Source organism: Poromitra crassiceps (assembly GCF_964638095.1).
Source record: "Poromitra crassiceps genome assembly, chromosome: 30".
NCBI lineage: Eukaryota > Metazoa > Chordata > Actinopteri > Beryciformes > Melamphaidae > Poromitra > Poromitra crassiceps.
Window position 1 is genome coordinate 2,855,468 of NC_139652.1, and position 72,089 is coordinate 2,927,556.

Genomic DNA, 72,089 nt, shown 5'->3' on the forward strand with positions numbered 1-72,089 from the left:
GTATTACATATTGCGCAGATTATTACATATTGCGGCGGTTACATTTTTTCTGGTTGTAAATGTAATAAGTGGCCGCATTATGTAACAAAATTAGAAAATGCACTGACTTTGTCATGGGGGGGGGGAGTAGGCTAATAAACATATGTGTCAAAACCAGTCAAGCAACTATATATCTATAGTTGTTATTTTAGGCTACTTTATTTGATGTTATGGTAATTATTTTACTTATTGACTGTTCTACGTTAAGGAGATACTGTGTGATACGGTGTTATTATGTTATGATATTGTGTTATGTGGATATTTCATGAGTGCGAGCTTGTCCCAATTTCCCCCCGGGGTGCATCAGTCCGCATCCGACTTGCATTTCAGTTCTGGCATTTAGGCTACAAGTGATAGAAGCGTGGTTGACATAGCTGCATTTACTGCCTCAATCCATAGATTACAGGACCATTTAAACATAGGAAATCCATTAAGAGTTGAGGATTGCAGAGACGTTTATGAATTGTCTGATATTACGCACGTACAGTTTTTTTGGCTGCACAATTCTGTTATTCGGCCTCTCCGCACCGCCCCCACGCTCCCCCCGCCCGCCCGCTCTACTTTGAGGATGGAATTGAGGATTGCAGACATGCACATTTGATTTAAATCGGCAAGCATTTAGACATTTAACTGCTGCCAGCCAGCAACATGTTATGGTTTTTTGTTCATTTAAAATGAGTTTTAATTCTATTTTGTTTGATGTTGCAGATGGACTTTGGCTGATCAAGAGGATATATTCAGACTAAATCCTTCAGCAAAACTATTGGAGAATGGGCTCCTGCCGCTCCTCAATAGGCTATGCGTTTCTCATGCGTTTGGCTCATGCTACACCCTTCCACCAATTTTCATGAAAATCAGTAAAACGCGAAACCACGTAGCTGCTTTACACCATCGGTAAGAATATTTCAGTGGTACCATCATCATCTGCCATCATTGTCTATCAGTGTTAGGATTTCCCCCGGCCATGCTGACCCATTGACCATGCGTCTATAGCTGTGTTTCCATTACAGTTTTTCGCAAAATAATTGCGATATTTCTACAACTTCGACAATGTACAATTGCGACTTGTAGGCGTTTCCATTGAAGTTGAGTTTGAGTGACGGCACACACACCTGAACGCAATTCCCCGTTACCAGCAGCTGCCACAGTGATTACGCACGGGGATCTGCCCCATATCCCGTCCCCTGCATGCTCAAATCCAACCAATGGTCAATGCAAATCACCACATGAAGTTACAACGCATATAAACGAGCCTGATTATCAATTCAAAAGAAAATGAGTGTCAACATATTGCTGGCTGCAGTGAATGCAGTGAGCGCGAGAGGCAGAGGAAACAAGGAAGTAAGTTGGAGTGTTCAACGTGACACAAAATGAATCTAATGCTGGCACACCTGTAATGCACTAACAATTGATGTAAAAAATATGTATTATTCAAATAATCATGTTTGATCAATAATAACAATAACAATAATGCATCCTGATGAAAATAAGACAACATTTTACTTAATATCTTTCATAAATAGATGCAACCAAATTAAATAGAATGACCATATTCAAAACATTCAAAATATGATATTCAACAAAACAAAATGGGTTCTCTCATCACTGGCTTTACAAATAAAATTAGTACATTTGGCAGGTTTAATATCTATTCCCCCATGACCGTTCCTCTGAAACGCAAATCCTGCTACAGTGAAAAACAAAATATCTTAAGAATTAAATGCCTTATGTTTTTTTCTTCACAAAATAAAGATAAAGATGAGTTCAACACACTTCTAAAACACCTAATAAAACTAGTCAAAAACTTTTAAAACCCACTGTTATGGTTTTTTTTTTCTTTAGTAACATTTCTGTTTTTTTTTTCTTTAGTAACATTTCACATTTAGCAACTTTTTTTGTATTCACCTGTACAAGTGGTGTTAGGACTAGGGTGGGGGTGGGGTAGAGGGGGAGTGGGGCAGGGCTATAAGGGGGGGCGTGGTCCCTACGACCAAGAGGAGGAGGAGCTAAAGGAGAGGTTTTTCGCCATTGACCTCTAGAGTTCAGTCGCATCCTGAGGCCGTGTGAAGAGAGGGACTTCTCTCCGCAGCAGCTCCGCCAGTAAAGGAACCACCGGAGGAACTGGAGCTTTTTACAGTCTTTGAATTTCTCTCTCGCTTGGAGAGACGCGAGACCAGTGAACACAGTTTCAACACAAGTTTTAGTGTGCAAGGTAGCCATTGAGAATTGGGGAGAAGAAAAATGTGGATCTAGTTGTCAAGGAAGTAAGTTGGAGTGTTCAACGTCCGTATATACGATCTTTGTGTGCAACACCCGACCATGCAGGCGACATAGAACGCCAGGATTGGGGCGGAGTTTCTGTTTTCCCCTGCTTTGGGCGTGGTTTCTGAATGGTGCTCCTCAGTGTCTCAGGGATGAGTGGCTTGGAGGATGTACTGGAGCCGAGGATGGAGGCTGATCCTATCTGCTGCAGCACATGAATATTTGTCTTTGACAGCCTGCAGGGAAATATAAGGCATTATTAGGTCATGCTAAAAACAACATTTCATCTTATTGAGACTGCACTGTTTTGGCAACCAACTCACGGTAAGGTTGTTTTGCCCGTCGTTCATGGCCTCAATGTTCTCTGCGATGAGGGCCATGATGGGGAGCAGGTGGGCCTCGCTGTAGGTGGAGTAGTGCTGCTGTGTCAGAGACTGCAACACATGAGAGGAGAGATCAATTTAGTCAAGTGATGGTTGATTCTTTCAACCCTGTAATCCACTTTATGAACTTATGTTGACTTGCTTCAGTCAACCTTTGACTCCATTTGTAGTAGGGATGTCAAAATTACTTCTTTTCTTCATCTGATTAGTTGCGCTCATTAAATGTCAGCAACAAGTACATACAGGGTCATACAAGTCCAATACCATTACCACACACATAGCCTATATAATATTATAGCCTATGTTTATAAAAAATAATGTAAATAAAAATAAAAATAATATATATATATTTTTTTTCTTGCCCAGTACCAAATGGTACCAAAGGCCCGGTGGTTGGGGACCACTGGTTTAATCCATGCATCACGATGCAGATGTGTGAATCGAACCATTGACAGATTAATCATTGAATCGTTTATGTTTAAATTTCTGTTGACATTCAGATTTTAAAGCACTTTCTAAGCAAAAAAGGGACTTGATATTTATCTGACTGCTTGTATTAATTGATGAAAAAGTAGCCATGTGCAGTAATAATATAGAAAATTGAGGATTTGATACTTAGAGCTGCAATACTTTGAGCTGTATCGAGATGCATCGTGATGCATCGTGGAATCGAATCGAAGACAGATGAATCATAATCGAATCGAATCATGAGGCCAGTGAAGATTCACAGGCCTAATTTGTAGTCCTATAGACTTCAGTGTACTCACCCAGTGCAGCTTGTGCAGCAGACGCTGCGAGAGGCAGAGAGAAGCGGCAGCAACCTCTGAGGGGCGATAATGCACCATCTGATAATCCAGGAGGGTCACCTCCATGAGGTACTTTGCCATGGTGTGCGCCTCGTAATTCGCCTAAACAGACAGAAGACAGTCACTTTTGAGAACCCCAATGACATAAACTACATGAAGACGGGACAACATTAAATTCATTACATCTATAAATGTATCTACCTATCTATACATCTATCTATCTATCTGTATATATCATTTACAAAATGCCTTCTGCCAACAGCCATGAATGCATGTAGTATTCACCCCAAGGTGTTGGGTACTATTTAGTAGTCAAACTCACGTGTGCGACTTTCGAAGCCCTCCTCAGGAAATGGAGTGGTGCAGGACGTCCCAAGTCAAAGTTGAGTCCTGTCAACATGACCCACTCCATCTTCTGAATCTTCTCCTTTGGCCAGACATTGTAGTTGTATTGGAAGAATTTTGCCCCCGGACCGTCATTCTCCTCATACTTTGCAGCCAGCAGCAAGGCCGTCACCCCGACCAGCACGACACGGCACGGCATTTTGTTCAATCCTACATGCCCAATTGTCCTAATGCACCTCCAAACTCAGTGAGGAAATCCTGAACACACCACCAAAGATAAAGGGATTACTATGTATCAGAGTAACACTGAGAAGATCAAAGCGGATTGGGAAAAATAACTTGACATGAGCATATATCAGATCCAGTTTGGAATCAGGCGCTAATTAGGGTTAATCAAGTTGATCATTGTGCACTGCTAAATAGAATCCAATTCAAGGTACTGCATCGCCTGCACTACTCTAAATCCAAACTTGCAAATAGATGTCACAATTCACCTGAGGATCTTACACACGTTTTGGCTCAATTGACAAATTTTTTGGGTCGCAATAGTCAAAGTCCTATCAGAGTCCCTCGATTTAGACCTCCTAACCCAATGCGTTGGTGTGCATCTTTGGTGTTCGGGACGACACAGACCAAACTTTAAGAAGTAGATATGAAAGACATAGTTGCGTTCTCAACCCTTTTGGCACGTAAGAATTCTAATGGACTGGAAATCACCTCATCCACCAAACTCCTCTATGTGGTGGTTGAGGGATCTAATGTTCTTCCTGAAGTGGGAGACAATTAAGTTTTCGCTCCAGGGACATCCCACAAAATGTGAATCAGATTGGGATCCGATTATTCAATACTTTGACAAACTGAAGACTAATAGATCCATCACCTTCCTGCATTCTGTTCGCTCTTTTCATTTCTTTTCATTCCTTTTTCCCTGTACTCTGAGTTTTGATGACGTAAAGTGTTACTTGACAATCAGTGTGACTTATTTGCAGTGTTGGGGGAAAGTTAGAGGTAAGAATTGTTCGGGAGTCGGCAGTGCGGAAACCACGCGCATATTGTGTTCTTCATTTTGGTGGGAGAAAAGGGTGGTGGGGGAATGTCTTTCAAGCTTTGTATTTGATGTCTTACAATTCTCTAGCTCATATGGAACAAGGTTGCCTGTAAGCCATTGCACTTGTGAAGTATGCTATGCTCTGAAAATCAAATAAACAAAGATGGGGGGTGGGAGTTTGTACCATCAGAAACCGGTCCAAGATGGCGATCGCCAGGTACAACGTCTCATGAAGAAGGTGGAAGACGGCGTGAATCTCCACAATCCAGTTCACCAGGAGAGCGCGCATGTCTTCCGTGACGTGGTACCCCTGCAAGTACTTGGGTAGCACCCCCTGCTCCACCTGACAGAAGAGACAGAAGAACTTGTCATATAAAATACACACGCTAATACCAAAGAAAGAACATAGCAGCTCAAAATAAACTAATCAGGGTGGCATTAGATTATTATAACACCATGACACATGCTGGTCCTCTTGAATTTAAGAACATAAAGTGGCTGACAGTAGAAAATAGAGTAAGGCAGTTGAAATTGAGGCTTACTTACAAAATCCTTCATTTTTATTTAATGTTTGTGTGTCATAGTAAGTGCAAATAAGAGCATGAATTACCTCAAGGACGTGCAGATAGTCACAAATGTCTTTCGCATATTCAGAGCACAGCTGTGGCTTGTCCCCATCATGTGCGTCAATGTCCTCTATAGATGTCTGCAGCGTCTCCTCCTTCACAGACACATCAGCCGTATCTTCCTCTTCCTCCATCACGGACGCATCAGTTGCCTCTTCTACCGCAGGGGGGAGCAGGAGTTCCTCTTCCTCCATCACGGACACATAAGCCGTCTGCTCTACCACCGGGGGGAGCAGGAGTTCCACCTCCTTCATGGACACTTCTGTCTGCTCTACCACCGGGGGGAGCAGGATTTCCACCTCGTTCATGGACACTTCTGTCTGCTCTACCACCGGGGGGGAGCAGGAGTTCCACCTCGTTCATGGACACTTCTGTCTGCTCTACCACCGGGGGGAGTGGGGCTTCCTCCTCCTGACAGGTGTAAGTGATGAGAGTGATGCATTATTACTGATGATGTCCCTGTATGCACCAATGTGACTACCTGGCTTTGAGTACCTGTGTGTGTGTGTGTGTGTGTGTGTGTGTGTGTGTGTGTGTGTGTGTGTGTGTGTGTGTGAAAGACTGGGTGTGTGATTGTGAGTTTGTGTGTGCCGCGTGTGTGTGTGTGAGTTATCTACCTGGCTTTTGTGCCGCTTAGCCTCCGGTTGGTCTGCTGTCCCCTTACGTCTCTTCCTGGACTGCATGCGGCAAGGGGAAGCCTAGGAAAACAGCAGCACAAAAAATTAGAAACAACTCTACTTTTTATATCAGCTACCATGCAGGACATCCTCCTCACAATAAACCCTTCCCACATGTTACATCCATAGTAGCCTATACACAGAGAGGCTGTGTGTGTGTGTGTGTGTGTGTGTGTGTGTGTGTGTGTGTGTGTGTGTGTGTGTGTGTGTGTGTGTGTGTGTGTGTGTGTGTGTGTGTGTGTGTGTGTGTGTGTGTGTGTGTGTGTGTGTGTGTGTGTGTGTGTGTGTGTGTGTGTGTGTGCGTGCACACTCACAGCCAGAAGACTTGACTGGGGCCCAGGCATGACCGCTGTTTCGCAGGTGGGGACATCTGCAGAGAAACATTTACTTTTGTGAAACCAAGACACAACACAGAGGATCTAGTCTGACATTTTCAGAGAGCAGAAATCTTCCCATCACAGATTAATTAATGGGGCTCACAACACTTTCAACAAAACACCAGGTTCTGACGTCCCGGAACCAACCCCCTTCCACACCTGCTCTCACTTAACAGAAACATCGTCAACTCCACCACCATACAATTAGCCTAACTAGCCTTTCTAACCTTTCTTCTGCAGCTCCATCAGACATAAGTGGCAGCTCTCAGAGGAGTTTGAGTCGACGCCCTGGTTGATCTTGTCTTGATCTGTAACAAAAAATGTGCCGTGTTAAAATCAGTTGATCCCATACTGACAAATGGAGACTGATGGATTTGAATGTCACAATGACAGGGCAAGTGGTTAAACACTTACAGTTAGTCAAATCCTTTAGGACTTTGTCGAGCTTTCGACGACGCATCACGGGAAGGTCCTGTTTGCACTCGTCTTCCTGCTGTGAGAGCTTGTTGTCGATTGTGGAAGCGAGCTTGTTGTCGATCGTGGAAGCGAGGTTGCCCTTCATCTTGGAAAAGGGCCCAGCAGGGGGCGAGGAGGTGGCGGGAGGGTTCTCCTCCTTGGTGGGCAGCAGCCGTTTCCCCCCAGCTTGAAGGTTTTGAATGGCTAGCCCCAGCAACTCGCCTGGGCTCGCATTTAAGACCTGGGCCTTCAATAGAATCCTCCTTGCTTTGTCCACATTACCTTAACGGGAACCAGGAAGAAAAGTTAGCATATACAGTCCACAACAATGTGCTGCAGTAGGTAGGATCTACACAAACATGCTCATATAAAATGAACATTTCTTGCCCTGCTCACAGCAACAGTCACTGTGTCTAAACACTGCCAATAACTTTCTCTCCGATTATACTGGTTAATTAGATGACAATTTTTAACTAGTCCTTGGATAGCATTTTGTCTATGTCTAATCTAAACAAACACAAAAAGTGTAACATCCTGGCATTTAAAAAAGACAGATATGACACAAGGGCTGTCTAATACTTTTGACTTCAGTCATACTGAAAACGACAGTTATAAACCGCTCCACATGTGCACGTTTCACATTTTGTTGGTGGCCTTTTGCGAGAGCACCTGGAGCCGAGTGCACCAGCTGGGCGTAAAAAAGTAGGTCTTAACTGTTACGCCGGACTTAGCTACGCCCGACGTTGTGATTTGAATTTACACCGAGTGCACCAAGCCTGACTTACCATGGTCGTAGCTGCGCCCGGTCTTTTAGGCTGCGGACGTGCGCGTCCACGTGAATACGTGCTTGTTGCCAAGCAACACACTTCTCTCAGACGAGCTCAAGACAGTTGACAGACAGCTCCAACTCAGCTCAAACTTATAGAGTTGTATTCAAAGCGTAGAAACGTTCTCACAGCTCAATTTAACAGCGCCAACACAAACAAACACAATCACAAGTGCAATCAGTAATGAATGTGATGGCGGACTGCGCACTGCGGGCAGTTGACGAAGTCAGGAAGAAATGGGAAGATCTTCCGACGCATCGGCTTTTAAAAACCCGCCGACGAGCGGAGGTCCTGCGCCCAAAACGTCACACACATATGGATCGATATTTTTGGAGAAGATTCCCCCGCATCACAGGACTGAACGGCACTGACAGCACAGAGCTGTCAGTCCCGACAGCGCAGATCAAGATGAGACAGCTGCCAGTCAGTATGGGTACGCATTGGGTGTAACTTTTACGCCTGCTCCATACCAGACGTAAAAGTTACACCCAGGCGCAGTGCATACAGGGCGTAAGACTACGTGGTGCACTAGTCATAAAATTAAGTTAGTCGTAACTTTGAGTTCTACGTCGGACGTAGCGTTACACCTAGGCGTACGCCCAGCTGGTGCACTCGGCTCCTGCTGCCTAAAAGGAAATGACAGTATAATAGTAATAATAATAATAATAATAATAACAGTATAATAGTGGAGCAGATTAGAGAAAGATCGTTCACTTCCGGAAAGAAGCGCCATTTAATCTGCCCCACTAGAATGCGTTTAAGAACGCACACCGAATAGCAACTCGGGTGCTTTAACTCAAATATGAAATGTGCTGAGTGTATCTATTCCACATATCAGCTTTCTGTCAAATAACTACAATAAATAATAGTACTGTATGGACTGTAGGGATGTATACCTTGAGAGAGCTCGTACTGGGCGTGTGCCACATGGACAAAGGCAAAGCGCCTGTCGCCTCAACCTCAATGAGAGCAAGACGGAGATCATCACCTTTGGGAAATCCCCCCCAGCCCCCTCCATTGATGCCCTAGGCCCCCTCGCCTCTAACATCCGGACCTCTGTCAGAAACCTCGGCGTGATCCTCGACAGTGCTTTCAAGTTCGAGAAGCAGGTTAGTGCAGTGGTTAGGAAAAGCTTCTTTCACCTGAGAACCCTAGCCAAGACCAAGGCCTACCTGCCCCAGAGGGACCTAGCCACAGTCATACACGCCTTCATAACATCACAACTGGACTATTGCAATGCCCTGTACACTGGTATCGGCCAATCCCAGCTTCGTCGCCTACAGTTGGTCCAGAATGCAGCCGCCCGACTCCTCACCTGCACAAAAAAGCGTGAGCACATCACCCCGGTGCTTGCATCACTCCACTGGCTCCCCATCCGATACCGCATCGATTTCAAGCTCTTACTCATCACTTATAAACAGTGTTGGGAAGTAACGAGTTACTAGTTACTCGTTACTGTAATAATATTACTTTTTCCAAGTAACGAGTAGTGTAACGAATTACTATAGAATATAAGTAATAATATTACAGTTACTTCAAGATAAACGAGCTCGTTACGTTAGTCGTTACATCTTTTGTTGAGTCCATTCTGCGATGCCGCTGCGCTCAAAACGACACGCAGTCGGCATTCACTGATCACAAGCAGCATGGCTTTAACGCTCCCAAAACAAGGTGACGTCACCGCAGAGCCCATTCTGAGCACCAGGCAACAGGCAGGCACACCTCCCTCTCTGTCCTGCTGAGCCGAGGAGGAAAATCCGTGGCTGCGGATATATTCCCATGACTTTGTTTTTGTCGGGAAGAAAGGTGACACGATTGAACATCAAAGTCAAATGTAAACGGTGTCCAGGACAGGTAGGCTACTAACACTCTTTCCACTGTGAAAAACACAACCTCAAACTTCCTAACGATAACGTTACGAGACGAGAGGACAGCACAACAGAAACCGGAAAACTGTTCAAATACAGAGATAACGTAAAAACTCACAAGCTGGTGGACACCAAACATTGCTGTTATTATTGTCAGGTTAATGTTAATGTTGCAGAGCTAACGTTATTTGTGACACAAACTTGTTAAGCAAACATGTAGCCTATACGTATTGAGTTTGCATTGGCAGTGCATACTGCATTCTATAAAACAGAAGCTGTTAAGATTGCATCTTGTCAGTCATCACTTTGAGCCAGGTGTGCTCTTCATCAAGCATCTCTGTAGGAAGCTGTGCTCTGGCAAAGCGATTAGTTTAAATGGAACGGCACATAATAGACCTAGTTCACACATTCGCACCGCAAAGTCTGCATTTTGAAGAGAAAATCGCTATGGGCCTTTTTCACAACGGCCATTTGTGTCTAGAAGACAGAGTATACACAGGTGCAACCAACTAACTAATTAAGGCTCCAGCACTGGAACACCTAAATGGACTGGAAGTTGGAAGCCCTAATTAACGTCTTGGTGCACCTGTGTTACCTCCTGCCTTTTAGACACAAAATCGCTGCAGTGAAAAAGGCCTATTGCCATTTGTGTGGAATGTAACGGAAAAGTAATATAACGAGTATCTAACGAATTACTTTTGGCATGGAGTAATAAGTAAAGTAATAATATTACTTTTGAAAATAGTAACGAGTAATATGTAATATATTACTTTTTTAGTAATGAGTGCCCAACACTGCTTATAAATCCCTCCATGGTCTAGCCCCCACATACCTGTCCGATCTCCTACACCACCATACCCCCTCCAGAGCACTACGGTCAGCCGACCACCTGCTTTTGGAGGTGCCCAGGTCCAGGTTAAAAACCAGGGGGGACAGAGCCTTCGCAGTAACAGCCCCTAGACTCTGGAACTGCCTCCCTCTCCGCATCCGTGCAGCTCAGACCCTGGACACCTTCAAATCCCACTTGAAGATTCACCTTTTTGAATTAGCCTTTAAATAAAGCCCTCAGCCACCGTTTTAATTTTCTTTTGTTTTCCTATGTTTGATGTATTTGGCAACCGTGTAGTTAGTCAATGTCTTTTAACTCTTCTACTCATTTTATTTATGTTTTAATGCTTTATATAGCGTATATCATTTGTTTATGCCTTCTTGCACTTTTGTGAAGCACTTTGGTTGCGGCTCAGCCGCTTGTAAATGCGCTATACAAATAAAATTGACTTGACTTGACTTGACTTGCAGTTGATTGTTGCAATTTTGAAGAGGTCCCGTGCGTCGTCTGGGTCTTCAATCCTAACAGAAGAACAAAGAACAAAATAAACAGCTAGTCTTAGATAACTACTGACAAATCTTTGATGTGAAAATAAAAGCCAACATGTTCTGGCTGCAACAGCCTCGGTCATGATAGCATGCATATTCTTTGAACTGTAATGTAGACATTTCCACACACACTCACCCCTTGAGTTCTGCATGTCTGAGCAGCATTCTGGCGTAGCTCTCGTTCTTCCTGTTATTGATGTCTGTTATTGGCATTTTGGAGAATACTGTAGAATAACAGTACTATAATAATAATAATAAGAATAATCAGCTTGTTGAGGAGCTTCACGTCTGTGTCAGGGCTGCCTGTCTTCTCCAGGTGCAGGAGATATGCCCAACACCACTCGGGAGTACCTGCCAGGGATCAAATAAAATGTATCAAAATGACATACAATGACTGTAAATGTCCCAATGTCCACACAGCTCTGCAGTAAGAATGTCTAAATACTACACAGCGCTATAATACCTTTCATCTTAGAGGTGTCCCTCCTGTCCTCCTGTGTGGTGGTGGAGTCCACCATTGGCTCGTCCTCCCTTGGGCGAGGCACTGAGGCATTTGTCTGCTCCTCAGAACAGACAAGTTGCGCTTTTCTGATGATTTCGATCTCTGCATCTATAATGTGAGGTGTTACAATCAGTTGATCCTGTACTGGCAAATACAGAGTGATGGATTTTAATCTCACAATGACAGGACAATTGGGTAAACAGTAAACACTTACCTTTATTGAGACGCTTTTGAATTGTTTGGAGATTTTGCAGAAGCATGGCAAGTTTCTCCTTCCTGTCCATAGACTCTTGCTCCATCTGAAACCAAAGGATTAGGTGATTATGCACATCATAAGATTTAGCCCAGATATCTTGCATGGAAGCAAATCACACAAAAATCTGTCAGTTTAATGTCTCCTACTCTCCTTAGCAAAGGCCTAATACAGTATACATGTATCAGAATATCCTGGACAGCAGAGCCGTATAATAGAAGAGTTCGGACATCTCCATTCACTCCAATGGACCAGTTTTTTTTCCAGGAAGTAGAAAGTGGAACTCTTGAGTAAAAAAAGCAGCACTGTCGAGTTGCAGCAAAATAGACAGTTTGTGTTGTACTTTGAAAGGGTTTTTTCCGCCTTGAATCAAATTGTACATTATCAGCTTTATTTTAGCATGCAAAAGTAGCACGAGACCCATTCCTGGCTGTTCATTGGCTAATGAGTCTCGCATTTTGGTCCTCCGCTGACGCCACTCTCTCTCTAGAGGACACTACTGGACAGCAGACCCCCTAGGAAACGGTTACTATGAGGCCATATTGCATTAATGTGATTGGATGACAAGCACTATTTTCTGAAAATGGCTCAGAAAAACACTTCAATTGACCTGGACATCCCATACATTTTGATCCATCTACATTCTGGGACTAGATAGTTTATTTAACAAGGCTGTGATTATCCTAGAGCTCACAATAGGTCATTTTATACAGTATGAGGTCAACTTAAAAGATGATCATTACATTTTGAAACGTTACTATGAGGTCATATTGCATCACACATGAATGTGATTGGGCTCTTTGGATTCACAGGAGTCTCAGCTTTGAAGCCACATGATACAATTCCATGACTGTTTTGGCACCACAGTCACAGTGTGCAGAAATAGGGAAACAAAAAGGCAAGAATAACATATTTTCAATGCATCCAGAACACTGTCTTTAGGACCCTGGAGCTCATATACCCTATGTAGCTGACATGTGTCAGACATGGCTGTAAAGGGGCACGGTGGCTCAGTGGTAGAGCTGTCGCCTCGCAGTCAGAAGGTCCTGAGTTCGATTCTCGCCTGGGACACTGTGGGCGCTGTGGTTGTGTTCCCCCCCATATCTTCAGTGCCTACTGCCCAGGTGGGGTATCTCGTCGTAAGGGCCTTTCTGTCTGTGTGGAGTTTGCATGTTCTCCCCGTGCTCCCCCAGGGGGGTTCCTCCGTATATAACCCCCCCCACTAAAAACATGCAGAAGATCAGATCGTCATCGTCATCTGACCAGTGACGACAACATCCGAAGTCGGTCCCCGGGCGCTGTACGAGAAAGCGACCACTGCTCCTGGCCTGCCCCAGGAGGAAAGGACAAAGCCAGGATGGGTTAAATGCAGAGGACAAATTTCACCGGCCACCGTCAGCATGTGTGTGTTGTGGCCCTCCGTGCATGTGTTGTAGTGTGTTGTGTGACAATAAAGACGGAAAAAGAAAAGACTCATGTGGTTCTAATTAGCCCAGTTTCATTCAGATATCTTGATGTGAGAGGTCAAGGGAGCCATATGAGTAGTCATGCCCATTTACATTTGTCAAAAACTGCAGACTTTGGAGCTATGTTTAAACTCTACCTGGTAAGGTTACATTTGCAGACTAGAACGACCGCAAGGCGGACTTATGCCTCCGCCATTAGTTCATTCTTGAGTCCAAATTGTCATTTGAGGCAAATTGGAAGCAATTCCGTCAAGGCGCTCCTGAGATGTTGCATTACATAGCTTGGAAATTGGGTGTGGACCACCAAAATCTAATCAGATCATCCTTGGGCCTAATGGCTCAATTCCACCACATTTTACAGCCCTGCACAGCCCGTCACCACTCGGCTCTACTTGCTTCAACCCGATGGACGTTCTGCTTCGACCGCCCTTCATCTGCCCCCGCCCACACCTGGTCGTCATAGCGACCGCATATCTGCCCTCCACCCATGTTCCGAAAATAGGCTATAACATAACGTTACAATTAAATCCATACACAGAACTTTTAAACTGTTTATGAAATACTGGTGCCTCTAAATGACCTACAGTGTGTGTGTGTGTGTGTGTGTGTGTGTGAGAGAGAGAGAGAGAGAGAGCAGTGAGACCACAGTCCTTGATCCTGGCCTGAGCAGCCAGCTCATAGCATCACAGCATGTTGGGCGGGTGTTACAGTGTACATGGGCAAAAGTGACAATCGACCAGGAGAATGGATATCACTTTGTTGTTAGTCAAAACTCACAAGCGCTGCTAAAGGGGCGGGCGCGAGGGACGGGGTTTGCGCTAGAGTGAAGCCTCTACCCCCGCGGCCTCTCACCAGGCAAAACCGCGGCTTCACCAAGCGCCTGCGGCCTAGCGGAGCCAACGCAGCACTAACTACACAAGCGCTTCAGAGCAGCGGACTTTTGTACAATTGAAACCACCGCGCCGATTTTATTTCACCAGAGGCGAAGGCAGCAAAACAAAAGACTGATGGAAAAGCATAATAGAAGAGAAGAGAAGGTAAGTAAACTGGTATGCAGCGCTGCATTGACAGTCAGTAGGATAGAGAGTAAACACGATTCTGCCTGACCAATCAGTCGTCTACAATGTTTTCACGTCACCGTATGAACCCGGGTTGGCAGAATAGAACCCAGACGAGGCAGGGACCAAAAGTAGCACGGCTCAGCCTCAAATCTAACCGAGCTGGGCCGGTTTATACCGGTGGGATGAGACCAAAAGTCGAGTCGAGCGGAGCGGGACCACGCTACTAGCTGCGGTGGGATTGGGCCATAAGTGAATGTTTAAGGCGAATCTGATGAAATTTCGTCAAGTTGTTCCTCAGATATCGCGTTAACAAGCTTGAAAATGGCGTTCGAGAGGTCACAGTGACCTTGACCTTTGACCTTGGACCACCAAAATCTAATCAGATCATCCTTGGGTCTAAGTGAATGTTTAAGGCGAATCTGATGAAATTTTGTCAAGTTGTTCCTCAGATATCGCGTTAACAAGCTTGAAAATGGCGTTCGAGAGGTCACAGTGACCTTGACCTTTGACCTTGGACCACCAAAATCTAATCAGATCATCCTTGGGCCTAAGTGAATGTTTAAGGCGAATCTGATGAAATTTCGTCAAGTTGTTCCTCAGATATCGCGTTAACAAGCTTGAAAATGGCGTTCGAGAGGTCACAGTGACCTTGACCTTTGACCTTGGACCACCAAAATCTAATCAGATCATCCTTGGGCCTAAGTGAATGTTTAAGGCGAATCTGATGAAATTTTGTCAAGTTGTTCCTCAGATATCGCGTTAACAAGCTTGAAAATGGCGTTCGAGAGGTCACAGTGACCTTAATCTTTGACCTTGGGCCACCAAAATCTAATCAGATCATCCTTGGGCGTAAGTGAATGTTTAAGGCGAATCTGATGAAATTTCGTCAAGTTGTTCCTCAGATATCGCGTTAACAAGCTTGAAAATGGCGTTCGAGAGGTCACAGTGACCTTGACCTTTGACCTTGGACCACCAAAATCTAATCAGATCATCCTTGGGCCTAAGTGAATGTTTAAGGCGAATCTGATGAAATTCCATCAAGGCGTTCCTCAGATATGGCGTTAACAAACATCCGGACGGACGGACGGACGGACATCCGTACGGACGGCCGTACGTACGGACGGACAACCCGGATCCATAATGCCTTCGGCCTGGCTTCGCCGGCGGAGGCATAAAAAGGTAGCCTACAACTGCACGCACACAGACAGGCAGCCTGTCACCATGGACCGTTTCTGTCATTAAACATGATCTATTTTCCCCAGCTCCGCTTTTGCACAACACTCGTCTTTCTGCTAGGTAGCGTTGCTTAAAAGTTTTCCACTTGCTGCGGAGGTTTTGCCACGGTTTATCGAACCCTTTCTCCCTCATTTTCCTTTCATTTTCCGCTCCTTTTCCAAAGGAGAAGATGGGTCACATGACATGCGAAAAATGCGTTTCCATTACACTTTTGCGATAAACTGCTATATCGACACGTCTGAAAAACCACCTCATGAGAGCGCAAAAACTTTTTGCGATATTTGGGAGGTTTTTCGAAATTTACATGTTTCCATTACCCACTTTCTATTGCGATATTTAGATTTTGCGCATTTCTGAGGGTAATGGAAACACGACTTATGAGGAGACACCTGAACCATAGACACCTGAACGAATGGCTCTGGCAAAGGCAACATGTTGAAAGGGGGGAAACCTCGGCATTCCGAAATGTCGGCACTCCAAAATACCGGCATTCCGACAAAATTGAGATCTGTCTCGCCATTGCGAAAGAACCCTCCCCCTGATCCTAACCCTAAACCTAACCTCTCCCACCCCCCACGCGGTAACTGTCTGCCTTTCCGAAGCCCTGCCACTCCGAACGTTAACTTCCATTATTCGGACTGGCGGTCGTTCACCTTAGAAGCCGCAATGCCGACCTTAGGTTTAGGCGTGGGGGTGGGAGAGGTTAGGTTTTGGGTTAGGGTCTGGGGAAGGACATGATCCCTTTCTGAGTGCTGATATTTCGGAGTGGCAGAACGTCGGAGTGGCAGCATGTAACCCCCCCATGCCTAAGCCTAACCTCCCCCAGAACCTAACCTCTCGGTGAAACATTTTTTGGAGATAAAAAGGGCCGCCTCTCCGAAAGCATTGAAGTCAATGATCGGAATGCCGACACTTCGGAATGGCGAGCTGACCCCGTTGAAAGGCATGTGAATAAAATGTTTATCTGCAAAGCAGGATTTCGATTTATAGATTTGTTTTTTTATTTTAATCGAGCTTTGCAACAGGGTGTGTGTGACATGCCCCTCCTGGTTTGGCGTTTTACTGCGCAAAAGCGCAAAGCGCAGCACTTGCATACACGGAAATGATGTGGTTATGTTTTTCGGTGCCGTCTGTCTGCCGAGGCCAGAAAGACTACAGACAGAAAAGCATCAAGCTCCTGCTGCTACTCATGAGAAGAAGAGGTCAGGCTATATCGATAAAACACATTTCTTGGATGATTGAATCATAGCCTTTGTTTTTGTTTGTTTTATTGCTGTTTAAATGTTATTTCTGAACATAAATTCAAACCTGAACCTAATTAATTAATTAACAAGTGGTGAGGCTCTCCTCACTAACTTTGCACTGTAAGCACAGACAGCAGTGCATAGATAATTATTTTGAAATAAACAAAAATTCAACAAAAATTATTTTAAAATTAAAAATTTGTTTGCTATAAATATTTTATGTATGTAAAAAATGATTAAATTGATCATTTTTCAATAGCTACATTTTGACTGGGTTTGTAAATATTCTATAAGGCCGGAATTTTGAGAGAGAGAGAGAGAGCGAGAGCGAGCTGCTCTGTCCCCGGCTGGAGCTGTCCCCGCAAATGTCCCCGATCTTGGTCACAAAGTCAAATAATAATACTGGCAAGAAACTCGATAACAGAGCATTTGCAGCACCACAACGTGCCATGGTTTTCCCAGGACCAAAGCCACCCGCAACTGAAGCGGCCCCAGAGGTGACGAACAAGAGGCGGCATCTGCTTGCTGCTTTTGCTACCGTCAGTAACGTTTGTATGTACACCAAACTCCATTGAAAAAAATGTCAATTTTTAACATGATTGGCGATGGATCATTGTTATCTAGTCATTAGCCTACTCCCTAAATTGGCCTTCAGCCATCAAAACTTTGATAACCCCTGGTTTAAATTAACACAATTAATTGAATTGAAACCTTTATTTATCCCTGAGGGGAGATTCAGGCGTCTAAAAACAGCAACAGCAGCAGGGGTTAAAAATAGTAGGAGATAAATAAGTTAAACGAGCGCAAACGCAAAATTAGCACTTTTGCGAAGATAGGGCCCTTTGACTTTGACTCTTTCTTACAAGCAGCAGTGCTGGACTGGGATGATTTCACACCATCATGATTCTCAGGTGTGTGTGTGTGTGTATGGTGTGTGTATATATATATCTATATATATCTATGTATCGGCCCAATCCCAAATCTTTTCTTAACCCTCAATCTTAGTAGCCCTCAAAACTAAGTGTTAAGGGCTATCTTGCTACTTTAAAATGGGACACCCCTTAAAAGGCAGATACGTCTTCAGACTGTAGGGGGCAGCAATACGCCAAAGCTCCGTCCAGTCTGTCAATTCAAAAGAAGAAGAAGAGGAAAAAAGCAGCCCTACACATGTAAATATTTCCTTGTTAATCGAGATGTAGAAATTATAACTATTATCTTAGTTTAAATGTCATTTTATGGATTTCCGTTTTGGAGCCTAACACAATTGTTGTTGCTAACTATCGATGGTCAGTAGTCGTGCTGTTGCGGTCAAGCCATAACGCTATTGTTAACGTTACGAAATGCCATAATTCTGGGTGGTAATGTTGAGTTGTTTTTTATCAAGATACAGCCTACGTGTAATGTTTGCAGCAACATTTTTGTAAGATGACCGGGCTAGTGTTATCTCCCAGGCTTTTTATCTAATGATAGTTACAGCAGCTGTAACTTTAACTGTAACTATTAACTGAGCTTCGTTTAAAAACGGTGGGTAAACTGCATTTACTTGTGTTGACACTCTACTACACCCGTGCGTATGACTGCACTAGTTTGTGTGTGTGTGTGTGTGGGGGGGCGGGGGGGGGGACTCTAGATAACCAGCGGCTTTATCGCAGGCAGCAGGCAGGAAGTCAGCTTCCACGCCGCGACGGCCCTAATGTGAAACGCAGGTAGCTTCCTGCTGGAAGTGTCCATGACCTCCGTGCTGCTACATTACAGGCGTCCCCCAGGGTGTGTGTGTGTGTGTGTGTGTGTGTGTGTGTGTGTGCGTGTGTGTGTGTGTGACCGCGGGGGTGCTGTAGTAACAGGATTACAGGAGCAGGGAGGAAGACCAGGCTTTTTTGTTGACCGCCGGTTATTCTGGACTGGCCGTTACCAAAACGGATTTTTTCACGTGGCCAGAGACCACCAGAGACTCCTGAATGTCACCTTTCCACTTCGCTGGAAGTCACAGCGAGTCTGGGAGGAGCGGGGGGGGGGGGGGGGGGCGAGGCAGGGCGATGTGAAGAGAGAGGGAATTTGAGGCTGGTGAGAAAATAAAATGTAGGTAACCCTTTATAATACTGTAGCTGTGCACTATTAAGCGTTAGTTAAGTATTAGTCAATAAATAATTCATCGTTTATAAAGCATCGTTCATACTTGACTAAGCATTAGTAAATGATTCATAGACGCAGTTATAAATGTTTTATTCCCGATCACTAAACTGATCTATAATACGTTTCGGTACACCACCGTACTGATGAATAGGGGTGTGTACCACCGGTACCGTTACAATGGTACAATCACCTTTGATTTGACCAAATGGGGAAATAAATGGCGGATGAAAATCTCTGGTACAGTGCTGAAGCAGGAAGTAGGCGGTCACTTTGCCTCTCTATGACACGTGACTGTTAACCTCGCGTCACCAGGCTCTTCTCGGCGAGAAAGAGCCTGGCCTCCGTTCACAATTGATTTTGTCAGCCTGCCTGGTTCCGGCCTAGAGCCCGCCCTAGACAGGAAGTAACAGCGGATATAGCTGGTCAACTTTTACGTTAACTTGACAATTAGACACAACGTATCAGAACGGCAAACAACAAAGCAAAAGATGGACGTACCGAACAAAGTTTTTGAAGAAGTTCTTGTAGAAACATTGCGAATTCACAATCTCACATCTTTTAAGCCAATACAGAAGCTTTGCATCAGACAATTAATCGAGGCAAGAGACGTCAAGCTAACGGCAACAAAGACGTTTTTTGGCGCACTTCCTTCCGGTGTTCATTCTGGTTCCGTGGTTTACGCCCCCATGACAAAAAGCGGGGTGAAAGAGGTGCCCAGACTACGTGACTGTGAGCTCTATTGGGGAGAAAAAACTTTCTTTCATTTTTCCAGAAATGAGTGTGGATCTGGTGTGTGTGTGTGTGTGTGTGTGTGTGTGTGTGTCTGTGTGTGTGTGTGTGTGTGTGTGTGTGTGTGTGTGTGTGTGTCTGTGTGTGTGTGTGTGTGTGTGTGTGTCACATGTCTGCTTCATGGTTGGACATGCATTTTGCATACATGTAGCATGTACAGTAGAAGGGTCGACCGCAGGCCGGCTGCTGAATTATTCACCCATCCTCCGTCACGCCTGAGCGCTTCAACATCATGTCTCTCTCTCACACACACACACACACACACACACACACACTGCTCGTGCTGGATAAATGGTGTACGTTTGTGTGTGTGTGTGTGTGTGTGTGTGTGTGTGTGTGTGTGTGTGTGTGTGTGTGTGTGTGTGCGTGCGCGTGTGTTGGCAGGCTGTCATGCTAATGTTACATATCAGATGAGTATTTAGGGTAAATTCACTCCATGAATTTTTCATAACTCCTGCATCCATCCTGCTCTGGGTGCCTGTTCTCCATGCTGCTCTGGGTGCCTGACAGCTAAATGCGACTGCCTTACCATTAGAACACCATGTAGACCATTAGAACACCATGTAGACCATTAGAACACCATGTAGACCATTAGAACACCATGTAACTGTATATATATCACAATCTATTGGGAGAAACCAAGCAATTCTCTGTAAAATGAGACATTCATAGCCTTAAATAGGTGGAATGGAATGATCCTTGTTTTATAAGCACATTTCGCGACTATTCGACCGCGAAATTGGCGGTGGAATCAGGGTGCTCCGAACGAATCCTCGACTATTTGGCATCACCCTGATGGTTGGGGATGATGGATGGCTCGCCCCCTTAGGCGGGATCCCAGGTACACAATATGTTTTATAAACACATAAGCACCGGCTGATAGCATGTTATATTGTTGAATGTGAATGACGTATGTATGTTTGTTTTTCTTCTTCTTCTTTTTTCCTTTTCTTTTCCTGTGTCTGAGCCTGTTTATCTTGTTTGTATATTGTTCTATAAAAAATGGAAAATAAAGTATTAAAAAATAAAAATAAATATCCTACTTTTACCAGAGATATATATATATTTTTAACAAGTAACTGTACTTCTGTCGGTAACGAACCCGTTTCCTTTCCCATCTCTACCCTCTCCTGCCTGGTGCAGCGAGCAGGTGAGCAGGGGGCAGATGGACCTGGAATAAATTGAATTCTCGGCCTCTTTAGAGCGCTCTGTGAGGTGCTCCCCGCCGCCAAGAGCTGGCGGGCGCCGGCCTGCATTAAGAGGGAAAAGATGTTGCTTTCAGCAGCACATATGGGAACGTGAATTGATGTCATGCCATGTCACATTGCATTATGGAAATCATCCCAATAAATACATCAAGTGACACGCGGGGTCGAGGGGAGCTGCTAGGTGGTGCGGCGAAAAAGCGGAGGAGCGCTAAAAAGGAAATGAAATGCAATCAACAGAAAAGGGAGGATATTGTATCTCTATTACAGTAATAGAGATACAGGTGCAGCTGTTTCACTGCGTGGTTTATACTGCGTGGCTCCATCCCCAAGAGGAAGCATTTTAAAGCAAATCAAATGTTGCTTTATTTTCCTGGAAACCTGGAATGGAAACATAGTCAGTAACGGATTGTGGACAATGCCGAGCGTCGGCCCGCTCCCGGGCCCACCAGGGCTTCTAAACACCAAGCGGAGCCCGGATTCACCACCTGCCTTGCTTGCTTCCCCCGCAGGAGGAGGAGGAAGAGGAGGAGGAGGAGGAGGAGGAAGAGGAAAAGGAGGAGGAGGAGGAGGAGGAGGAGGAGGAGGAGGAGGAGGAGGAGGAGGAGGAGGAGGCTACCACTTGCCCTAACCCTAACCAACCACTGCAACAATCTCTGACACTTGGGACAGCTGTAGACAAAAAAACTCATTCTGAAGGAATGGAAGTCCTCCTCTTCACCTTCTTTTCGGGTGTGGCTGCTGGACATGATCCCTGTTATACAGATGGAGAGACCCAGGTCCCTGAGAGCCAACTCGCTTAAACTCTCTCAACTATCTGGGACCCATTTTTGGTCGACTTTGATGAGGTTAAGAATCGCCCGTCTGGTCTCTCATGGGTCCGTTGCGTGGGATCTCATGCACAATATCTTTTGCAAACACGAGCACATTATGTGGCTGGTAGCACCACGCTGTAATGTTGAATTTTAATGATGTACTGTATGTATTTTAGTTTGTTTGTTTTGTTTTTCTTTTCTTTCACGTGTCTGTTCATTCTGTTACATTGAACTATAGATCTTTTATCAGTCATCTTTAGATCAGTTATATTCCAGTATAGGAAAATGAAGCTGCTGCAAGATGAATAAAGGATAGATGTACAGTGGCTACTTCTATGTTGTACTTCTATGTACTTCTCTGTATGTTGAACTTCCCACATAATTAGCATTGTAGCAACAGAAATGATCGACCAAACACAAATTTCCGAACGTTTTGTGTGTGTGTGTGTGTGTGTGTGTGTGTGTGTGTGTGTGTGTGTGTGTGTGTGTGTGTAGGTGTGTACAGGATCTACATGTATGTTTGTCGAATTTTGTGTTGTGTTGTGTTCAGTGTGGCCTGATTCCTTGGATGTACACATTCAGTTGGCCAACAGCTGATCCTGGTTCAGGTTAAATGTGGGAAATGAAATCAGGTAGCAGCTCAGTCTGTCAGAAAGGATTTAAAGCCTAAATGAAAGACATTTGGATTTCTACCGAGTGTCGCCATCACAGGCCAAAGCACTGTTTTTTGTGCCATTTGTGTGAACGCGCTGGGTATTGAACGCGCTGGGTATTGTGTGAACGCGCTGGGTATTGAACGCGCGGGGTATTGAGCACTGTTTAACCCACGGCCGTGAGACACTCGGCCCCCTGGGAAACTCATCCCCTTCCTCTCCCGCGCCATCCATCATGGCCGCCTCGGCGAGGGAGGAGGCTGCGCGCTCCCCAGAGGAAACCACTGGTCCTTTGGCGCGTCGGGCTTAAATCCACACGCTGCAACATAAGGACTTCCATTCTCAAACCATAAATATACATCTCCCAACAAAATAAATCAGCGACTGAAGTTTCATCATTCAATGTCTCTGAAATAAGAGAGGATCCAGCCGGTAAAAGTGTTCTCATTTTATCAGCCCGAGGACGCGAGCTGCCTCCGATCCGTTAGAAACAAACCAAAACCTCTTAATTTTGCATAATCAATCATGTTGTCGGAGAAGGTGTCCCTTTTTCAGCGCTCTTTTTTAGTTTCATTTATCACACGTGCGATCATGTAGCTCTTGTTACATATACATCTTTGGCAATAAAACAGTGCTTTTGGGTCTCTGCCTCTCTCCCACTCTGCCCACAGCTCCTTTTCCTCAAGACGGCATGAGAAAATAAACTCTGCTAGAGAAAGGCAGAGTGCAATTATGGGCATATTTTACGAAGAAGTATTTTTTACCACTGTGTGATCTTAGGGGATTGCTATCTACCTATGTGTTATATTTTACTGTGTTATATATTACTAATAGTAAGTATTATCATTTTTTGTACCATGTATATTGATTGTTTAGACACTAGGATTTTCTTTTATTTCTGTATTTGATATGTACTCTGTGCGCCCAGGGACTACAGATGCAAATTAGCTCTTAGCTATCTCTGGTGCAATATGTTTATTGTGTACTGTCCCTGCTCAAATAAACAATAAAGATAAAGATAAAGATTTTCAAATTAAGAATATTTTCAAATTAAAGGATGGCTTTACCGGTAATCAACCCACTTTGTATCATATATAATCTCCGTAAAATAAGCACATGGCCAGTGTTTTGCCTTCTCTCTCTGTTTACCTCATGGTGAATTTGCTCCTGCTGCTGTCTGCAGAAACTCTGCCCTGCAAGTCATTAAGGCTCTCTATGTGATTCTCCATGGATGTGCGCATACTTAAAAAATAAAAATAAACAATAACAGCCACCCTGGAGCAGATTCTGCCTCTCCAGCACAACTTCCGTAGCCCCGTTGTGACGTGGAACACCATTAAGTCACTGATACACATGGTTGGCAATCAGTGCCGGTCCTGACCTCCCAGGGGTCCTAAGCAAGATTCTGATAAGGGGCCCTCCTACCTGGCCATCGCCACACAGTCACACCTGACCTGACACCTCAGTGCCCCCATTACAATCCTCCCTCCCTGCATCCTGTACTGTACATCACCTGGCATTATTTGCTGAAGCTGTACTGGGTCTTTGTTGGCTACTTGCTGTAGCCGACTGTACTGGGTGTGTGTTAGTACTGGATGAGCTTGACTGTGGAGCAACTGAGTCTGTGCTACTGGCTGATGATCCAGCATCTCCTTTACTGACGAACCTAAGCATAGAACCTGTAAATTATAGATAACAACACTATTATGAATTTTATCGGTTGCATCTGACCCTGTTCAAACTGCTCTCCGCAAGATTTCCTGTTATACATGTTCAAATATAAAATACTAATATGGCTTGGCTGAATACTTGATGGTCATTATTTAATGAGCAATGTGCACCCATAGTGCCCAGTATGCTCAACATTTTTAATTCATATAGCTATTTAGTCAATGGCAATCCATTGCTTTCCATCTTGCATTAGTCCAGACCTTTAACTAAACCTTGACTGAGTCTGATAGACTAATAAATAGTGTCTTGTTTATTACTATATTGTCAATCTATTTTTAGGCCTTATTGTTTGTGTTCCTGTTATTTTGTATTGTGTCTTTTTTGTGTGCACCACCACCAACTTTGAATATAATTTCCTCTCTGAGAATATCTATCTATCTATCTATCTATCTATCTATCTATCTATCGATAGATCTATCTATCGATAGATCTATCTATCATCCATCCATCCATCTATGAGGAGTGCAATTATCCACTCTATTTTTTTTCTGCCTGGTCCCCACAAGTTAGTAAATGCTAGTGTCATTTTGTGCACGGTTATTTATAGCAGTCTATAAACACCGTTGCACACAAAGTTTGAACTTTAAGGTTTGGGGTACAGAAAAAAGCTAGAGGAAAATGAATAGGATACCAGCAGGTGCATTTTCATATCCCGACTAATATGCCCAATGAGTGATGGAATATTGCAAGAATCTAGAGTTAGAAATCAACCTGCGGCTCCGTGCAGGAGTTTAGCGGAGGAATACGGTAGTTGTACGGTTGGGAGAAAAAGCAGTGCCGAATGAGACGGCTGTTTGGCGGAAAAGTAAAGCGCTGAAAATTGTCAAAATAGAGCGTGCATGTACACAGATATCGATTTGTTTAGGTGGGCGTTGTTTTAGGTGGCTAAATTACGTTTTAGTTCTTGGCCCCGTGTAGTAGAGAGACAGAGCTCTGGAGGCTGTTGCTTCAGAGTGCCGGGTCTCGATAGACGGTGCGCTCAGCGTCCAGAACACTGTACCTATTTCAGTTAAGCTGTGTTCACACCGAGATATTTATTTTTCGCTCTGTCGCTTGATTCAACCCTTTGGAATCGCTCTGTCGCTCTGTTTAAATCGCTCATCAACAGGCACACGAATTGACGGACATGTGGGGGCTATAACGTTACGCAATGTCATGATGTTTGTCCACTACGAGCCACCGTCATTATTTACAAGCTAAGCCTATCAGCGTGCTCCCCTTGCGAGCTCCATACCGGTAGTACAGACTTCACTTCATGTCAGCTGTCAGGCTGTCAATGCGGTTTGTTGCCACACTAATAAACCAGCGGTTTGTTCCAAGCCTGTGTGATCCTTGACTCGCTCTCACACGGCAGCCAATCAGCGTTGAACAGCGAGCGACTGATGCCAGCGTATTTTCGCTCGAGTTGGGATATTTCATCTCGGGCGACGAGCGTATTTTCTCCCTATCGCTCTGTCTCTGTCGCTCTGTCTCTGCCGCTCGGACGCCCAGCGATTTTTCTCCCGGGCGAATATACGCTCAATCGCTCGTTTGCATTGACTTTGTATGTAAACTCGATGCCAGCGAAAAACTTTAATAGGTCAGTGTGAACGCAGCTTTAGTGTATGCAACTAGCTGATAGGACCCCACTTCAAACAAACTGAACTATCCCTTTAACACAGGATAGATGAATGTGTGTGTGTGTGTGTGTGTGTGTGTGTGTGTGTGTGTGTGTGTGTGTGTGTGTGTGGAAGGGGGGGGGGGCCACCGCTGATGATCTACTAATGACGAATGGATGGAACGAGGAGAGGGAGCCCCCAATAGGGAGCCAGCCGTGTGAAGTCAAGTGCAAAATTGATATTTCAGGACAGCTGATGCATTGTGGGAGCCAGGTCTGATGCATTGTGGGAGCCAGGTCTGCTTAGTGTCAGTGGCTCAGTGTCACCGTGACGGTAGAGTGAGTTTCTGTTTTTCTCACGGCTTCATCTGAGCCCCCCCCCCCCCCCCCACACACACACACACACACACACACACACACACACACACACACACACACACACACACACACGGTGAGGGAATAGTCTTCTGAAAATACTCTCACAGTCGCGTGGATGATGGCGCTCGGGGCAGTTTCGCAGCGCGAATTTAAACTTGTGCAAAAATTACTTTAGATTAACAGAAGCGACTCAAAAGAGCGTTTGGGTTCAACCTGGAAAAGGGAACTGGACTCATCCACAGTGCTAATGATTCATGTGCATAGAGGGCATTGAGCACATTCCACCTTTGGTCGGCGGGGGGGGGGGGGGGAGGGAAGCTTTTTGGATCCATCGTCTGGATGTGTTACAGTATCCTGCTCTCAATGAGTTACAGTATCCTGCTCTTAATGTGTTACAGTATCCTGCTCTTAATGTGTTACAGTATCCTGCTCTTAATGTGTTACAGTATCCTGCTCTTAATGTGTTACAGTATCCTGCTCTCAATGAGTTACAGTATCCTGCTCTTAATGTGTTACAGTATCCTGCTCTTAATGTGTTACAGTATCCTGCTCTTAATGTGTTACAGTATCCTGCTCTCAATGAGTTACAGTATCCTGCTCTTAATGTGTTACAGTATCCTGCTCTCAATGTGTTACAGTACACCACTGTACTGCCCTCCCAAACAGCTAAGAACCTTGGGGTGATCCTCGACCAGGGGCGGACTGCATAATCGGGCACGTCGGGCAAATGCCCGGTGGCCTGGCCTGGCCTGCAAAAAAAAAAAAAAAAAATTGGCCACTCACTGAACAGCAGGCCAGGCGCCGCCTACTGGTTTACTAGTGGTTTTATTACTTTATTCAGGTTTAAAGTGGGTGCATCTCATTGTAAAATTGGACTTGGCCCAAATTGGGCTTCAAACGGCCCAAATTGGGCTTCAAACGGCCCAAATCGGGCTTCAAACTGCCCAAATCTGGCTTTAAACGACCCAAATTGGGCTTCAAACGGCCCAAATCTGGCTTCAAACGGCCCAAATTGGGCTTCAAACGGCCCAAATTGAGCTTCAAACTGCCCAAATTTTTCTTCGGACGCCGGCACGCACGTCGGCCCGTATCGGCCTGGCCTGCTTGGTATCTAATGCCCGGCCTGAATTATGATCCCAGTCCGCCCCTGTCCTTGGCCCATGCCCAGTCTTTGTACAGTTTCGTGGTGTTACGTGAATCCGTTTGGCACCTTTCGGTGATTGGACACTCCCATTGCCACACCCCATTTTGGCCAGTGGGTGTGGAAAGTTAATCAGTTCTAAGTGATGATCTTGAACAGGGGAAACATCTTGAAGCCAATAAAACAAACATACCTGTAAAGCCCTTTAGTTAAAGAGCATGGGGCAGGTTAGAGACCCCAATCAGTCAATGTGTAGGTGAATTATGGAGGAACTTGATTTTCACATTAAGACACTTACATATACACTACAGTGACTTCTGGGGTCGTTTTATTTTTTGAACTTTTATTTTGACATCTTGGACCCCAAAACTCTGACGTCAGAGTAGGGAGTCGCCAGGCATGCCCGTCTGTCCCTCTGTCTGTCATCACTTAGGTCAGGGCTGTCAGTCACACACTATGGATGCTAACGCCGGTTTTCAGGAGGAAGAGGAGGTAGCAAATGTTTATGCACATGCATGTGATGGGCCTCAGGCTAATTTTGACAGTGAAAGAGAGCAGGAACAGCCCACAACGGACCGCGGAGAGAGAGTTGTGAAGGAGCTTGAAAGCAGCGGAGGCGGGCCGAGGTGCGGACTGTAATTCGACACACACACAAGCGAGCGGAGGCGGGCCGAGGTGCGGACTGTAATTCGATACACACACACGCACGCACGCACACACACACACACACACACACACACGCGCGCGCAAAAGTGACGTATGTGTCCAGCCATCTGGCCGAGTTTGAGCCGAAGTCCCGAACACAGTGAGAAAACCTCCCGAAGCTGCTGCTGCAGCGGGGTGCATATTGTCCGGCCAGCCGACCGAGAGGCATGCGAGCCGGGCACAGTTGGGGTGTGTGAGGTGGCTGGCTGTGGAGGTGGCGGTTTCTCCTCCTTCTTTCAGCAGAGCAGAGCAGAGCAGAGCAGAGCAGAGCAGAGCAGCGGTGCTGTGCGGGGAGGAAGGAGCCGCAGCCTCCCCCTCCCTCGAGTGAAGAGAGCGTATCACACAGCGTAGGCACACACACACACACACACACACACACACACACGCACACACACACACACACACACACACACACACACACCGAGAGAGAGAGAGAGAGCGAGAGAGAGAGAGCGAGAGAGAGAGAGAGAGAGAGAGAGAGAGAGAGAGAGAGAGAGAGAGAGAGAGAGCGTGTCACAGCGCAGACAAGCACAGTGGGAGGGGAGAGGGAGACACGCACGCGGGAGCCACTCCCCACTGTGACGTAGCAGGCTTTTTCTTGTCAGATTAAAAGTCTATTATTTCCTTCTGAAAAAGGAAGGTGTTTTTCTCCATATTTTTTTTCAAACTTTTTTTTTTTTTTTTTTAATGATGCATTAACTTTTCAAATGGACATAGGGACAAGGTTAAGTATACATTTAGGAAAGGAATTACCCTGCTCCATGCTCTTTAAGCCTTCACTCCTTTTTTTCTACAAATATCCACACTCATAATTTAATATGGGGAATATATGTAGCTCAGAAAGATGTCATTTATCACATGAACAGAAAACCAGCTGAGGTACTATGATAACGGCTCAGATGATGATAACAACTGATGCTGAACTGCCCATACACAACGCACACATAATGTAATCCATATAACTAGATTATGCAGAGGAAATGGTTTATTTCCATGACAAAACATTGGACTGGACATTACTTTAACAAAATGTATGTGCATTACACATTAACATTGCCAATGTACAGTACAGTGCACAAAAGTTAACAAAAACAATGTAACAAAATCTTACCCCCCAGTAAGATTTATCATGGTCTACATTTCCCACTCATTCACTCAACACATGTCAAGCTCTGGTGCTGAGGAGAGGGGACAGTTTGAGCACCGTCAGTAGCATTCCCCATCCACCTTTGTCTTTAATGTCCCGTCTCGCAATGTCTTCCACTTCTGGCTCTCAGTAGGATTGTCAGTTTGGTGCCTGCTGCCGGGATTTGCGAATGACATGGCTGCACGGACCGGAGTTCAGGATGGCGGCTGATTTGCAGCAGCTTGTTGCAGCTGTATTTGATCCTGACAGTCTGGAGGGAAACACAAGGTATTAGTAGGTCCTGCTCAAAACAACATTTCATCTTATTGACACGTCACTGTAGGCAAACTGTTATGTGACCAGCCATCCTCCTCCTCCTCTTCTTCTCTCTCTCTGATCATCTACTCTCTCTCTCTCCCCCTCCCTCTGGGGTTTCTGCTCCAATCACCAGGGGCCGGTTGCACCAACTGGTCTTACACTGGTCTTAAGCTAAGTTGGTCGTAACTTTACGACCTAACAGCTACGCCGGTTGCACCAAGACGGCTTAAGCCTTATTTTCACTACGACCGGTCAGGAGGAGGCGTAGAGCCTGCCTGTAACAGAGATGTCCGCGGAGACCTTTTTGACCGTCATCGTCGTAACACCGCCAGTTCGCCGTCTTTGAAAGCATGACGTTAGATTATAACTAACTAGTTGTGTGGCTTAGCCTTCCAAAATGTTGCCGTAAATTTTTTAGAATGTAATACATATAATTGGGAATGTTACATTCAATTTCATTCAGACTGTCTTTCTGGCTCAATCGCCGCCATTTTTCCCCCGGAGCGAGGGAGGGTGAGAGGAGGGAGGGTGTTTTACAGTAGTGGCTGAGAGAGCGTAGTGGCACAGTGCGCTCCAAGCAGGTCGCGAGGCACATTTTTTGCAACATCATCCAATCAGGGTGCATTCCCTGGCAATTCACATGGACGCGCATTGCTACGACCAGCATAGTTAAGACCAGACGTAAGCCGTGTTGGTGCAACAGGCATAAATCCATGGTCTTAACTAAGACCGACGTAGGAGTTACGACCAGGCATAGTTAAGACCAGTTGGTGCAACCGGCCCCTGAGCAGGAACACCTGGAGTTGATCAGCCCTGGCTAGGGTTAAGGCTGGAGTAGAGAGCATGCAGATCACTCTCTGACCCACACAGCTACAGCAGTGCCTGGAGAGGAATCTCTCCTAAGTGGTAACTTTTCTTTGTTACTTTCTTTGTTATTTTAGTTTAGGCTGGAGTCCCCGGTAGTCCTGTTTTCGCTTTAGTTATAGTTTAGCTTTTCTTGTTTATAGGTTTACACTGGCTTCAACGGCCCAAAGGGGTTGGCCCAGGCGTTTTGCTGAGTTTGGCCGGATCTCCAGTCTTTTTGGTTTGTATGATTTGTGACTTTGAATATTTTTGGGTTTGTTTAAAAAAATTATTCTTTACAAATTTGCAACCTTTGTCTGGCGTCCTTAATATGTTTTGGTCTTCTGTTGAGCCATTTTGTTATACTTTGAAGGCCGTAACATATTATGGGGGCTCGTCCAAACATTTTAGTGATCCGTGCGTAATCCCATTTTTGTTTCATCTTTTTATGGAGCATGTTTTTCCGTGCTGGCGTTGTGCTGTATTTGTGCTGGTGGCTCTGATTCCTTGGGCCTCGGTGCTGTAGCTGTTTTTGCGGTGGGTACTGTGATTGCAAGCTGTGTCGGTAACTTTTTTTTCCCATGTGTCTAGTGTGACGTGTGTGTTGCTGGGCACTTGTTTTTTTTGCTAAAGTACCTTACATGCACGCAGTTACTTTTTGATCACAATTGGTGTTAAAGCAATCATTTTCCCTCCACATATTGAGCGTTACGTGTGTTAACAGTGTGTGGAGTGTTGCTTGAACATTTGGTAGGCTATTAGTGTGCTATTTTTCGGCTTTATGCCTGTTGCTTGTTTGGCAAGCTTTTGCGCGCACGCGTGACGGACGCCGCTAATATTGCTGCTGTGTGTGGCCAGTGATTTTTATTTGTGCGCTGTTATTTTTGAGCTGTGTGGAGTATCGGGCTTTACACCTGGTTTTTGGAGCTGACGGCGAGAACATTTTTGAAAGTGTAGTCCAGATCATGGGAGACTTTCATTTGGAGGAGTTTGTGGGACAACCAACGCAACACTTGGGGTTTTTCATAAGTGCAAAAAATATGATTTGGTTGCTATCGCCAAACATTTTGCCATCACTGTTTCAAAACAAACAATCGAAACAGAGCTGTTTTCCGCGCTAACTGAGAAGGGGCTTTTGCCTTGTGCGTCGCCAGAGGATAAGCAGTCTCCGGCGGGGGTGCATGGTCCAGGGGAGGCGATCCGAGGAGTTAGATCTTGAGAGGCGCCGTTTAGCATTTCGAGAGGTGGAGATGAATTTGGAACTTTGGAGGATGGAGGAGGAAACTAAAAGACAACAGCAGCAACAACAAGAGATTCAACTCACCAAGTACTTGGTGGTGCCCTCGTTCAGCCTCACCACATTCTTGGCAATCAGCTGCATGATGGGTCTGAGGTGGGCCTTGGCTGTACCTGGAGTGGCGCTGTTGTAGAGAAGACTGCAACACAAGAGAGGAGCCATCAGAGTTCTGTCATTTAGTTCACCTTTGAATCTATCTGTAGGCCTATAGACTTCAGTCAACTCACCCAGGACAGTCCATCCAGCAAGAGCTGGGCGAGGCAGAGGGCAGCAGCAGCAACCTCTGAGGGACGGTACTGCACCATGTTGTAGTTGGTCAGCGTCACCTCCATGGAGTACTGGGCCAGCTGCTCGGTCTCTAAATAGGACTAGACAGACAGAAGACAGTCACTTTAATAGCCTTTATGACATCAACTACATGAAGACAGTAGACAAAATATATATTTATGGCAGTTGGCATATATATATATATATACTCACACTTGCAACTTTTACAGCCCTCCTGAGGAAGTCTATTGGCGTAGGGCGTCCCAGCTCAAAATGTAGACTCCTCAAAATCAGCTGCTCCATGTTCAGAACCTCTGCCTTAACGAATGTCTGCCCTGTGGTCTTGGCGAATTCTGTGACGCCTGGAGTCCAGTTCTCCTCATATTTTGAGGCCAGCCACAAGGCAGTCACTCCGACAAGGTGCAGCTGGCTAGGAGGCACCTCCTGGACATGCGGCACATAATAAGAAGAGTGTTAGCTAGCTGCTAGTTCACAGAAGATGAACAAGAAAACGTTTAAAACAAGTTTGTACCTGGAGAAAACGGTCCACAATGGCGACTGAAAGGTACAACGTCTCTTGCAACCGCGCTGGAAAGGGGGAGCTGCCGGGGCTGCAGCCCCCCCTGGTGGCGGCCTCAGCCCCTGCACCTTCCTGACGCAGCCCCCCCCAGCAGCCCCACCCTCATTTGGCGAAACTTCAGTGACTGTCACAGGCATCTCTCTCTCTCTCTCTCTCTCTCTCTCCCCTCATTTCCCCGTGGGTGCTCTGCTCTGGGCTCTAGGCTGTGGCTGGGCAGGGTCGAGTCTCTTTACATTGATTTGATAGCAAACTCCTCCACCCGAGGCCCGCTGGCGGCCCCGGGTTACAAAACGAGTTGATCAAAACATAGCCCAATCTGATTGGCTGCATGAGTCAGTGCACTCTACCCTGCTGACGTAGTGAGTAAACACACTTGTGCATTGAGCGGTATCAGAGAGAGAGTGACAGACTGACACATCTCAACACAAGTAGCCAAAACAAAATGAGGAGATTTTTGATCACAAGACCTAGTGCGTTTTCCACCACCACCAGTGCAACCGTGACGAGTAGCCTACGACTTCCAGTTCCAGGTGAGGTGTAGTAGTGTATGTTATAATGTTGGTTAAAACTTTTGATCTCTCAATCAATGTGTCTGTGTGGGTCGGTCGCTGATGCTGACGCTGTTCATGTTCTATGTTGCTGAGATGAGTGTGGTTTACAGCATGCTTCGGTCGCTTGTTCCTATTCTGTCGAACTGAAGTGGTGTGTGAAGTGTGTGTGTGTGTGTGTGTGTGTGTGTGTGTGTGTGTGTGTGTGTGTGTGTGTGTGTGTGTGTAGGTCGCTGTTAAATCTCCTATGGTGCGTTTGCGTCAGCTTTATCGCTTTATCGGGGGATGGGTCCGAGTAAGTCCGAGTAAGTCCGAGTATATGCTTCAGACCCCCTCGTGGGAGATAGCTTCCCGCGCGCCTGGTCTCTTGAACCAGTGTGCAGCGGGAGTGAATCCGGATCATCCAGTCGACGAGACCATCTCGCATGTGGCCCGTGATCGGTTTGCCCTGCAGGTAGTTGCGTCGCACTGGCTGCTGCGCCTGCGGAGACGGAACACATTGTCATATAAAATACACACTGGAGCATACCAGCTCAAAATAAACTAATCAGGGTGGTATTATATTATATCAAAATAAACTAACCAGCGTAGTATTAGATTTTTTATGATATAATTTTAATTATTATTATATTAATGAATCAATCAAAAGCATAGTAAGGACAAATAAAGAGCACGTATTACCTCAAGGAGGTACAGATAGGCATATATATCTTTCACGTATTCCAAGCAGAGCTCTGGAAAGTCTCCATCAAACTCATCGACGTCCATCATGTCCAGCGTCTCGGAGAAAGCCTGGCACATGTCCTCCTCCTCCTCCATCATGGAGACATCAGATGTCTCCTCCTGTCCAGGCTGCTGAAGGAACAATGTTCAAGTGATTGTCACTCAGTCAGGCTGTTTATAAAGACTGTAAGGAGGATGTGGCAGCTGTTCATCAACGCTATGGGACATGATGTTTGCACCCTGAGGTTCCAGGGCATAGAAACTGTCAGTCCATTGAGAAGGGCTGGGGATAGAGATAGGGCCTTGCTACAAAGGAAGGCCTTTTGGATCCATACTCTTCAGACAGAGCATCCGAAAGGACTTAACGAGGAGCTGTTATTAGGCTGCTTTCTTTGAATGTGCAATTTTCTATTAATATCTTTTTATTGTCTATTTTTAATGTACTTAGTAAGATGCATTCCAGCCCTAGCTTAATCTCTCCTGTCTGTTACCTACAACACAGCAGGACCTCTTTCTAGGCCATTACAGTGGAAACGTGCAATTATCTAAGCATAATTCCTTTAAAAATGTTCTATTGTATTTTGTATTTTGTTTTGTATCAATCTCTAGTCCAGACCTGGCTTACTCCCGCCTACCTGTCACTTTGAACACAGCAGGGCCTCTACCTAGGCCTGGTTCTGCTGACCCAGGGGCGGACTGCATAATCGGGCACGTCGGGCAAATGCCCGGTGGCATGGCCAGGCCAGGCCACTCACTGAACAGCAGGCCAGGCGCCGCCTACTGGTTTACTAGTGGTTTTATTACTTTATTCAGGTTTAAAGTGGGTGCATCTCATTGTAAAATTGGACTTGGCCCAAATTGGGCTTCAAATGGCCCAAATCGGGCTTCAAACGGCCCAAATCTGGCTTTAAACGACCCAAATTGGGCTTCAAACGGCCCAAATTGAGCTTCAAACGGCCTGGCCTGCTTGGTATCTAATCCCCGGCCTGAATTATGATCCCAGTCTGCCCCTGTCCTCGACAACCAGCTGTCTTGCTCAGCCAACATAGCTGCGACAGCACACTCCTGTAGGTTCTCCCTCTACAACATCCGCAAAATCCGTCCCTTCCTGACAAGAGAAGCGACTCAACTCCTGGTCCAGTCACTTATCGTCCCTCGCCTGGACTACTGCAACGTGCTCCTGGCTGGCCTACCTGCCACCGACATCCGACCGCTTCAGCTCATTCAGAACGCTGCAGCCCGTCTGGTATTCAACCAACCCAAATTCTCTCATGTCACTCCCCTCTTCCGGGACCTCCACTGGCTTCCCATCTCAGCTCGCATCAAATTCAAGACACTGGTACTGGCCTACAGGGCAGTACACCAGTCAGCTCCCCTGTACCTGCAATCTATGGTCAGGTTCCAAACCTCTCACCGCTCCCTTCGCTCCTCCACCAGTGCAGGGCGCCTCGCTCCTCCTTTGCTACGGGCACTCAAAAGTCGCTCATCCCGATCTCGACTCTTCTCCTCCCTGGCACCCTAATGGTGGAACGAGCTGCCACCTTCGGTCAGGACTGCTGAATCACTGCCGATCTTTCGGAAAAGACTAAAGACACACCTTTTCAGGCTCCACCTGGGCCCTTCTTGAACTAACTTCTTTCTCTCTCTTTCAAAAAAAAAAAAAAAAAAATCCTAACTAAAACTCGTACCACTGTTCCTTCAGGATTTGTAGTTATCATAGACTGTGTTGCATAGTTGATTGCTCTATTGCTGACAAAAAGTGTGTTATTGTAAGTCGCTTTGGATAAAAGCGTCTGCCGTTGACGTTGGGGAAGACAGCTTTTATGTTGTAGCCACTTTGAGTCCAGTTTTTGTTGATATGAGTAATGTTCAGATAGAGGGATGCTATTTACTATCTAGCTGCTGTCACTGTCAGTATGCATTATCAAATACCTACATAAATCAAATCCAGTCAAGAACATAGGGTCTGCCTGGGAAAATATGTGATTTAAAAATGGAAAGCATGTAGGAACCCTGCCAATCATCTTGCATATTGATATTTGTGGCTGTGAAGAACAGTCTTAATCTATACAGTGATATGCAGGCTATCATTAAATTTTATAAACCATGTACAGTACTTGTTAGTAGTTTCATGTTTGGTTTTACCTGTAATAAATGGGAACATTTATATCGGTGCCTTTTATTTACCATCACAGCATAAATGACAATGCATAACCCCTCCTATTGTGATGTCAGAAAATCTAAGTAATTATGCATGACATTACATTTCAGGACATGTGGCATAGAATATTTTTTTATTCCAAAATAACAGATGTGGGACACAATCAATTAACTATTCATACTATTTGCAACAGTAACATTTACAGTGCTGAATAATGGAGTTGCATGAATATGAGTGTGCACTGATGATGTGGCCTGCAAAGATGGGTTAGTGTTAGTGACCGGCAGCATTTAATTGAGAAATGTTATAGTGGAACCTACATAGAAAAAAGTTTTACCTGGGCACTTCACAGACTGCCTGGAGTAAAGACACATGGATCACTCTTTTCTGTCTGCACGTTTATTAATAGGGGCTAAGTGACATTTCGATAGATAATCTTCTTCTAGTCTTCTTCAGAGTCAAAACGACTTCAATGTTAGACTTTTAAATGTTAGTTGTACAAAATCCCCCCACCAGTTCAGCCACACCTGGGGCCCTGATTGAGCTGCACATGGGCTCAATAAAGGGTGGTTGATTGGGTGAAGCTCAGTAGGCCAGGCTCAGTTTGCCATGTATGCTGTTGAGAGGAGGCTGCTCTGCTCTTCCCAATTGATTGTCCATGTGCAGATGCATCATTTGAAGTGTTAGTTTATTATAGTTAGTTCCTTTGAATATTGATTGAGTATTTGATTTGAATTAGATTTATTATATTACTTTACAGTTGAATTTGTTTTCCCTTGTTTGATCAAATCCTTTGTTAATACCTTGTTTGTCTTTTAGGCCAAATCATCTGTCCACATGATTTTCCATCATTAATCAAGGGATTTGGTTTGTAAATAAAAACCCTTGGCATTAGTTCCTCTGAATCCTCCTCATTCCACCTGGATGTCTCACTTGCTGAGGCTACACCTGTAACTTCCACCTTTACAGTTTAACATAGTGTTAGTGTCAGAGGTATGCACCTTGCTGCTACAAACTGAACATTTTCTAGTTGGAAAAAATAAGATTATTAAATACTATAATTAATTGGGCTATATTTCATATGCTACATTTCAAGAGACAATGTGTGACGACATGTTTCCTGTCACACCTAGCCCTCATTCGCAGCTTGACAGAAAAGGCTCTGGAGATCTGGGCTGGTAGTCCTTTATCAATGCTCTCCAAAACACATCCTACAGGAGAACATAAAACTGTTATTCTTTGCAATTCTTTTAAAAATCAATGCTAAAACATTTTAGGTTAAAATATTGACACGAGTAACTGGTGAGCTGCAGATGATGTAAACGTTTGTAATAAATGTTATCTCTTCTACTTCAGCCTCTGTCTAGTCTGGTCAATTATAGGACAAGATACACTTAGCCTACTGTAACACAGTCTTGGGGTTTGTCTTCCTTGTCTAGAATAACACAAGGCCACTACTGCAACAGCAGCCTTACAGTATGTGCAGGGTGAGAATCTAGCACTGCAGCTAAATGCTGGTGAAATACTAAAGTGGCTGGTAGATTTAAGACGCAAAATAATTAATTTCCCACTCTGGTAACGTCCAACATGGTGTTAGCTGTAGCCTAACACCAGCAAAGAGACAACTTGTGTGATGACAATTCATTTAACACTAGCCGGTTGCCAATATTGACTGCATCAAAGATGTAGCAAAGTAGTGTTACTATTACTATTAAAACGATTATGAATTATATTCGCTAAACATGATCTTAACAGACTTACCAGCGGCTTCGTTCTGTGATGCGTTTGTTATGGTTTGTTCACACTTCCTATACGTCCTGTTTGCGGGAATATCATTGGCTGATTCAAGTCATGTCATGTGACGCTAAAACGAGCATTTGATTGGTTTTTGCGATAGCACTGCCATAACGTTTCCCTGATCTAATAAGTTACGTTTTCATTAAACTGCGTTCGATTTGAGGCTGCCAACAAACGGAATCGTGTTCAGAAGAATTTTATTTAGTTCATATGAAAAAAGCATCTAACCTCAAAATGGGGATCGATCATCTCAAAAACTAAAGCAGATAGGAGCTTTCGGCCCGTCACCTAGATGTGATGAATCACACACGCAGGCAGTACGCAGTATAGACATTTCCTGTCTATAGCCGTTCAAATTAGGTTTTATAGAATACTCTGTCTCGTCTACAAAACGCCAAAGGCAGGACCGACATTCAACCATGAACACACAGTTTGTGTGGAATAAACGAATGTTCTGGTCTAATCTAATCCTGCTTCCTGGTGTGGGACCTCTAATATACTTTGCCTGTTCCCAGTTCTTGTGTTTAGGGTCAATCTTCACCATAGCTGCTCTAACCAGCCAATTTCTAAGATTACTATTTCGCCCAAAGGCCATAATGACCCTTAGGCTGGGAAATATGCCATGGTGAGCTAATGCCTTTTTGAAGCGTGTGATTGCCAAATGGCCTGCGCGTGCCGTGAAAGATGAGTATTTGAGCACAAAGGGAATCAACTTTTCAGGGGGATCAGGATGTGCTGTGGGGATAGCTAAATTATCCTTTTTAAATACATCCTTATTTACTTCCTTAAGAAGCCTCCTAGGATAACCCCTGCTGTGTCTTAGGACCTTAAATAGTATTCGAGTTGCCTCAATGCGGTCGCTGTCCCGGGTGCAAATGCGTTTAAATCTGAGCAGTTGTGATTTAATTAAACCCCTATATGTGTGTTTTGGATGGAAGCTCCCATAGTGTAGGAGGGCATGAGAGTCTGTGGGTTTAAAATACACCTTAGTCTCCAGTTTGTCACCCTCCCGGAAGTTATCTGACTTAAAAATGGTGACGTCCAAAAAGTTTATTGTATGGCTATGAATTTCTGACTTTAACTTAATGGAGGGATGATGTGAATTTAGTTCTGCCATGCATTGATGAAAGTCTTCTACTGAATGAGACCAAATTCCAAATATGTCATCCAAAAACCTGAAATAGCATACCGGGAGCCTGGCACATTTACTCAGAGCTTCTTCCTCCCAGTTTGCCATATAGATGTTTGCATACGAGGGTGCAAACTTCTTGCCCATAGCTGTTCCTTTCCAGGGCCAGGCTGAGCGACCTGGGTGGCCTCTCCTCATCCTCCTCCAGCACCTGCACATCCTCCTCTCGTGCCTCCGCCTGTGGGGCCTCTACCACCTCCTCTCTGAATTTTCCAGGCTTTGCTGGCACTGCCAGCTGGGTGGGGATGTCGTCGGCCAGTTTAAACAGAGTGGTGGTCTCTCCACAAATCTTCATCAGCGTGAAGACAGAGGACAGATGGAGGTCTTTCATCGTTTGTCCTGCGATGGGACGCTTGTGGTGGAGGTAGCTCAATTTTTCAAAGTCCACATAGCCTCCGTTCATGAGGATCCCGATGCATGCAATGTAGACATGGAGGTCCATGGTTTTGCCCTCCTTCCCACTCAGCTGTGGTGGGAATCGGAGGAGCACCTTCTCCAACCACGGCATCCCCCACTCCCTGTACCTCTGAACGTGGGTTTCCCCGGTCAACCCACGTTCCACGATTTGGTCACAGATACTTTGGGACAATGCGTGCATTCGGCAGCTTTTGGACACAGGTTCTCCCATGTCCCGGAGTTCTTCAAACTGCTTGAAAGACCAGTTTACGGTCTTGGTACCTTTGAAGGTCCTGTACTTGATGAGTGGAAAGTACTTCAGGTTGAGGGCTTTCAAACCCTCAACCAAGCACTTTCCTGGATCCCGTCCTGCCTTTTGTAGCAACTCCAGGGCCCGCGGCATGACGCCGGGGTAGCGGAAATGTGCGCCATTGGCCACCACCTTTGACGCCAGCTCTGCAAAGGTGTGGGAGTCTGCGGGGAGAATGGTATCGGTTGTTCCCTGCAGCAGGTCGATGGGCACATTAAAGTTCCTTCGGTAGAGGTCCTTCAAGAGCACCTCTACCAGGGCCTCACCCAGCACCCCATCATTGGCCTCCAGGCAGTTTGTGAGGGGGAAGATCCTCCGGATCCTATCCTGCTGCACCTCCACCGCTGTCCAGTGATCCAGCGGTGGAGGCACATTGCCTGCGCTGGCTCCCGACCAGGCAGCAAGGCCCAGGAAACCCCGCTGCCTGGTCCTGCTCTCTACATGCAGTGAGCTTGTTCCCAAGCTCACACTGTATTGTCTGTCTGAGGTGCACCTTGGTGCGCCATGGAAATACTCCTCCAGCGCTATCTCCATCTGGTAGGCTTTCCACGCGGAGTCGTATCCTCCCTTGTGCTGGGCTTGGGTGTACTCCCATTCCAGGGTCTGTGTCACGTGGGAGATGCACGCGAATGTCACCTCCTTAAGACCTTGACCCTGGAATGGGAGCAGCATCGCCTCAGATCTGAGCAGGTTGTGGAGGCCTTCCACAGAGAAGTAGGCCGCTGGCTCAATGCTGGACGGCACCAGCACCTCCTTCCCCTCCTCCTCCCCAGGCTCAAATCTGATGACCACCTCCAGACGGGCAGGGAGCTGGTATCTTCCCTTGTCGCGTAGGTCGTTGAAATGCACCCCATAGTGCTTCGCCCTGGTGTCCATCGCCTTGGTGGTTTTGTGGTGTAAAACACCACAACAGGCGATAACACCGCTGACCGGGTGCTTAAAGAACGGGGTCTGGGGGTTGTGGGGGCTGTCGCAGTACAGTTGTAGAAACTGAAGGCTGCCCTTGCCCAGGTTCAATGTCTGCCATATCTTGCGGTCCAAGTCGAGCGCGCGGTTTGTTATGGCAGACTGAAAATTGGCAGCCTCGTGGATAGACATGTTTGTGTAGGTCTTCCCCCTTGCTCCACACAGCCGGTTTATGCCATAACGTGACCACATCAAATCCACCTCCTTGTTAGGGTGGTGGATAGATGTGGCCACGTGCACTGACACTGCCTCTAGGTCCCACAGATATTCAAACATCGAGGCTATGTCCAGGGGCGCCTGGTCCTTCTGGCCCATCTGGGTTAGGGTTCTGAGCCACACCAGACCAGCAGGGAGCGGGGTGGCGTCAATGACCTTGTCCAGGTACGTGAGGATTAGGGCTTGGTCCCCTGGACAGACCCTCATTTTAGCCAAGTCGGACAAGTTATTTTTCTGGAAACTGGGCCTCCTTTTGACCTCATCCTTGGCCCCCCTCATCCTCGCAATCATACCACTAGCCACCTCCACGGCTGCATCCTCGGTAACCTTTTTTGCCTGGTTGTATGAAAGCAACTGAAGGGATGGCCGGACCTTGTCCCCCGGGACCACCGACAGGTGGCACGTCCATCCCCCGTCCACAAAACCCAAGGTTATGGCGTGGACGTGTCTCCACTCCTTCAGGACGTCGTCAGACATGTCTATTAACTTGATGTGCTTGTGTAGTACAGGCCACTGCCTACGGGCACCATAGTGTGCCCGCGTTTCTGGCAAGTACATGTAGTGGAGCCGTGCCTTCAGGGAGTGCCACTGGCTCACCTGAAGGACGGCCCCATCTACATCATACGTCACCCTCAGGTCAGTGGGAGTGGGGTGACATGCTGGGTGGACAGGCACGAAGACATCCTCTGCAGTGAGGAAGGCCCCAGCATCACCACCAAAGGCAGAGTATGCCCCCTGCAGCGCCTCCGTGTTGGCAGCAGCCGCTACACCAAACGGGCATTCCACGCTTGCCATGCTTCGATAGCAATCCAACAGAAACAATGAACACAAAACACAAAACAAACAAGGACAAACTGTGACAAAAACGATGTAAATACAACAAACAGGGGACGCAAACAGGGTATGGGGACACAAACAGGGGACTGACAGGGGTTACAGGGTATGGCAGGGGTCACAGGGTATGGGGGAGAGCAGGTAATCAAAGGCAAGGAGCAAAGGCAAGAGCAAAACGAACAGGGTGTTGCTACGTGAGAGTACAGCCACCTAATGAGAGAAAACGCCAGTTTCCTTTTATAGTCTTCCAAAAAGTTAACTTTGTTTGTTAAATTATAAAATAAAAACATTGAATTTTATGATTTAAGGACTCAAACCAACTTATTCTGATGTAGAATTTGACAAGGAATCCAATGGTAACAATTAGAAAAAGATTCGAGCAGCGGAAATGGTCGAAATCGGCCGCGGAAGTTGGTCAAGTTTGGTAAAGTTCGATTTTGCAGTTTTGGGCAAATCGCGACCCCTATCCTTGATTTCGGGACTTCACCACACCTTCTACTAGACGTAAAATTCGAAGGGCTTTCGAATGGCGTCAGTCCCGTCGCTGTACCTGCTTCCGTTCAAAAGATACGGCCAAAAAACGTTTTCGGACTATTTGGTTTTTGGCAAATAGCGCCCCCTATCCTTGATGTTGGGACTTCAACACACCTCCTACCAGACGTAGAATTCGACGGGCTTTCCAATGGCGTTGGTCTCGTGGCTGTACCTCCTTCCGTTCCCGAGATATCGGCCGTTGTTTACACCGTTTTTTTCGCATTTCTATCTGAAAAAAACGGTTTTTCGCGTTTATCTCGGAAACTAAGCCTCGTTGAGCAAAATTTACGAGTAAACAAAACTGAATATGTGTAAAACTCGACGATCTTTCTATGGGCGTCAGTCCCGTCTCTGTATAATAATGGCCATCGAAGAGGAAATCATTTTGAGTCAAGCTGATCTCCAACAGTTTTAACAATTCTACATCCGGTCTTTTAGGATCCGGATGTTTGCCAAAAATTGACTTGACCGCCCTCATGCCCCGATTCGTTTCGATGTTTGTATAGAGGCTGTCCACGTCCAGGGAGAAGAGAAAATAATCTTTTTCCATTTCAATAAGTCTAATCTTGTCCAAAAAGTCATATGTGTCTTTTAAGTAGCTGCTATGTAGAATTGACAGAGGGTTTTGAAAGTGGTCTATGTATTCTGCGATGTGATATGACTCTGATTCACAGTCACTCACTATCGGGCGGCCCTGTGGGATTCTGCCCGACAGTGGCCATTGAATCCTGGGCTTATGGATTTTTGGCAGAAGGTAAAACCTTCGCTCTCTGGCTTCTAAGGATGAGTTGAGATATATTCTTTGTTTGGAGGCGATGAATTTCTTTTTCATCAATATGTCCAAAATATTATTTATAACTGGGACTGAATCCAAATAGATGGGGTCCGATAGGGGTTTATAAAAATTCTTATCTTCTAATTGGCAATTGGCCTCTGCCACATAATCAACTCTGTCCATTAACACTGCTGCAGATCCTTTGTCCGCTGGTTTAATAACCAGGGACGTATTCTCAATCAGGCCCAAAAGCGCTATTCGCTCTGCTTCTGTTATATTTTCTGTTTCTATGAATTCCGGAATCTCCCTACTTTTTAACTTATCTTGATCTATGAGATTAAGTAGTTCCCATGGCATGTATGCCGGATGTGGAACAAAGTCGGATGGATACTGAAATGGAATGCCCTTTTTACTCTCCTCTCCCTGGAAGAAAAACGCTAACTTGAGTCTCCTGTGGTATGCTGCCATATTTAGGTTAAATGTGCTCCTTTGTGGATGTCTGTCAGGGGTGGGAATGAAATATAACCCTCTCTTTAAAAGAGAGGTCTCTTCCTTATCTAAAATATAGGAAGATAAATTGACAATTGACTTGTCTAAGTTGACAGGGGCGGAATTTCTATCGATGATATCCGTAAAAAAATGCGCCAATGGGCCCACATTTTTCTACCCGTGACGGCTGTCCAATGAATGTTGTCTGGTGTGGTGACCAGGTTGCTTTCATGTAGCAGGTCAATCTTGTCATCCAGATTTGAGATGTATTCATTTATATCGGTCAAAACCCCTCTCTCACTTTCAGGTAGTAATTTTGAGAAGCTAATCATGGGTACAAAGATCTGTGCGGAAGGAAACTTTATGTGCGTCCAATACATCAGATCGTCCATCTTTGAATAGTGGATCCCTCTGTTGATTTTATTCCTGTCATTAATACCTATGGAGATCAGGATTTTCTCCACCTGATGATTGATAGGTACTCTATATTGAATCATATGACGCATATGGCTAATCTTTGCACCCGGGAAGCAATCCACTTGAACTCTAGGGTTGCGAATGGCTGGGAGTCTGCCCACATTGAAATCACCCATAATCACAACTTTACGGACTGGGTTAAGGACCCAGTTTTCCCATTTGTTGTTCAAATGTGGGTGTTTAGAATAAAGGGCCTTGGGGCCCGGTGTGCGTGCTACCGGTGATGGAGATCTAACCGAGGAGGTAGGTGAAGTGTAGTGACCTCTATTTGACATGTAGAATGTAGAAACATTCACTGCTGTATCTGGAACTTCCATTATACATGTCTCTGGCTCTACAACTTCTCGGGCCTCTGCATCCCCCTCCCACTGGTTAGGGGTCTGGAGCTCGAAAAGTTGGTCTGCCTCCTGTGTGGTGAGATTAATGTCCGTGAACAGATCCATGTCTCTTTCACTCTCATTATCCTGGATTAAAGGAGGAGTTGAGACAGGAGACCTGTGAGGTCGTCTCTCTATCTCCGTTCTTTTAGGTTGTGGCACAGTACCTGCCCAAACTTCTGGCAGTATTACTGGAATAACCACTTCCTGAGTGGAGGTGGTTGAAAACCCAGTATTCACTGTTAAGTTAGTAATAATTGTTTTCGGAGATGATCTAAGATTATAACCCTCCCTCAAGCCCGGTTTAGGGTTAGGCAAGGAGTCCTTTCCCTGGTTAGGGTTTGGAATAGGGCTCAGGTTAGGAATAGAACCCGACCTAGGGTTAGGTTGTGTAGGGGTCGAGGCTGGGTTTAGGCTGTGGGTTGACGCTGAAGTTAGGGTTAGGAATAGAACCCGATCTAGGGTTAGGTTGAGGGTAGGGGTCGAGGCTGAGGTTAGGCTGTGGGTTGACGCTGAGGTTAGGGTTAGGGTTAGGAATACAACCCAATCTAGGGTTAGGTTGTGGGTAGGGGGCGAGGCTGGGGTTAGGCTGTGGGTTGACGCTGAGGTTAGGGTTAGGAATAAAACCCGATCTAGGGTTAGGTTGTGGGTAGGGGTCGAGGCTGGGGTTAGTCTGTGGGTTGACGCTAAGGTTAGGGTTAGGGTTAGGAATAGAACCCGATCTAGGGTTAGGTTGTGGGTAGGGGTCAAGGCTGGTATTAGGCTGTGGGTTGACGCTGGGGTTAGGTTGTGGGTTGGGGTCAGGGTTGAGTTTAACAGTTGGTCTTCCAGTTATGGAGATTTCTTTCCTCTGTAAAATTACACGAGGTGACAAAGGCGGTGCGTATCCAAGAGGAACTACACTAGTCCCAGAGGGCCCTGGCTGCTCACCATACATGACTCCTGTTTGAGTTCCCCCATCTAACATGGAGGGCTTTGTCTGAGTGTCACTGCTAGTAATTTGGCCCACAGAAATTGAAGAGGATTCACCCCCTCCAGTCTCAAGAGTGAGAAGTGAAGCAATAGTTAACTTAGCCTTTTTAGAGTTTTTCTTCTGCTGTTGCTTTTTCTTTCTTTTAGGAAGTTGGTTTGCAGGTTCAGGAGGTCCCGTCTGTACCTGCTCTAATTGTTCAGAGGACGGCCTCACTGCCCCTCCCCTGTTCGTCTGTCCCCCACGACATGGGGGACGGTTGTATCCCCGTCGTGGTGGTGCCCCAAACCAACAGGGGTCCCAGAATGGGCCTCCTTGTTGAGGTGATGGGCCCCAGCGGGGTCCATAAGGTGGAAATGGTCCACCCGGGGGAGCTCCCCAGGATTGAGGGCCATAAGGACCTGTCTGTCGTTGTGGTTCTGAAGACAATTGTTGTTGTTTAGTGGACTTGAGTTCCTCCTCTGTGGGGGCCACTAATGTTATCCCTAAGGAATGCAGGTGGGTCACCACAAGCTGATAGACCTCTGGTGCCACCGTATAGGCCTTCCTTCCTATCCACCTAAGGGCTATGGCCCAAGCCCGGGGCCAATCATCTATCTTAGCCACAATGAGGGAAATGCACACCTCCAAATCCGCCTTCATAGTTTCATAGTAGAGGGTGGGCAACCTCACCTCCTCCCCACTGACCATCAGCATAGGAGCGCCCCAGGGGTGCGTCTCCAGCCCCTTCTGGTACGACCTCTACACCCACGACTGCGTGGCGACTCGAAGTTTGCAGATGACACAGCAGTCGTGGGGCTGATCTCGGGGGGGACGACGAGACGGCCTACAGAGAGGAGGTGGGGGCCCTGGAACAATGGTGCCAGGGCAACCACCTCTCTCTGAACGTCTCCAAGACCAAGGAGATAATTGTAGACTACAGGGGGGGGGCACACACCCCCCAATCACCATCAACGGCACAGTGGTGGAAAGGGTGGACAGCTTCAAGTACCTGGGAGTCAACATCCACCAGGACCTGACTTGGGCCGGCCACACCGCCACTGTTGTCAAAAAGGCCCAACAGCGAATACACGGACTCAGGCGCCTGAAGAAATTTGGGCTAAGGCCAGAAATCCTTACGGACTTCTACAGAGGCACCATTGAAAGCCTGCTGGCTGGCTGCTTCACCACCTGGTACGGGAACTGTACCACCATGGACCGCAGGGCGCTACGGAGAGTGAGACGCGCGGCCCAGCGCGTAACAGGATGTGAGTTGCCAGAACTGCATGAACTGTATAAACAGCGGTGCCTCAAGAGGTCCCTGAAGATCATCAAAGACACAAACCATCCCCACAACAGCCTGTTCTCCCTGTTACCCTCAGGGAGAAGATACAGGGTTCCAAAAGCACGCACAAATCGCTTGAGGAACAGTTTCTTCCCACAGGCCACGAGACTCCTTAACATACACAAATAGTGTAGTAGCCGTACTGTAGCTGCTACCATTACGTATGTCTAATGTTTAATTGTATGTTTAATAAGGAATATGCTATTTGCACCTGTATGTCAAATACGCCGAATTTAAAACGCAGAGTTTAATTGTATGTTTAATAAGGAATATGCTATTTGCACCTGTATGTCAAATACGCCGAATTTAAAATGTTTAAGCACGTCTAAAGTATGCACATGACATGTGCACCTATGTGCAGTGAATATGCCACTGTCTCTGACTTGTCTTATCACTGTACTGCCTTATTATCGCTTGTTGTGTCTCTTGTTGTGTTTGCACTCATATGCCCTGTTATATTTGTACTATGTTGTAAATGGAGTTCACAGCACAAGAATTTCACACGTGATACTTGTACCATGGAGTGACAATAAAAAATCTTGAATCTTGAATCTTGAATCTACAAAGTGGTTTCCTTTGCGAAGTCTCTCTCCTTGAATAACCCACTCCACAAACAACCGACACGCAGTCAGACGATATTGTCTGCAGAGAACAAAATACATGAAATGTGGTTATTCATCTGGAAGCTAATAGAGCAGCTAACGCTAACATTACTGTAAAGAAAACAGTGGTGGCCATTGAACCAGGGCCCTGTACCACGAAGCTCGATTAGTGGTTTAGCGAGGTAACTTCGGGTTTAACCCTGGTTTGGCCGTGCTAGGAAGCTAGTTAACTTCTTACCGACATATATTTCCCATAGCAACTTATGCTTCACACTTAACCTGGTCCGCAGCAGGATAAGTTGCAAGGATAAGATTAGACCTTAAAAGGCACCACCCACGAACCAATCGAATCAGCAGTTTGGAAAAATGGCCAACCCCTTTCTGGATGAAATGAAAAATTAAAGGAACCACCGCAACACTGAAAATGACTTACTGATATTTATTTGTGAACAACGCATTTCGCGTACAGCTTCATCAGGTTCACAGAGAATGCCATTGGCACCCACAGGTGAGTTAAATACATTAGGCAGGGTCACATGACAATTATCACAGTCGTCTTTTTTAAAATAAAAAAGAGACGTGTGTGCAGTATTCACACCTCTGGCGTTCCCTCTCAGACTCCCTGAGATGGCCAACCCCCCACTCGGCAACCATCCTGGAACTCATTTTTGATATAATTTTTATTTACTTTTTGGGGGCGGGGATAGCCATTAGATCATGTGATATATAGTCAAGCAGGAAGCACACTTGGCTTCCTGTTGTTTACTCACCTTTTAGGTCTAAAGCTCCTGTTTTTTAATCCTCCAGCAGAACTATTTTTTAGAACTTTGCTTGTATTTTGCAGGTAAAACTTCTTACTTTACAACACAACAAACTATATCTTCCTTTGGGGCACTTTAAATATCACTATGTTAGTATGTTGTGGCTTAGTGGTTCAGGTGTATGGGCCGGTTTGGGCCCAACACATGACAACACTGAGTTACAATATCCATCTGCACTCTCCTAGGGTGGAGTAAGACCCAGACTAGTCTGGGACTGCTTCATACGGGACAGGAGTGTTATTATATAATTTTTTAATTCATCCTTTCAGTACTTTGGTTTCACCAAATATCATAATGTTTTCGGTGCTGGTAGTCAGGCCTTGGTAGGCCTGACGGGGCTGACACTGGGACATATATTTCTCTTTTTTTACACTCTTCCTGGGTTGTAATGGGGTTAGATGGCTTCATACATCCATCATGGGATGTGCATGCTAGCTCATGACCTCTGACGGTGCAGCCACATCTACGCGACATTTGACGCGGGCTGACGCTGCTGCCCATCCACTTTGTATTGGAACATGCTGCTCGACGCCTCGCAAAGCATGCTGGGAGACCAGACGACGCGTAGCAGGCTTGCGAAGCGACAGTGGGGGCGGGGTGGAGTTTGACAAAGTACAAAGCTAGCCAATTGAGCTCGTCCTAGCACCTATCCCTACCCTTCCTGTCCTCTTCCACTTCCTCTCTACCACCAATTTTCAAAGAAGCAAAGTAAATCTAGCAGCAGCTAGTGTAACAGACCTGGCGTGGCCTGGCGTGTGTACAGATTACAGTGTCCTGTAAACAGGTGAAAATAGTTGAATGAAGAGCAGAAGAGTCTAGCTGCCATTCATCTGGTTGGCGTGTAACCCCAGAATTTATTCAATTAAACATGTTCAAATGCATTGTTCTCTTTTTTTCATGTCCATTCAATAAACTTTCAATCATCTTTTGGTTCAAGTTCAACAGAAATTAACAGATCCAAAATACTATAAAATATGACACATTTGCCCATAAATAACCAAAAATAAATCTATAGCATTGCTAGAATGACATATACAGGAATAAAGGACCTTTCATATACTATCAGTCAGTTTAACTGTATTCAAGCTTTTACACACTACTGTGTACTATGTATATTCCTATACAGGTTAACATATAGCATTTTGACAACAATGGCATTGATTAATTATCTCAGACAACATGGCAATTTTATAAACAAATATCTTCAAACAGTAACGTTAGTAAAACAAAATATAAAGTGCATCAGAGCTGTAAACATGTAGGATATATTAGTCAGAAGCGGGAGTCTAAACAATAGCCGTGGCCGCCATTACACGCGCCGTTTACCACTAGCAAGAAGCTGGAATAATTCACGTCAACGTCACAAATTAAACAGTGCATCTGTAAACATAACATCAAGAGATAATGCTTCTCTAATGATTATTTCTACCGTCTGTACCTTTGTACACATTACTAACCTGTAAACAGGTGAAAATAGTTGAATGAAGAGCAGAAGAGTCTAGCTGCCATTCATCTGGTCGGCGTGTAACCCCAGAATAGAGAGTTTACGACCCCGCCGTTGCAAAGACAGTCCATTTACGGCACTCCTGCTGCCCTCTGCTGCCCTCTACTGTCCGGAGGACTAGATAAATCACTGTGAGGTGAATACACATGACTCAAAACGTTTCAAAAATAAAATATCAGCTTAAATTAAACACAAAATGTGACCACATCTTTCGTGGGCGTCACACTAGCTTGGGAGCTAGCTGCTGCTTCCGGATTTCCGGGGTTCCTTTGCCTTTCCGACATGCTGCCACTCCGAACGTTAACTTCCATCATTCGGACTGGCGGTCGTTCACCTTAGAAGCCGCAATGCCGACCTTAGGTTTAGGCGTGGGGGTGGGAGAGGTTAGGTTTTGGGTTAGGGTCTGGGGGAGGTTAGGTTTAGGCATAGGGGGAGGTTAGGTTTGGCGTGGGGGTTGGGAGAGGTTAGTGAAAAACGGGGAATATAGACCCCCTTTCGGAGTGCCGATATTTCGGAGTGGCAGAACGTCGGAGTGGCAGCACGTCGGAGTGGCAGCATGTAACCGGATTTCCACGCCCACCAAGCGTCAAGCGTCCATACAGCCAAGCGTCAGCCCGCGTCAAACGACGCGTAGATGTGGCTGCACCGTGAGCACTTTAACTCATTGAGTGCCAGCCACTTTTGGAGGAGAATGGACGCTCCCAGTGCCAGAGTTTTCAGAGTGTTTTCAGTGATTTCTCGAGGCCCACAGAATATTGTGTGATATTACTATGTAAACACCGAACACGCACAAAGAACGAGCTGGCTCTATTGTATCATCAGCAAAAAAAAGTTTATTGACACCATTTTCCGTTCTTTAGTTATGAGCCGGAGAAGATAGGTCGTTTTGAGCAAATACAGGCATTTCAAATTATTAGCTGAGATATTCCGCCTTTTGTGAAATGAAGCATTTCAAGCACATTCACTGACTCTGAAGATAATATTTTCTGATGTAGTGATGTGGTGTAGTTGTGTGATGCCCTGCGTGCCCCCCTCTCCCCCCCTCAGCTGTAAACTCCTCCCCACACTAACACACAGCCTAACACGCACCCACTCTATTTTCGGAGTGCTCCGTTTTTGTACGTCGGCTCCCAGCGCGACACGGAAGAGCCAAACCGGACTGCTGAGAATGGTTTGGCGTCGGGTGCTGGTTTTCTGGCGGCTAATCGTGTGGAGAAACTATACAGACAGACAGAGACAGAGGGGCTCAGTTGTGGGCGCGGATTGACTGCTGTTCGCAGCCAACGTCAGCTGCAGACAGAGCAATCTATATGGCTCTGGCTGCAGCATGCATCGGTTTCTCTTTGATCACGGCTTTTTCCTGCTGTTTTCCGGACCTTTCTCTAATCTGGAGAGCACTGTCGCCACCTAATGAGTCCGTAAAATAGGTTATACACCTTCAATAGCTCCCATATTTGTACAGGAGATGCCTGAGGCTTTGATCCACGTCCCACCGTCAAAAAACGCATTTGACGTCGATCGACGTCCTTGGCACTCAATGAGTTAATAGGGTCTAGGCCGACTTTTTAGAGGCATTAATTGGACATGGAGCGGGCCATCATGTTTGATCAACATTGATGGGCCTGGCGTGTTTGAGTCTGTCTTGTGATTTTAAGGCTGAAACAGACGATGAAGACACGCCGGTATCACAACTGAGGAACCTGCTCTAAAATCTTAGACACATTTGACAGTGTATGCTTGAGACAATAACCTGAGGGTGACATTATGGATAGTTTAGTTTAATAGATGAGCGTAGAGTTGGTTTATGGGGTCTCACTGTCGGTCTCTTGAAACTTGGGTGTGGTCTCTCTTCTCTCCTCTTTCATATTTTTGGATGGAGTCAACACTGACTAGCATGCATTCTTTCTTCTCATGTCACAACTTACTGGCCTTATGGGGGTTTCACTCCCCCCTTTTTATTTCAACCTTTTTGGGTGTGTTAGTGGGAGCTCTGTCACATCAGGTGACAGAGAGGTTACTACTATTTGACTGACTTTTAGGGTCTAACTCCGGCTTTTTGTCCCCCCCTCTTAGGATGTCCTTACCACAGGCATCACAAAACCTACAGACCCCTGTTGCACGCTTGTGCAAGCTACTCACAAAATATCTGCAGATGGAGAGATACAACATCCTCTCCAGGATTAGAACTGGTAAAGAGGACACCTTGGCCTCTAGAAAACTCAGGGCCATGGAGGAGCAGATTAAAACTGCAGACCAAAACAGGTGGCCGGAGGCCAAACAGGTGGCCCTAAAAATAACAACCAAAAGATACAAAGATGGCGTGGCCCGAGCGGCGCTGTCAGCTTTTACGAGGCTGGAGCAGCTCAGCCTCATCCACCGCTCCCCCAGCCCAGGAAGCGGTTGATTTTGATGCCATCTTGAACTAAACATCAGGCGTTTTTTCATTGGACGTTCTAGTAATGCCACTTATAGAGGTGCCCTTTGAGGGATGCACCCACACACACACCCCCAAATGCTCACTGCCCGTGTGTCAACAGCTGTCAAGACCCAATAGGTTTAAATTTTGGAGGTAAAACAGGGGTGCACACCCACACACACCCCCAAATGCTCACTGCCCATGTGTCAAAAGCTGTCACCATCCAATCACCTGGATAGGTGAAGGTTTAAATGTTGGAGGGAAAACTCAGAACTGTGTAGAGTGTAGGAGAGTGATGATAATGGATGCTAAACTTGTTCACGAATTGTTGGAATTCAAACTCCATGGTCGTTTCAAAGAAGGGATTACAAGTTCCCAGAGAGGAACAGTCAAGAGAAGAGCTACGAACTTCATAGTGAAGGGTAAATAGAGCCCAATGTTTCAATATATCATACATTGTGTGTCATGCTCCACAGTTCATGTCTATTCTTATTTGTCACCAATTCTATTATCACCAGATGGACAGCTGCACTATATCTGCAGACGAAAACAAAACAAAAAAGAGCATTTGGCCAAGGTGGTCACCACTGCCACTGAGGCTGATGCTCTTTATATCCAGTTCCATGCCAGTAGTTTGGGTGCACACTGTGGCTGGCAAAAAACCCACCATGCCATCAGCACCCGATACTACTGGCCTGGTATGGAAGCGGACATCCGCAAATGGGTAAGTTAACAGGAATTAAGTCTACCCCTAATGTGACATGTACAATATAAAACCTAGTAGAATGGAATCTGTATTTGGATGATGAACTGTATTCAACTCAATCACCATCATGCGTGTAAGGAAGCACAAGGCTTTATGATGATCCATGTGATATCCCTTTCTTTAGACAAATCAGTGTCCCGACTGTCAGTCCAAACAAGCCAACCTGAAGGAGAAAACACAATACAACCCAATAGAGGTAAGTTAATATGTTTTACAAAGTGTTCTTCACTCACTCACTTCACTCAATATTGAGTCTCTTTCAGACCACAGAGCCATTTGAGCTGGTTGGGATGGATCTATTGAAGCTGACAGTAGGTGAGGGTGGTAACCAGTACATTTGTGTAATGGTGGATTACTTCACAAAATGGGCTGAGGCCCAGGGGTGAAAGTGGTTTGAATTTCTTACAGGAACTATACTACCCCAACCTTCATCGTTTCATATTGTCCTCCTCCCGCCCCCAGCTTCATGCATCGCTGAACATACACATCCATTTTTTGAATGCCTGTAGCCTATGGTGTAGAAATTAGAAACACTTGACAATATGTAGGCTATAGTGAATTATTTAGGCCTGTTTAAACATTACAACAGCAGACAATCCTATGTGGACTATCATGTGTGATTTCAACTCTCCTTTTCCATTTACCACACACTGAACAATTAAATTGTTTCTCTCCTGTGTGAACTATTATGAATAACCGCGGTAGGCTACATTGTATGCTTTGGTGCGATGTAGGATTTTGGCTTTCAATAATAATATCCTGATTGCAGCCTCGCTGTAGTTGTTGGTGTTGTTGCGGTTATTTGACTTTCTGACCACCGCCTCAGTGCTTATTATGAGGCCAGAATAACAGATGCCATTGGGAAGGCTAACCATTTACTTTTGGCTTTATTGATTGTGTATGATTCAACTTTGTATCTATGATTTTATATTATTGCATGTTTTTGTAGATTGTTGGGACTTCACTGGCTTGGAACAAACTGCTGGACTGGGGGGAATGAATAGCTGTGCCAAAAAAAGAAGAAGCTAGGCCTATGTGCTGTAGCCTATTGTATTTTTAATTTTATATTTTTTATATTTTTCATTTGCAAGTTCAACTGTCAGCTGAGCTCTGTTATTGAAGCTTTGGCTAAAGCCCTGAATTTTACAATGATGTTTTGAAATAAATATGTTTAAAAATCATTTGTGTGTTAAAAGCTTGTGCTACGTTTTCATTAGCGTTAATATATTACAGTAATTTATTTTCAATGTCCGCGCAAGAGCAATTTGGTTAGGCCTAGTAAAATCGCTGGGCTGGGCGCAGTGTTTGTGGTGTGGGAAATGTGTTAAAAGCTTGTATTACGTTTTCAATAGCGTTAATACACTAAGGAAGGTATGTGACCATCATTCATTTCAATGTCCGCTCTCAAGAGCAATAGACCCTTCTCATGGGGGCCATTTTGTGTCGAGAAGCCAGGGTAAACACAGGTGCAAGCAAAACACTAATGAGGGTTTCCAACTTCCATGATTGGAATTTGGAAACCCTCATTAGTGTTTTGCTTGCACCTGTGTTTACCCTGGCTTCTCGACACAAAATGGCCCCCGTGAGAAGGGTCTATTCAGTTGGTTCATGAAATCGCTGGGCTGTGTGCTGTGCAGTGGTTGTGGTGTGGGAGATTCGAGCTGTCAAAAGAAGACAAAAGACTTGCTCCTGGCCAATCCCGGCGCTTGACTGCTGTGTAGGCGGGCACAGGGCGTGGTTTTGGCTTAACCTATGTGGGTTTCGAAATAACGCAGTATGGACAGACAGCCGAGCAGCAGCGCAATCGGATTTTGATTGACAACAGCTGCGTGTCTTCCAGGAACGCCGTTCAGGCACAGAATTTCTTAACGGAACTGAGTTCCGGACGGTTCCAGCCCACTTTCACCAGTGCGTGAGGCCTACCCTCTAAAAACAACAACTGCAGAGGAGGTCACCACTTGTATTCTTGATTTTGTATACAAATTTGGTGTACCTCAAAGACTGCTTACAGATCAGGGCACAGAGTTCAAAAACAAGGTAGGCTACAATAATGTTTCAATGTTGTTTCAATAAACAACATTCATCATATCCTAGTATGACATATCCACACTGACTTTTTTTAAATGAACAAATGAAAGATCAACAGGAAACTCTGTGAAGAGCTCCAGATAAAGAGGAGCTATTGTTCCCCATATCATCCGCAAACCAACGGCCTTGTTGAAAAGATGAATGGCACCATCCAAAAGTAAGTCAAACCTTTATCTAATCTACACATAACTCTACCCACATGGATATCATGTAGCTATGAGTTAATTTTGCAACATCAAAATGATCTATGTTAATGTTGATGCATGGGATATTTCAGGTCCCTCAACAAGCTGGCGCGGGATAACCCAGAGAAATGGGACAAGCAGCTGGGCCAGGTGATGTTTGGCCTCCGTACCAAACTTCACCACACGGCAAAGTACACGCCGTACCTCTTACTCCCTGATGAAGGCTCCTGTGTGAGCAGAAACATGTTGGTGTTTTTTAATCTATAGCCATGTTTAAAATAAAGGCTTTAAAAAAAAATTATACTACAAAGACCAGTGTTGCTGTGGGATTTTTTAAGGTTTGCTCTCTTCCACTCTCCACAAAGGTTTTTTTTGCGGGAGACAAACTTTATTTTTCTATTAACTACACGCCGTACTATTTGATGTTTGGTAGGGAGGCCAAATATCCCATTGAAGTTCCAGAGCGATATTCAGTAAGAGGCTGTCATTGTTTTTTGGGGTGTACGGAATGCAGTCTGGTCATTTGGCTGACTTCATTTATTAATATCAATACTTTTGTACTTGTAGATCTCAGCAGAAAGGGTTGAGGCCCTTGTGGGGGAGGAGGTTCTCCATGAGGGCCTCAAAAGACACCAGGACTCTACCTATGCTGAGGTGAGAATGAATCAACAAAAATCCCAAAAAAGGATCAGGGACAAAAAGGAGGCCAAAGGTCAGAATGACCGATTTCAACCTGGGGACATGGTGCTCCAAAAAAACATCCGGGGGCAGCAGAGGTGAATACCGTTTCATATCTTTCAATATTTTTAGATTCTTTAGATCTTATATTTGGATGTGAAAACCCTGGTGAATTAAAGATGTCTCATTCTGGTTTTCTTCAGGAAAGGAGGCAAAATGGCTAGCGATATGCTGGGACCATTCAAGGTGGTCAGCCTTGAGGGGAAGGTGGCAACACTACTTCAAGGCTCCACTAACACCACCACCACAGCCAACATAGACCAACTCTCGCACTATATTGAGCCAGAGGAGAGGATTCCAGCAAAGCTGAGGAAGCTTGAAGGGTCCTCTCCTCTGGCTTCGTCACTCCACATTACACCTCCATCCCCTACATCGTCCGCCTGTCCCCCCAGTCTCTCACCCAGCAGCACCCCTCCCACTACCCACTCGCCTCAAAGAGCCACACACTCCAGCCATGATGGTATGTGAGTGACACTTACAGTAATGTCACACACATTAGATTCTATGTTGACATTCTACTCTATGCAAAAGACTGAAATGGTTCAACTTTCCAGTGATCCATGGCATTTGGAGCGGCCACATGGGGGAGATCCTGTGGGCTAAGGTGGGGCCCTACAAAGTATTCACCGAGGACTTGAAGAGCCTCGCCCCTGAGAGGGAAGTGGAGAGTGAGGTATTGCATTGCATTGATTCAAAGCTTTTTATGGCCTTACTTCATATTTTAACTAATTGAATTGTAAATGACAGAATGTTACTGCTAATATTTTGATATACAGATATTAAACGCATACATGGAATTGAAGGCACGAAGAAGCCCAGGAAAAGTCCTAGTAATTGATTCATTTGAAATGACAGCCATATGGGTCGGCAAGTCCAGCGGCCTGAAAAAGGTGAGTATCACCACACTGCTCCTTCTAAATGACATTATTTTGAAATGTACAACCATTTAACTACTGGAATCATTGCTTGTAGACTAAGGTATCAGACTATGATATCATCCTTGGAGCTGTCTGCAAACACCACCACTGAACTTTGATAGTAAGTGCACTTTTGTTCAAATGTTGGCAACTATATTTACCACGTACCATACACATTTAAGAACCCAACTATTTGCTGTTGTTAAAGGCCATCTATCCCAAAGAACTGAGGGCTGTCTTTGTTGACCATTTGGAGCCACACGTCAGCAAACAAAAGAATGCAAAGACTCAACAATGTAAGCAAGTCTAGAATACTACTTTTTAAGTACTTTTGATTGTATTGGTCTTCTAGGTTCATAAACATTCAACATCCAATAATTCCTCTGTAGGGCCTTCATGGAGAAAAAGCTAGGCATCAAGCTCCAGCGGACATGGAGATGTACTACCATCCGCCATCCCCGCCAGCGCAGGGGTGACTGCACTTCCTGTGGGGTGTTCATCTGTTCCTGTGGGGTGTTCGTCTGTAAAGTAAGTTTGTCCATCTAGTCCAGGGGTGCCCGACCGGTCGATCGCGAAGGTAGTGTGGTCGATCGCATGGCATTGAGGGGAAGAAAAAAAAAAAAAAAATTTTTTTTTACTGTTTTTCCACTGTTTCCACTGTTTTTCCACTGTTTACTCAGTGTATATATATATAAATAAATATGTTTGGTAGATCACTTTGACTTGGTCATTTTAAAAGTAGCTCCCAAGCTGAAAAAGTGTGGGCACCCCTGATCTAGTCTCTCTGTCTCTGTCCAAAGAGTAAATAAATGACACCAAGCTTTATTCAAGGTGGCTGAGCTGATTCTTAATGGGGAGCCCATGCAGTTCCCGACAGACCTGGAGGGGGTCAAGAGGATGAGGGAAGAGATGGCCAAAACGCTCATTGATAATTCAGGTAGGTGTGAAACAGTTTTATCGTACATAGGCCTAACTATTGACTACACTGTAAGTTCAACTGACATGTTTTTAACAGATCCACTGGCAGAGCTCTGTCATTACTGTGGGGAGGTAGAGACTGGAACGAGCCGCCACGTTGATTGGGTAAAACATTTAGCTGCTTTGTAAAAGAATAAGCTTTGTCATTAAACACACTGTCTAAATGAGTTATGATTTCATTTCTTTCAGATTGAATGTTCTGCATGTAAGCGATGGTACCACCAGGAGTGTGTGGGGAGGCCTCCGTTGGACCAGGATTACATGTGTCCTGCATGCCAATAGGTCATGTAAATTCTTTGCTAGGCACCTTTGCTCTCAAGAGTGGGTTACTGTATGATTTTCATGTGCACATTTTATTTTTCAGATCATCGGTTCCAGCCATACACAGACACACACACACACAAATAAATTGGATTAGCACTAATGGGGGATAAAAATGGGATGAAAAATCGGAGGGAAAAAAAAGTGCTGTGGGTGAACTGTTATGTAGCCTACTACACTGACTGTAAAATATTGTATCCGTGATATGGAATCCTGTCCGTATTAAATTTGATATAGGCTAGTATCCTAATAATTAGGAAGTATTTACTATTCTCTGAAACAAATCTCCAAGTGCAAGCAGCTGCAAGTTATCTGGTGGACCTGAAATTTGAGTCACATTGCTTATCCCTTGTGGTGCAGATTGATTAAAATAGGTATTGTGTCTTTGTGGCATTTTGCAGTTGATGACTGTCACGAGCTCAGCTGCATTAAAGAACTTGCACGTCAACATCACAATCAAATGAATATTTATTAAAATGACAGTTACAATGGGCACATACATTTATGATCAGGCTTTCGCGAGGGCAGCCAAACCTTTTTCTGAGAGCTGCCGCCGCCCAGCTCCGCCCCCGCGTTGCCACAGTATCCACTGAAGCATCGCGAGTTAACTTGAAAGCCAGTTAATCCAGAACACCTGCCGTACCTGATGACCCCCTACCCTGACCCTCAGGCCGGCCCACAAGCCCATTTCAACCTGGCTCTTAGCAGAACCCGGGTCAGGATAGAAATGACATTTGGCATCTTGAAGGCCCGCTTCACCTGCCTGCACGAGCTCAGGGTGGTGCCAGACCGGGCATGCAGGATCATAGCAGCGTGTGTGGTGCTGCACAACATAGCCACCATACGGAGGGAGAGAGTCCCTCCGTTTGAGCCACAGCCCCCTGATGTGGTGGACCCCATCACCCTAGACTACCCTACTGGCAGGGCTGTCAGGGAGGCCATCACAGAGCAATGTTTTGCCTAAAATAAAAATTAAATACACACATGCCTTTGTTTTAAATCATTTTCTCTTTATTTCAATTGTTGTGCCGCCTCATCCTCTGCTGCTCCCGTTCCTGTGAAGAAATGAGAGAAATACTGAACTGTTTTACAGTGTGGGTGGGGGATGAAAGCATAGACATAAGTGTGTGAACTGATTTACCTCCTTTCTTTCCTCCAGTTCCTCCACCTGCAGCCTGGCCTTTTTTATGAGCAACTCCTTATATATAATGTCCAGCTCCAGTTTTCTTTTATATAGAGCCCTCACATTGTCTGCTGAAACCTGAAACAAATTCAAGACAGAATAGAGTTGCTTTGGCATGCAAGCCTTGTCCCTTTGCAAGGCTCACTTGAAGACAGAGGTCACAGTGACTAGGCTACCCTGTTTGAATTCAGCTTAATTCACCTACATTTCGTGACCCTCTTCCTCTCCTAGGTGTATGGGTAGATGTGGATGCTTGGGGAGGGGTACACAGGCCTTCCTGCAGGTTTTCCTGCAAAATGTACATCATTCAATGGAAACAATTTGTCTTTATTTGTCTTTATTTAAGATCCCCATTAGCTACAGCAGAGCTGCAGCTATTCTTCCTGGGGTCAAACAACTTGCATAGTTTCAAGACATCAAACAATTTGCATAGTTTCAATCACATACAAAATTTACATTCTGTGTAAAAAATACATTCTGTACAAACAGTACAGTTTTGGATATTACATACATTCATACTGTACCTTTCAAGGTATTGCATACATCAGAAATACCTACATATCATTACAGATGTGTAGAATATATATAAACTACATCACATATTGTGTATATATACCATTACCATATCTTATATATATAATTATACATATAACTATTACCATCACCATATATATTATATATTATCACAGTAGTAAGTGCTGTTTTACCAATAATTTAAAATGTTTTTTGCTTTTCTTTTGTGTAATATATGTGGGAAGGGTGTTCTATTCCTGCATACCTCTAAACATGACAGTTCTTTTCATCGCATTTGTTCTAACTACTGGAAGTGTAAAACCTCCTGCAGTAGCATGTCTAGTTGAGTATGTGTGCCTGTTATGACTTAGTTACATTTTCATACAGAGATAAGGGGTCTTTAGTGTCAAGAATATTCCACATAAACATAAGAAGTGAATAGAGTAGTCTATTTTTTACAAATGACCAATCCAAGGAGCTGTGCATGGCTGACACATTTGTTTTATGATCACAACGAAGTGCAATCCTAGCTGCTTTATTTTGTACCATCTGCAGTCTCCTTAGATTGGTCACTGCAGCATTAGACCACACCACTGGACAATAATCAAGATACGACAAAATTATAGCTTGAATAACCTGCTTTAGAATCACAGGCGACAGAAATTTTGCACATCTTTTAACAACAAAAATCCCATTACCCATTTTAACTACAAGTTTATCAATGTGTTTTGACCAAGTTAATTTATTGTCTAATATAATTCCAAGGAGTTTTGTCTCCTGGACTTGATTGATTGTCACATTGTCTATTGAGAGTTTCAAGACCGGGTTTGAACTAAGGGCATGACTTGAACCAAATACAATGCTATTTGTTTTTGATGTATTTAATACAAGTTTATTATTTTTTATCCATTCAACTACTGATTTCAGTTCTGCGTCAAGGACAGTATTTAATTCATTTTCTGTGAACGCCGATGTGTATATAGTTGAATCATCTGCGTACATGGAGATGGAGGAGTTATTCAGTACAAGAGGCAGATCATTAGTGAAAATGGTGTAGAGCAAAGGTCCCAGGCAACTTCCTTGGGGCACTCCGCATCTTACTGATTTAGCTTGTGAATAACTACCATTAAAGAAAACTGTCTGTGAGCGATTCGTTAAATAGTTTATTATCCATGATGATGCTGGCTGAGAGAAACCATAACTTGCTAGTTTTCTCAGCAGCAATCCATGATCAATTACATCGAATGCTGCAGTAAAATCTAGCAGGACAGCCCCAGTCATTTTCTTGTCAATTTCTCTCAGCCAGTCATCTGTCATTTGTGTTAAAGCAGTCGCTGTAGAACGTCCTTTTCTATATGCATGTTGAAATTCAGTGATTAGATTGTTGATAGAAAAATAGCATTGGATTTGTTCACATACAATTCTTTCAATTAATTTGCTCAAGACAGGCAGTAAACTTATCGGCCGACTATTCGGTCCTGAAAATGGCAGTTTTACATTTTTTGGGAGTGGTATCACTTTAGCTATTTTCCATTTTTCCGGACATACTGATTCAGAGAAGGATAGATTTATGATGTGACAGATTGCAGGGGCCACTACATCGGGTACCATTTTCAGAAGTCGCACGTCAAGACCATCTACACCAGGTGGTTTTTCTTTGGTATTTCTCAGCAGTTCTTCAATATTCTTTACGGTTACCTTTTCAAAATTAAATGTACAATTTTTATCTTTCATTATTTTATCTTTTATTAATAAGGTGGATATATCATTATGTATTATTTTCATATCATTTCTTAATTTATCTACTTTTCCTATAAAATAATTGTTGATATTGTTAGCAATGTCAACTGGTTTTGTTAAGAAGCATCCATCTGATTCTAAAAAAGCTGGCGTTTGTGTTCTATTCCTCCCCATTAGCTCATTAAGAGTATTACATAATAATTTTGAGTTATTTTTAATACAGTTAAACTTATTTTGATAGTACAATTTATTTTTGTTTTTATTTAACTTTGTAACAAAGTTCCTTAATTTTCGATATTCATACCAGTCTAGTCCCTCACCTGATGTGTTTGCTTTTTGTTTGGCCTCGTCACGTTGTTTCATATGTTCCTTTAATTCTGAATCCAACCATGGTGTTCTAATGTTCTTGACTGTGAACTTCTTCAATGGTGCATGTTTATCCATCAGTGGTGTAAAAATGGCATCAAATTCATCAAGTGCTTTATCAGGATCTTCTTGTACTAACACTTTGCTCCAACTTACTTTTTTGACATCCTTAATAAATTGTTCCTTGTTAAACACTTTCAAAGATCTTTTTACAATGATTTTAGGACCAAGCCTAGGCATTTTGGTTTTTCTTACTATGGCAATTATGTTATGGTCACTGCAACCAACAGCTAGGGATACAGGTTTTGAGCATAGCTCAGCTTTGTTAGTGAAAATGTAGTCTATACAAGTTGCCGTTTGTGTACCATCACATTTCATAAAAATCATTGTTGCTTTGTCCACAACTTGATACAAACCACATGCATTAGTTACAGTTATTAATCTTTTCCTGAAAGGGCAATTAGATGAAAAATAATCAATATTCAAGTCACCCATGAAATAAATTTCCCTGCTAGAATCTGACACTTGATCCAACATGTTACAGATATTCTCAAGATATTCAATGCTTGCACTCGGTGGTCTATAACAAGTGCCTATCAAAAAGGGCTTCACATGAGGCAGGTGCATTTGTAGCCATAGAACTTCAATATCCTTGTTCATGAGGTCTTCTCTGATTTTCACTGGAATACTATTCTGTGTGTAAATTGCTACCCCACCTCCAAAGTTATTTCTGTCCTTTCTGTAAATATTGTAATTGTCTATATGTAATGCCCCATCTTTTCTGTGTGGAGTTTGCATGTTCTCCCCGTGTTCGTGTGGGTTTTCTCCGGGTGCTCCGGTTTCCTCCCACCATCAAAGAAAGACATGTATGTTAGGGTTAATACTCCTGTCAGTGCCCCTGACCAAGGTACTGGCAAAAAGAACTGGAGTTGGTCCCCGGGCGCTGCACAGTGGCTGCCCACTGCTCCTAGTTCTAAGAAGGTTCCTAGTAGAGGATGGGTCAAATGCAGAGGATGAATTTCCCCAAGGGGATAAATAAAGGATAACTTAACTTAACTACCTCCCCGGTGTTCCGCACTCTTCCCCTGTGTGGTGTGTGTGATCATTTTGCACCTTTTATTTTGGATTATATCCCCTATTGATTTTCCCCCTCACCTTGCTGTGTGTGTGTGGAGGCGCCGGGCGTGGTGAGTGCTCTATCCCTATAGCCTATTCCCCCCTCCACTGTTTGCGGCCACGGCCCATCCATTTAAGCACTTTTGTCATTTTGAGAAGTATATTTTTATACATGCCTTTTTAGCTTTTTAATGGTTAGAATAATAAAACTGTTCTTTTAACTTGTGTTGTATTGAATAAATATTGTGATCTTGGGGGAACATCTTGTCTCAGTCCATCTTTTGTAGTCACTTGTGTCATATAGGATCTGTGTGCTTTAACCTGGTTTTGAGTATTAAAGGGGCAATTCACCCCTGAACCAGTAAGGTGAATTTTGGCCCAGCTACGGCCTGGCCACATTCTGGCGTTGTCGGCAGGATACAGTGACTGTTTATGCGGGCTGGGACAAGAATCCATTTAGTTGGCTTCTTTTTCTTCTTCTGAACAAATAACAAATCAATTTATTTACAAGAATCTCTGAACACACAAAAATATTTACAACATATATATATAAAAAAAAAACTAATTTGATTTTCACATGGAAGATACTGATAATTGAACACACAAATCTGAACACAAAAATATTAACATATTTACAACATATATATTCCAAAAATGTCATTTCATTTTCACTCTGGAGGATGCTAATAATTGACCATGCTGATCGAATGAGATGGAGCTTACAGCTGTGACCTTCCTGAAGTCCCCTCGTGCCCTCGCCGCCTGTTTGTTACACCGCTTCAAAAGGTATTCCACCTCGCTTTGTGCCTCGGACAGATCGTACTGCAGGCTCTCGTTCTCCCTCTCCTTGACCTCTAGGTGGCGATGCAGTTCATGCACCTGCTCCCAGGCTTCCTTCAGTAGCTGTTTGCTCTTGTAGTCGATGACTGCCGTCTCCATCTTGGTCTTGTTGTAAGCTACAGTCTCTGATTTAGCAGAGAGTTGTTTCTCCAGGACTTCAACTTGTTTCTGCAGAGCTTTCTGATTTCGCTCTGCCTGGAGAAGCCTGGTCTTTTCCTCAGCCACCTGCTCCTGGCTTTCCTCTAGGGAGTGCTGGAGTTCAGCCACCTGCTCCTGGCTTTCCTCTAGGGAGTGCTGGAGTTCAGCCACCTGCTCCTGGCTTTCCTCTAGGGAGTGCTGGAGTTCAGCCACCTGCTCCTGGCTTTCCTCTAGGGAGAGCTGCAGCTCCGCTACCTGCGCCCAGGTTTCCTTGAGTAGCTGTTTGTTGAGGTCGTCATGTATAACTGCCGTCTCCATCTTTGTCTGGTAGTCATTTACAGCCTCTGACTTAGCAGAGAGTTGTTCCTGCAGAACTTCAACTTGCTTCTCCAGAGCTTTCTGATTTTGTTCGGCGTCTTCAGCCCATTGGAGGAGTTCTGCAGAAGACAACCTCCGTCCCTGGAGGTCCCGAACCTCGCCTTGCAGCCTGTGCACTTCTTCCTGAAACATGGTGATCTTCTGCAAATCCTCTTGGGTTCTGGCGCTTTCTTGGCGTTGCTTGGCCAAAAGAGCTTCCTGGGCTTTAATCTGCTCTTCTGTTTTCGACTCGCGTCGCTTCAGGAGCTCTTTCAGGTGAGCGAGTTCTTCTTCCCTGGCCTGCAGCTCATTCTTCAAACCTTTGATTTCCTTCTCCTCCACCAAGGTCCTCATGTTCTCTCCTTCATCTTTCAAATGAGCAATCTTGTTCTGTAGGCTCTGGATCTCCTCACTCATGTCCTCCTTGTCGGCTGTTGCTTGGCTCAGTTCAGCCTGTAGGTGGCAGTTCTTCTGGCTCCACTCCTCTGTCAGCTTCTTAACCACAGTCTTGTGCCAGAACGCAAAGCCCTCTCCTTTAGGGGGGACGTTCTCTTCATCCAGTTTCACTGTGTGGGAGCTGGAAGGTGACTGCTTGGGACTCCTCCTCCTCACTGCCCAGTTCGTAATATTCTGCAACACGTTACGTCGACTTGAAGACATTCCTCCTGCACTTGGTTTAGACGCCATCCTTACTGATCGATGTTATGAGTATAGATATGGTTACCGTAACTAAAGGTACAGTGCATGTCCCGGTTGTAAATCTAGGTGAAACTGATATTCTGCTATATCCTCGCCGCCCCATAGGTCGGTTGGGTCAGGCTCAGATCATAAGCTTGCCAAAAGGAGTGTCAACCGTAGAACAGGTGTCGGGTGGCATTACAGCTACACTCTCTGCCCAAGAAGCCCAAGCTAATTTAGTGAGGGAGCACATTGAATCTTTAGATCTCGCCACACTGCCTGAATCAGAGCAGAGTAGGATTAGAGCCATGCTACTTGAGCGGGAAAAGGTATTTGCAGCTTCAGACCTAGATCTTGGCTGCACTAACATTCTGACACATGATATCCCCTTACTTGATGATGTCCCCATTAGGCAGAGGTACAGGCGTCTCCCCCCCTCTGACTATGATGATGTGCGGGCCCATATACGTCAGTTGCTAGAGAGCCAGATCATACGGTAAAACTGTAGCCCCTACGCCTCCCCTATTGTCATTGTGAGGAAAAAGGACGGTAGTATGAGGCTCTGCGTGGACTACAGACTTTTAAATGGCAAAACACGAAAGGATGCCTTCCCCCTACCAAGGATAGAAGAGTCTTTAGACGCCTTGTCTGGAGCCAAGTGGTTCTCTACCATCGACTTGGCCAGTGGTTACCATCAGGTACCAGTGACGGAACAGGACAAGAGTAAAACTGCCTTCTGTACCCCCTTTGGCCTGTTCGAGTTTCAAAGAATGCCGTTTGGCTTATGCAACGCTCCTAGTACCTTCCAGCGACTGATGGAGCGGATGTTCGGTGACCAACACTGCCGCTCCCTGTTGCTTTACCTCGATGATGTTGTTGTGTTTTCTTCGACAGTGGACGAGCACCTCAGTCGCCTGAATGGTGTTTTGGGCCGCTTCTAGCAGGAGGGCTTAAAGGTCAAGCTCCAGAAATGCCAGTTCTTCAAACCAGAGGTACAATACCTGGGCCATGTGGTTTCTGCTGCAGGTGTCTCTACAGACCCGAAAAAGATTGCGGCTGTGCGTGACTGGCCCACCCCAACTACAGTATCTGAACTCAAGTCGTTCCTGGGGTTTGCTAGCTACTATCGACGGTTCGTTGAGGGTTTTGCCAAGGTGGCTGGCCCCCTCCATAAAGTAGCTGCAGACCTATTGGGGAAGACGAATCGCAGAGGCCGGGCGGTTGCTCTGAAGGGTGCCTGGAGCGCCCAGTGTGCACACAGCTTCGGGGAGCTCAAGGCAAGGTTGGTCTCTTCACCTGTTCTAGCATATGCTAACTTTAAACTGCCTTTCATCCTAGAGGTGGACGCCAGCCATGACGGTCTGGGGGCTGTGATTTCCCAGGAGCAGGATGGCAGGGTCAGGCCCATTGCATATGCCAGCCGCAGCCTGGTCCCGGCAGAGAGAAACTACAGCTCGATGAAACTTGAGTTCCTGGCTATGAAGTGGGCGATGACGGAGAAATTCCGTGAGTACCTGTTGGGCCACAGTTGCGTAGTATGGACAGACAATAACCCCTTATGTCATCTGAACACAGCAAAACTGGGGGCTACCGAACAGTGCTGGGTGGGCGAGCTGGCCGTGTTCAATTACACGGTCCGATACCGCCCGGGGCGCAGCAACCAGAATGCAGACTCGCTGTCCCGACGGCCTCCACCTCAAGAACAAGCCGCTGCTGGTCCTGCACGCCCCTGGACACCCTTACCAGAGACTGTACAAGTAGCTGTTGTGCATGCAGGGTCGACTGTCCAACAGGCCATCTCTGCTGTCCCAGAGCGATCAACCGCCGATCTAATGGCACTGCAGGAGGCTGACCCTGCCATTAGTGTGATTCTCTCGTTTCTCCAACAACAGCGGATGCCCGGCCGTGTAGAGCGACAGCAGCTGCACCCTGCAGCACTGGGGCTGCTGCGTCAGTGGGACCGCCTCACTTTCCACAAAGGACTCCTCTATCGGAGGTATGCACGGCCTGATGGTGGCGAGTGTGTTCACCAGCTGGTGCTGCCGGAGGGTCTCAGGGAGGAGGTGTTCCAGCAGCTGCACACCCACCACGGCCATCAAGGTATTGAACGCACAACAGAGCTGATCCGGCAGAGGTGTTATTGGCCAGGTATGGGAAAAATGATAAGGGAGTGGTGCCAAACATGTGAACGATGCAGTGTTGCCAAGCATACACAGCCACGGGTTCGGGTACCTATGGGACATTTGCTAGCTTCCAGGCCAAATGAAATATTGGCAATTGACTTTTCATTCTTGGAGCCCGCTAGAGATGGGAAGGAGCAAGTACTGGTATTGACGGATGTCTTCTCCAAGTTCACTCAGGTGGTGCCAACCAGAGACCAGCGGGCCTCTACAGTGGTGGATGTGCTCACCAAGGAGTGGTTCTACAAATATGGGGTCCCAGCTCGCCTGCACTCCGACCAGGGACGCAGTTTTGAAAGCACGATAATCCAGCACTTGTGTGACCTATACGGCATTAAGAAGTCTAGAACCACCCCTTATCATCCTCAAGGTAATGGCCAGTGCGAACGCCTCAACAGGACCCTTCAGTACCTTCTTCGCACCCTGTCCGCAGAGCAGAAGCACCGATGGCCAGAATATCTCCAACAGGTCCTGTTCAGCTATAACACCACGCCCCACCAGACCACAGGGCAGTCCCCCTTCCTGTTGATGTTTGGCCGTGAACCACAGCTGCCGGTAGACTTCCTGTTGGGCAACGTGGAAGAGCCTGTCCCTGGCGAAGTCTGCAACTGGGTCCGGGAGCACCAGCGACGACTGCAGGTGGCAGTGGAGAATGCCCGTGAGAAGATGAAACAGGCCGCAGCACAGAGGTAGGAGAAGGCTGATCATCACGTCCAGGAGCAGGTGTTACCAGCAGGACAACATGTCTACCTCCGGGACCACTCTCATAGAGGAAGGAATAAAATCCAGGACGCTTGGGCACCCCAAGTTTTCCGGGTGGTGAAACCCCCCGAGCAAGGAGGTGCCGTGTATGCCGTCGCACCACTCCATAGACTGACAGAGGTACGTCATGTCCATCGCTCAATGATTAAACCTGCACCTGTCCCTGTTGACCTCTCTGTTCCTGTAGCTGCATCTATTCCAACTATGACAACCCCTGGCACTGAGGAGCGTGGCCTGTGGGTGGTGGTTGGACATGCACCTGGAGTGATGGAACGCCAGCCTGCTGGAGTCCAGACTCCACCTGAAGGGGACCCATTGCCTCACGCTGCAACATCTGTGCCAGCTTCGCCTGTGGCCTCTACCAGCGGCAGCTCCTGACCCCACCTTCCAAGTCCTTGTCGAGAGCTGCCCACACGGGTATTGTGCAATTATCAGACAGAGGTAAAACCTGTGGCCTTTTATTTATTCAATGTAATTTGATACTTCGCAGTGTGTGATTCATGTAATCTTGTTTCCTTATAGACACTGACTGCCACTGCTGTTTTGTTTTGTTCTGTTTATTTCCTTTGTATTTGCTTCATTCAGTTGTGTTTTAGCCCTGCTGTTGGGCCTGTTACCTTTGAGTTTCCCCCAAGAACTAACTGCCTTCTCTTTCTTCCTCTCGCTGTGTATGAGAGGACATTAGGACTGGAGCGTTGGTGGTGTGTTTGGAGATAGAGCGCCCCACCTCCCCGGTGTTCCGCACTCTTCCCCTGTGTGGTGTGTGTGATCATTTTGCACCTTTTATTTTGGATTATATCCCCTATTGATTTTCCCCCTCACCTTGCTGTGTGTGTGTGGAGGCGCCGGGCGTGGTGAGTGCTCTATCCCTATAGCCTATTCCCCCCTCCACTGTTTGCGGCCACGGCCCATCCATTTAAGCACTTTTGTCATTTTGAGAAGTATATTTTTATACATGCCTTTTTAGCTTTTTAATGGTTAGAATAATAAAACTGTTCTTTTAACTTGTGTTGTATTGAATAAATATTGTGATCTTGGGGGAACATCTTGTCTCAGTCCATCTTTTGTAGTCACTTGTGTCATATAGGATCTGTGTGCTTTAACCTGGTTTTAAGTATTAAAGGGGCAATTCACCCCTGAACCAGTAAGGTGAATTTTGGCCCAGCTACGGCCTGGCCACACATGCATCGGTTTCCCCTTTGATCACGTCTTTCCCTGCTTTCTCCTGCACAAAGTAAAGGATCTGAGGTGGGTGGCGCAGCTCCCGTGTAGATGTTTAAGGTGGCGCCGTGTGATCCCTTGAAGGGATTCATGCTCCCTGGCTGGGTACGACCTTAAACAGCAGAATTATGGAATAATATGAATTATGATTTTAGGACGTGCACAGACGTCCTTGGCACTCCTCGTTACTTTTTTTTAGGACGTGCACAGACGTCCTTGGCACTCAATGTGTTAATGGAGATTTCTGGCTCTTTTGGAAGGGCCGATGTCTCACTGTTGATAGGTCCTTGATGCAATAGAGGTGGTCGGTAGCCGGGAAGTTTTATCAAGCCAAAAATCAAAAATGTATGCTAGGCTAGCACTAGTAGCCATTCGGCAGGCTAGCCAGCTCGCTAGCAAACAAAGTCCGCAGATTGCTCGTAGTCAGGTTCCAGCCGACAAACCCTTCTGAGCTAAACACAATCCTGTGAATAGCGAGCCTCTACCCTGAATCTAATCACGGAGAAGCAATGGGGAAAGTCTGGGAAAACAGATGAAATGAAGGACAGAGCTGTTGCGACCTGTTGCGTGCGTGCCTCTGCGTCTCTCCTCTGGCTTCAAAAGTGCTTTCTTCACAGAGGTCAACCGTCTTGGCGTTATTGCTGAACGAGGAGCAGGCAAAGACTCGGGGGTGCAGAAAAAGCTGTATGGGGACGGCTCCAGTAAGCCAGTTAGCCAGCCTCCCCCATCAAACATCGTCCGAAAGACGTTCCTCAAAGTCCCCACTGCTAAATCACTGTTGCCTCCTCCGAGAGCTGCGTCCACATTGAAATGCAAGCCTGACGTCACGTTGTACCCAAAGACTATGGGATTTCAAGATAGTAACTCCCCTACTCCCCCTGTACCCTTTCCCGGCTCCTCAGAACTCCAAGCCTATTCCCATGATGTCACAAGCATTTTCCTACCAATATGGCGCTACAATACACACAGCACATTGGCTGTTTGTGTCACTTGACCTGTTAATCACCTGTTAATTGATAGCAATTGCCTGTTATTTTCCTACCAACACCTACAGTATGTAACACAATACTATCAATAAACGCCACTATAATCATAAAAGGAAGGAAATGGCATTGTGTTGCTGTAAATCATTCACAACCTTTTTCATACTAAGGAGCGCTAATTTAGTTCACATTGGGGCAATGGACCCCCATATGAGATTTGGTCTCTCAGATGCAAATCTGATTAAAAAAATAATAATAATTATGTAGCCTAGATATGATTTTGTCCAGAATTCCATATATATTAGGTTGAGAGATAACAGAGAATCCCGGAACCCTCTCAAGGACCACTGGTGGTCACCGGACCCCACATTGAGAACCACTCAACGACTTTGATTGTGCAGAGAGAAGAGAGAGAGGACTCTTCTGTGCCCCTTTTTCACAAAAGCAGCCTACAGCCTAAAATGTATTTTCCTGGTTCACTTTTGACGAGGAGGAGAAGGCAGGTGAAGTGACACTCACCTCCGACTTATAGGCTACTCAGCTGCACTGACGCTCTGCCCGCCTGTCTGTGACAAGCGGCTTGTCCAGTCGTATGCAATGTACCCAATTTCAGACACTGATTGTGCAGAAAGAATTGTGCAGAAAAATCACACCAGCGATTTTTGTTTGCGTTTGTTTATTGTTTTGTGAGGGCTACAGAGCGCCCCAGGCAGGAGGCTGTTTCACCTGTACTGTAGGGTGAGCAGCAGGGGTCTGAGGAGGAGGGAGGGGGAGAATGTTCTGCAGCCTCGCTGCAGCTCTGCGCTCGAGAGGAAAAAGCAGAGGTGCACTACACCTTTTGACAAGAATCACAAAAAAGGGAGAAACGAAAATTAAAAAGGGACTTCATGGCGGTGTAAAGGACAAGTAACGTTGGACAAGGGAATAATGTGGAGAAATCTCCCATTGTGATTACATGAGCGTGTTGAGAGCGGGGGGTTTGTCCTGACTATTGTGCTCTGCTGCGATAACCAGGCTCGCGTCACCAGGCTCTTTTAACGATACTTACATGGGAGTCAATGGAGTCATTTTCTAGTTCGCCACTGAATGACCAAATTCATATAACTTTCAACCATTTTGAGCAACGCTGTTTCCATACAGGCCACGTTGGCGTATTAACTCATTCATGGCCAGTTTAGGACTGCCAATATTTAGCACAGGCCAAAGATTTTCATAATTGTTGGTCATCTTTCAAGACCCACAGTAAATGATGTATTAGCACCAAAGTGATTTGCAATACCTCAAAATGAAGATGTACGTCTCTGGGTTCACCAGGGAAAAAAAAGTGAGCTTTTAGCATGTTCTGTACTCTACTTATAGCCATTTATATACACCCTGTTTTCACCAAAAAGGTCTCTTTGAGAAGAGAAACAGCAGAAAAGGCCATTTTTGTAAAGGACACAATCTCAGGCAGAACTCGCTCTCAATTCTTTTATTTTGAACTGTATTGACATCAGACATGTAAATATTATTCGTTATGACACAAATGACAAAAAAATATATATATATATACATGAAGTGCTTTTTTTACATTCAACAATACAGTTTACTCAGTGTGAGTGAGTGTGCAGACAGACACAGACAGACAGACAGACAGACAGACAGACACACACACACTCAGAGAGAGAGAGTTCTGTCCACAGCTGCTGCTGGATCGCGCCTCCTTCCCAGGGAACACTATTGATCGCCCCGCAAATTAGCATAGGAGGGGATTCAGGGGAACACCAAACTGGTCTGAGATCAGCGTCTAGCCTCCTCTGCCTCTGCATCGTTTTCCTCCTCTCGTTCGGGCTGGGACGAATGCTGCGACACAGGAACGGGGTCGTCTTGGCTTTGGGACCAGGCGCTGGAACCGGATCGATCATGTTGGTTTGACTACCGCGAACAACTCAATCCAGGTTCGCCCTGCAGCAAGGCGACCAGCGCAGCGCGCCGAGGGGCGTTTCTCCTCTCTGCAGGCAGCGTTTCTCCGTTTTCTCCTCCTGCTCATTTCAAAACAACAGCTGCGGTATGTGTTTGTTCACGTGTTGTCGGCTTGACTTTGAGGGCAGGGACCTGATACAATGTCACAGGCTGGGGAAGTCTTTGAACTAGGCGCTGCACTAATAAAAACAAAAACA